A 72,089-nucleotide genomic window follows, 5' to 3' on the forward strand; every position below is an offset into this window, starting at 1 on the left:
AATGAGCCTCCTTATTAGAAGAATTTTTTTACGGTTTGTGTTGTTGTATAACTTAGTATTATTTTAATTAATGTATGTATTAGTATATTATCCTGTCAAAGACAAATAAGAAATTTTATTTTTTACATAATTTATACCACTATGACCAAAAAAAGCTTACTAATTTTAAATATTATGTTTATTAGTAGTGTACTAATAAAATAAATTAAAAAGTAAAATAAAATGTATACATGTATGTGACTTGGTTAATGTCAAGGACCTTAAAGGTTTGTAGAGTGTCAGTTAAGTATTGCAAAAATAGTAGGGAGGGCCATGGGGATCAAGAAAAATTTTGTTAGGAGTGGTTGTGGATTGTAAGGGGTTGTTGGGCATTGAAAGCTGTAGGGATAATTTCGGGGTTTGAACAAAAAGTGAGCTTAGCTGAAAGAAGAAAGTCAACGACGAAATTTTACCTTATGTCAAGGAGAGTCAGAAATGGTTGGCAGTGGTGGATCAGTAGGGGTCTGTAAAAGGCTATACATTTTTCCATTGAATGCAGATAAGTATGCAACATGATGAACATACATATTTATTGATTTAAAATTGCATTGAATGCAGATAAGTATGCAACATGATGAACATACATATTTATTGATTTAAAATTGCATTGAATGCAGATAAGTATGCAACATGATGAGCATACATACTTATTGATTTAAAATTCAGTTAACGATATGATAACAACCGGGAAAGTTTATGCTAATCAATCTTATGATAGGAGGCTATTGAAGCACGAGCGAGAGAACGAACGATAGAACGAACAAACGATAGAACGATTCAGGTCTGATTTCATCTTAATGCACATGCGTGCAGACAGCTTGCTTTTTGTCAGTGACATCGTCTGTGACCGTGTTGACTTCACTCATGGCAATGGTATATATATGTATGCATAAGTCGTACGCACTTAGTGTAAAAGGGGCTCTGTACATTTAACCTCAGAACTGTGTGGAATTTTTTATGAATAAAACATGCAGTGAATGAAATGATATTAAAATAGAAGTTAATTACGACGAACGATATATGTGCAAATAAAACTATGTTTATTGATATCATTTATTGAAATGTATAACATTCTATAAGAAATGATTTAAAATTATTTTTAATGTTAGAATTTTTAGTGTCAAACTCAAGCCATTTCCATGGCTTTTTCCAATTATGAGTAATACTCTTTGATATATTTCATCAACAACAGGTTCCTCACTGGCAGGATTTCCTATTCTTCTTTTAAATGCGTTCAGCCTCGCATTTTCTGTTCTGGCATCTTTTTTAAGACTTTTCCAAAACTGCAAGTAAAAATTGATAATTTATGTACAACCAACTTCTTATGTGATTAAACAAATTTTATATATATCATCTCACTCTCTGCCAAGCAGCAACATCCTTAGGATTTCCTTCACAGTTTCACAACATGGTCAGTTCATCCCACATTCTCTTTTTTGTTGCCTTAGGGTTAGGGTCTCCTTTGAATCATCCCAGAGCAAGGTAGGAATGACCTTCCATGCATCCAAGAAACATTTGCAACTGCCAAACTGTGACCTGGTACCTAAATCATTTACAATTGTTACGTTTAAATTCAAGTTTGATTAACAAGGAAGCCAAGTTTAATCATGCATACATTGATGAAAAATTGATGTTCTCAAGAATCATACAGTATAAACCCTGTCTATGAGCATCAGGTGAGACCTCAGATAACTATCTCATGCCACAAACTCACCTGATATCTCAGCTGAGATTTCTTAAAAAATATCCTTGCCAAAAATAAAAATGAAAAATCAGTTTCACAGTATTTAAAGCTGCCTCATTGATAAAATTATTTCGTTAGTACATCGGAAAACTCATATTTGAAAAAGTGTCTTACGTCAATTTTTAGAAAAAGAAGTAAATTTTGCAAATTCTCAGGTGCTTTCTCAATTGAGATATCAGATAGGATATCAACCTGACAGTTTGAATCATTTATTTCATATTTAAAAAATTGACATGAAACACTTTTAAAAATGTGTTTTTCGATGTACCATCTACATAGTTTTATTAATGAAGCACCTTCAAGTACTGTAAGACTTATTTTTAACTTTTTTTTTAAAGGTTACTTTTTAATAAATCTCAGGGAAGTTTTTGGCATAAAACTGTCACCTGAGATCTCACCTGGTCATAGACAGAGAAGTATATTGCATATCTTATAAAAAAACCAGTTATTTCATTGTTATTTAAAGAAATATTAACTTATACTTGTATTTTTTCAACTTACTCACTTTCACAATAACTGCTACCCTTCATCACGTGTAATTTGAAATTTTACTAGAAAACTGAGCACAAAATAGCGACTGACTCTTTTACTTGCAGCTTTGGTTATGTTAACGTTATGGGCTTACGTCGGATTATCCAAGTGTTGTGAACTGAAGCACACCTAAAAATGAAACTAACCTTTGTTCGTAGTTCTCGTTTTTGAAAGCTGCCTATTACTATTCGCCTTGTTAAGTACACCCAGCGACAAATAGTGGCCAAGCATAGTACTCACATAACCAAGTGATTGGAATGAAAGTACATTACGAACCACTTCAAAATCACAAAAAGACAAAATAAAAGGCTTTGACAGGAGAAAAAAAAGTGGTAGTAAGTGCTTGAGTTTAAAATAACAATGTAGAGTTACTTTTTTTGGTTGTCTCATAATCATATTAAAAGACAACAACGAATAAATCTATACTTGCTAGGTTATGCTTTATGCATCAGTATTTGCCCATATCCCATTCAATTATTTAAATTTTTTCACTTATGCAATAAAAGGGACTGAAATGTTCGCCACTCATACTTACGAAAAAAATTCTTCTCATTAATATACAATAGAAAATTGTACTATTTGTGACTCGACTGACAGTCAATGAAAGCAATGCGATTGCGCAGGGTTGTTTTTAATAGTAATCACACATTGTATTTTAAAGGCATTTGACCACTTAGATATTAAAAATAATATTATATTGTGTTTCCATGCTTCTTGTACATGCGTATTTTCAAAAAAAATTGTACTGAACTCGTTGAATACGTTTGTATCATTTACATACAATATATTTTTTATTCCACAAAAGGTACACATTTTATTTTTCATCTCAATAATACACTACCACACAAAGTGCCACATGCATCACAATTAAAATTATACATAAAAACATAGTAAAGTATATCACTTTTTATACTTTTTTTGTACGTATAAATCGCATTACAATATAATTTTAACTACAAAGATTGATCAGAAATTTTTTTAATGACATTTTTTAACTCATTCAGGCATTCATATAACTTTGCATCAAATACTTTGCTCGATTGTGCATTATTAGTAAATGCTTCTTTTATATCTTTCAGTTCATTGACACATAATTTTAAAGTTTCGTCAACTGATTCTACAGCATCTACAGCTTCGTAAGCTGCAGAAGCTATGATACCTGTAAATAAAACTACGTTACATAAGAAACTTTTAACACCACTTTCATGTGCAGGGTTACTTTTTTTTATTTGTTTAGCACTTTTCAGTTCAATCTGTTCATTGCTCTTACGTGGATAGTCTCCAGATTCTTCCATTGAATTTTCCAGCTCTGAATGAGACGGCCGGCACATATACTGGCAGTGCAAGATATTTCTGTACCAGATGTCTGGGTGGCATTGGAGGTGATTGCTCATTCTCTGAAAATAGACGAAAAAAAGGAGTGTAAAAAAATACACATCTACTCACATTCACATTAAAAGTCAACCGGCTTCGGATCTGAGAATCCAAAATTCCAGCAACTGGTTTTTACCGTTGAAATCGCAATTTTTTCTGTGCATCCAAGCCACTTGTGTAATTATTTTTTTTTAATAAAAATGAATTTTAAGCGATTGCTCAATCTTGTCATTTTTTACTAGAAGGCTCAAAATAAAAGTTACATAAGGTTTAAGTGTGCTCAAACATGTTAGTTCGACAGAACCATCTCTTGCAAAGTACAGCCTACAACAACTTTTACAACACTCTTATTATACATTCAATTTTAAATTATCATACACTGTTTGCAACGAATATTTTGACAAAACATCAATTAAATTCATGCAATGGTGTTAGTATACCTCACTTAACTATTGTATTGCAGAGCAAGAGAGACAATTATGTGCTACAAGAAAACAATTATTGATATACATATATAAAACAGGGAAATTTACATTCTTACTTCTTTTCAAAGAGGAACAAGTCACAATCTCTATTTTCAAAAGAGGAAACCTGAATTTACTTTTTAAAAACAAATACAAATGTAAATTTGCCTGTTATATACATATATATTTCATGCATTGTTTTGTTGCAGTACATCATCAGCTTCCTTGCTTTACAATGCAGTAGTTAATAAAGTGTAAAAAGAGCAATGAATGATTTTAATCTATGTAATGTAAAAATATTCATGACAATAACTGTATTTTGATATTGCATGTATAAAAATAGTATTGCTAAAATTAGTGCAGAATTTACTTTGCAAAAGTTGGTTTTGTTGAACAGACCCAAGTTTGAGCACACTCAAATTCCATGTAAATTGTATTCTAAGCCTTCCAGTCAAACATGACAAGAGTGAACAATTGTTCAAAATTTATTTTTACTTTAGAAAAATAATTATACAAGTTACTTAGATGCTGAGAAAAAAATTCGATGTGGACAGTAAGGACCGGTTGCTAAAATTTTGGATTTTTAGACCCTGACCTAGTCTAATACATATTATGATTCGTTCACCCTATTATGTTTGAAGATTAAACGGTCTGTGTGTTACACATGAAAAGTATGATTCACTTTGTGTTAAAAGTCAACCAGTTCAGGGTCTGAAGATTCAGAATTTCATGAACCATTACAGTGATACACTAACGTACATCATATAAAATATTATGAAGGATCGCACAACCTACTAATTGATTATCGGCTGTGTGATGTAACATATGTGATAATAAATTACCAGAAATCCTGATTGGTTGGCAGAAAGTTATTGTCTGAGATTGCTCTTGCTGTAGTTGGGTCAGCGCTATCGTGGAGGCCACAACTTGTTGTGAGTTTCTCTGCTCCACGACGGCCTGTGGCTGCTTTACAGGTTAGTCGGTCTGCGGCATATCCACATGCCCTACTGATGCGTCACGCAACTCGTACTCGGAGCGTGGCACCAGCTTCGTATCACTCTGTTAGTTACTATAGCATTAACAATTGTAAAAATATCATTGAAAACAAAATCAATCACAAGACTCACCGTGCCACTACGAGATACATGGGATTGGCTTTGCGACGTCTCGGGTGTCAAAGGCGAGCTGGAAAGGGACAGATTAGATAGCCTCTGCTGGCTTGTTCAGATGATCCGACGATTATTTGTAGACACAATCTCGTTCTCGATAATCATCGTATCTAATCCCCTGGCACTACCCCTTTCACTGGTCGCAAAGTTTTGTATTGTTGCTGGTGGATCTTCATCACGTTTACGCTGAGAATCTAGAACTGCATGAGGAATTCTAGATACAAGAGATTTTTTATCTGTTGATGTTAATGGAAGTCTTGAAATGCCAGAAGTAGAAAAAGCCACAGTATTATTTTTCTTAATCCTATCTTTCACAGACTACAAAACACATGTTTACTAATTTACACACTTATATATGAGACTGTATTTAATGTGACAGTTTTTTTATCATACACGTTGCCACTTCTCTACTTCTCTGTTAGGTAGTCCCATCGAATTCAACAAAGTTTTCAAAGTAGACCAATCGTCTCCAGGGATGCAGCTCATCATGTTTGGATTTTGTTCAATATAAGAATAAAGAAACTTTTTTTGTTTAGCGTTGGGATATTTTCGAATCCTAAAAGTACAATAATAATTGTTATCTACGACAACGTATTTACACACATTACAGATTTGTTTATAACCTATACTTCTTGTTCTAAGAAAACAATCTTTTGCATACACAACGATAAAAAATATAATTGTACCTTTTTTTGGTGCAGGTGATCAAACTCATCATGATGTGTAATGTAGAGGTGCACCGAAATATTAAAAAAAAATTGCAAATAATGACTTACGTAACTAATAAGACGTACGTATAAGGACAGTTATGAAAGAAAGGTGTATATAGATGCTGAGCATATAAGGTGCATTCTATATTTTTGCATTTGCTGCGCATCACTCGCATTCCGCCATGTTTGTACAATGTCATTTATAATATGAGAGGTGCATGAGAAGTTGTCAAAAATGGCGGGAGCTATGCGCGATAAAAACTTTACAATAAAGTTAATTGGTCCTTTTTGAACGGTTTTTGGAAAGATGCACGTTGGTTTGCATTTCAATCTCAAACAAAATTTATACAAAAGCCGGAAAAACGGCCGGCACAAACTACTTCATGTAGTTTTCATTACAGATTGATAAGTAGTGTTATAAGATTATAAAAAAATGTAAACATTTAAAAATTAGATACCTTACAAGTAATAAAAATTCTTTTGAGGAATTCATACTGACAAGTTTTATTATTTCTGTACCGATGTGATTTTCTACTTATAAAAAACATATATATTAAGTGGACAAATTAACTTACTAAAAATTACAACTACACATTTGATGTTATATTTATTCTACTTCTCAACAGTATTCTTTGCTATACAACTTACAAGTAAAATTATCCTTTGCAGACTTTCTACGTGCTTTTTGTATTGATTTAGCCTGTCCATCATAATTTTCTTCAATTGTAACAATAGTTTCTTAATGTCAACCCAAAAGCATTTTGCGAACTTATCCCCTACAATACATACTAACTTGATGATTGTGAATTGTAAAGTGTTACTTTTTAACGTGGTATTTAAGAGCAAAAAAAAAAAATATGTATATATATATATATATGTATATAAACCTCAATGAGTGCGTTGCATGCATTGACTTACTTTCCTGCAACATAGCACAAATCTCATCAATTATCATTATAGAGCTATGTAAGTTGCGTTGCCTTTTCTCTTTAGTATCAGTTAACATTTGTATAATGTTACCGACTTGTTTTACGAAATAAAACCGTGCAACATTTATTTTTCTTAAACTGATTCATTAATACGTGTTGTCTCTACGACGACTTGACAGAGACTACTTTTAGAAAAAAACTAACACGCTCGCTTGAAGTTATTATATAAACAAAAAATATAAAGAACTAGTTGTCAAGGAAACGATCGTCGTTTCACAGAATAAAAGTGCGTCGTGACGGAACGCCTGTGAGAGATTCGAAATCTCTCGCTACGTGGCTCTTCTCACTTTACCGATTTCTGAAGTAATCGTGTGAGAAAAGATAGGTGCTCCCATTTAGCCCTTATGCGACCGACCATAACACGATCTCAAAGCTGTATTGAATACCCGCTATGTTGATACGCCTTTACACTGTTAAATAATAATTAATAATAAAAACAAACGAACGTTAACAAAGAATAAAAAATTACCATGTTACAACATTCTCGCCCCGTACAAAATTTTAATTTTGTACTTCTGCAAACTTAATTAGTTTTCTACTTGGTCGCAAGAAATTTCCGAACGCCGTTCTTACTTCTGCTACTCGAACCTGATTATCAGTTCCCGGAAATACTTTAACTACTAATCCCTTCCTCCATTGATTTTGAGGTACATTGTTATCAAGAATTAGAACGATATCTCCCTCTTTTAATGGAGTCTCTTTTTCTCGCCATTTTTTCCTAGATATCAATGAAGGAAAATATTCGCACAACCATCTTTTCTAAAATAAGTCTACTGTTCTCTCGCTTATTTTCCATTGTTTACGCGTACATGGAGATGGAATTTCGTTTTCCATAAACTTTGTCGAACCTGAGGAACTTCCTAACAAAAAGTGATTCGGAGTAAGTGCTTCTCTGTCTCACGGATCTAATGATACACACGTTAACGGGCGAGAATTCACCGTATGTTCTACTTCTGCAAAGATTGTTAGTAATGTTTCGTCTTTCGGATGTTGCTCTCGTAAGGATAATGAAATCGCAGTTTTCATGGAACAAATTAATCGTTCCCATGCTCCCCCCATATGAGGGGCGGCTGGAGGATTAAAATATCAATAAAATTTCTTTTTTGTCGCAAATTCTTCTAATTTTTGAGAATGTGAATGTAATATTTCAATTGATTCTTTTAATTCCGAACACATACCTTTAAAATTTGTCCCATTATCCAAGTAAACAACCAGAACATCACCTCTACGCGCGATAAACCTTTTAAAAGCTAAAATTACAGAGTCGGTATTTAGTTTATACGCTATTTCCAAATGAACGGCTCTTGTAGTCATACACGTAAATAAAACCCCCCATCTCTTCTCACGTGTTCGTTTAACTTGTACAAACATTGGCCCGAAATAATAAACTCCTCAATGAGAGAATGGTTTCATTTTAAAGGCTATCCGTGCTTTTGGGAGTGCTGCCATCTTAGGCTCTGCAGGCTTAGCGTTAAACATTTTACATTGCAAGCATTTAAAAATAAACTTCTTAGTGAATGACGAAGTCCGATTATCCAATAATCTTGACGTAATTCGTTAAAAACGGTTTCGTGACTGCCATGTAAAAATTTTTCGTGATAATGTTTTATTAATAACTTTGTAAAATTCTCTTTGCTATTTAAAACGATCGGTTCATACTTCAATTTATCGCTGCTTTTCTCGACATTTGCTAGACGTCCGCTAATCCGCATTATTCCTTTTTCGTCTAAAAATGGATCTAGACCCAAAAGCTTGCTATCTTTTGAAATTTGTTCTTTCTTGTTTAATGCCGTTATTTCATTAAAGAAAGAAGTTTATTGCGACATTCTAACACATAGCTCTTCTGCTTTTATTCGCAGATCGGTCAAAAAGATTTTTTTCTTTTTCATTTTATTAACAACTGACAGTACTCGCAGAACGAAAAAAAACTAAACGAATGAATGATGAAAATCGCGTAAAATCTATTAAATTTTCTTTTACGATATTTAAATAAATCTCTTTTTGAAATTCTTCTTTGCATTCTAAATTTTGATTAAATCGCACGAAAGTTTGATTTGGCCAGTTCGATTTTGTTTCCCTTAAAAACAACGGTCCGAGAAACCATCGGCTTTGTTCTTTTAACGCTCCAGGAGTGAAACGCGTGGCGTCATCAGCCGGATTCTCCTTTGTCGGTACCCATCGCCATTCACACCCCTTGGAATTTTTTCGAATTTCATCAAGTCGATTTGCTACAAAAACTTTAAATAGCTTTGGATCTTTTTTTATCCAACATAAAACCGTAACTGAATCTGACTAATAAACACATTTATTTACTTTAAAGTTGTGTTCTTTAATTATCATAGATGCAAAGCGAGTAGCCAAAAGCACGGCTTGAAGCTCGAGTCGCGGAATTGTTGATCCTTTTGCGGGTGTTACTCTACTTTTTGCAGCTATAAATGAAGTATGGAATTTATCATAGCTTAAAAAGAAACGCCAGTAAGCTACGGCTGCGTATGCTTTCGAACTGGCGTCACAAAAAAAGTGTAATTCGGCTTCACGTAATTGAAATTCGCGTAACTGGTAACATCTATCGATCTTGCATGACTTTACAAGCTCTTAATCTTTAATCCATTCCTTCCATTTTAAAAATTCCTCTTCTTTTATTTCTTTTTCCCAAGCAACTTCCGATTTCCAAACTTCCTGCATTAAAATTCTTGAGTGAATAGTGTAAGGAGCTAAAAATCCAAGAGGATCGAAAATCGACATGATAATCGCTAAAAACTCAGTTTTTGTAGGTATCTTATTTCCGGTAATTAATTCATTATTTATTTTTTGAAATTCATATTAAATCCAAGTTTATCGAAATGATTGTCCCATTGTAATCCTAAAATTTCCTCTTCGTTAACCTCGATTGAATTTAATGACCGTATAAATGAATTATTTTTATCTTTGCCATACAAAATCGATAAATCGTTACTTGACCAGCTGTGCATCTTCCAATTAGCGTGTTTATTAATTTTTGACACTTGATAAACGCGATCTAAAGTTTCAAGGCGCGATTCACAGCTATCTAAGAAATCGTCCATATAACAATTGTTTTTTAAACTTTTTACGCTCTTCGGATACTTTGATGAAAATAAATCGGCGTTTTTGTCTTTGATAAATAATGCGGTACAAGGGGATGATTTTGCGCCAAACAACATCGAACTCATTAAAAATTCTTGAGGAGGAGTATCCCGATTTCCTCCCCGCCAAAGAAAACGTTGCACGTCACGATCCTCGTCCTGAATCTTTATTTTTAGAAAAATATCGCGCATATCAGATTTTATGGCATAGGTAAATTGACGGAAATGCATTATTACACCAGGAAGAGGACGTAAAAAGTCAGGTCCAGCTAACAGCAAATCATTAAAACTTTTCGAATCTACTTTTTCTGCGGCATCAAAAACCAATCTAACTCTTCCTGGCTTATTTACGTTTTGTACGCCGAAATGAGGTAAGTAGCGAATGATTTTTTCTTTTGGAGTTGCTTTTTCTACTTTAATCGCAAAACCGTTTTCAAATAAACGCGTCATTTCTTTTTTATGTAGCTGAGCATAAACAAGGTCGCGATCAAATTTCTTTTCCAGATACGTAAGTCTGCGAAGTGCAGTACCCCGACTGCTAGGAAAACATTTGTTGTCTGATTTCCAAAAAAGCCCGACTTCCTAAGAGCCATTTACATAACGACTTGTTTTTTCTAATATTTCGAGAGCTCTGTCGTTTTCGATACTACCAGATCTATCGTCCTTAATTCCGAGTGATTCTATATTGAAATAAAACCGAATTAATTTATCGAGTTCAATCAAACAATTTTTATCACTCGAATTTTTTTCAGATTTTTGTTCGATAATACTAACATGTGCTTCATCTTCAAATTGTTCATCAAAATAGCCATGTATTGTCCATCCTAATAAACAACGACTGACAAATAAAGAATCTTTTTTAATCTCCCTGAATTCATGTGTCATAATGAGGTCAATGTGATCTTGTCCTATTAACATCTTTGGAGGCGCATTCAAGGTGTTTACTCGGATTCCAGTAATTCTTTCGCACATGGACACGATATTTTTATCTATACTTTGCGACGACAAGAGAAGATCATCAACTACCAAAATGTTTTTTATATTGAAAACTGCGCTTTCACTCCTCACCGCTACATCTACCTTTTTACTGACGAACGTAATTCCAGCAAGGCTTTTCAAAGACATACTTAATTTTGTATATTTAGCTCCTATTTTTTTTACTATTTCGAAATTAATTAGCGTCGCGGCAGAACCGTCATCAACAAAGGCGTTGATTTCTTCCGAACCATTATGGCCAATAATTTTTAATCTAAATATTTTTAATATGATGCACGGATTAAAATTTGGTGTTTGAAAACACACTTTAAAATTTTCTTTACCTAGTCACAACGCCTTTCCTGATGACGATTCTCCGTGAGATTTTGACGTTTCTGTACGGTCTCGATGCAAAAGCTCATGATGTCTTCGATCACATCTTTTGCACAGATCTTTTTACAGTCTTTCTTAAGGTGATCTGATTGCAAGCAATTGAAACATAATTTTCGCAATTTAACGAATTTCCAACGATTGACAAGAGTTGATTTCAAAAATTCTTTACAGTTACTTATGCTGTGATTTTCGAGTTTACAAATTGTGCATTTTAAATCACTCTCGATAATATTTACATCAGAGCTTTTATCGATTTTAGTTAAAAATACGCTTCGTTCATTCCGAGCATTCCAATTCACACGTTCGGATGCGCTTTTTACTTCAGAATGGGAAGGTAACACGTTTACACAGGAAACTAAAATAATCTCGGCTTCTTCGAACAAAAAATCGGATAATTTCTCTAGATCAGGCTTTCCGTGTCCCTCGAAAGCAGCATATCGAATGTAGCGGTCAATCATTGAATCAGGCATTTTTTTTATCGTCTCGCTCGACAGGTCAGAACTGAACAAGTAGCCTTGTTTGTTTAAAGATTTTATAGCTGCTACAGAATTTTTTAATCGAGTCGCGACTTCAACTAAGTTACTTTTTTGCGCGTCAATTCGCGGTAAACTTTGCACGTCGTTCAAAATCTTTTGTAAAATCACATCATTGTTTCCGAATCTCATTTCCAGCGTCTTCATTATTTCATTCGTACTGTTTCTGGCTACAAAAAGAGCGTTGGTAGCATCGCGAGCATTACCCCTTAACGATTCGGAAAGTCTGAGTAGATTCTCCTGGCTTGTATAGCCATTTTTTTCAGTTGACAATTCATATGCTTGCTTAAATTTGCTCAAATCAAGTGGATCTCCGGTAAACGTCGGCAAAGGTTTAGATGTTATTCTGTTCAATAATGCAGAATTATTAGTCTGAAAACTAGCTTGTTAATTGGCCGTCAAAGAACTCTCAATAGCCTTTGCCAACCTACTAAAGACCTCGCCTAAATCTGTTTAATTTTTTGTACTATGTGTTTGAGTATTAAATTTTCTGCTCGAAAAATCGCGATTTAAGCTCTCTTCGCTACCTGACGTTTCGTCAAAATCGCTCTCACTGCCAAACAGGTCATCTTCTTCGTATACTGATTGATTTAGATCAACCTCGGGACGTGGTGATGGTGTACGTCGTTGCTGTTGTCGGTGGTGACGAGCTGCAAGAGCTTCATCAGGATCGACACGGTGAAACACAAAACGTGCGTGTCCTGCAGCTGGAGGAACGACCGGATCCACCGCAAGGTCAACGTCAGGATCAACGTATGGACGTGGTGCTCGTGCGTGAGTTACCGCGGCACCAAATTCAGCGTCGGGAACGATTCGGCGACGCGGTGCTCGTGCGCGAGCTACCGCAGCAGCTGGAGGCACGCCCGCAGCATTGGGGACAGCATCAGGAGCAATTCGGCGACGCGGTGCTCGAGCGCGAGCTACCACAGCAGCTGGAGGCACGCCCGCGGCATTGGGCCCAGCATCAGGGGCAATTCGGCGACGCGGTACTCGAGCGCAAGCTACCGCAGCAGCTGGAGGCACGCCCGCGACATTGGGACCAGCATCAGGAACAATGCGGCGATGCAGCGCTCGACCAAGAGCTGCTACTGGAGGTACGTCAGGTACCAACTCCGGGTCAGAAGCAGCTGCCAGCACGTTGATCTGATTGGCACGACGACGTGGCGCTCGAACACGAGCTGGAGCTGGAATTGGAGCTGGGGCGACGGGAACTGCCTCAGGGTCAGGTGCCGCTGGAACGCCGACCTCATCGACGTGACGATGCTGCGCTCGACCGCGGGCTAGGGCTGAAAAAGAGACTGGAGTGATAGGAATCGCCTCGAGGTTAGGTGCCGCTGGGGCGCCGACCTCATCAGCGTGACGATGCTGCACTCGACCGCGGGCTAAGGCTGGAGCCGGTGCAATCAGAGCTGGTGCTATTTCTGCCTCATCATCATCATGAGCGGGAGGGAGATTTGCCGCTGCTGCTCCTCGCACCGCTTGTCCGTCATTGCCATTCAGCTGCAAACCTCTGAAGTTGATGGGTGGTTCTCTGCCTCCCGGTGCTTCCCAAAACCAATTCAGCCTTGGAAACTCTTCTAAATCCATTTCCGAGGAAATGCTGTCATTGTCCTCCTCGAAAAGTCGTTGCCGTCGAGCTTGTGGTCCGCCTTCAGGTGGGCCTTGATTTCTCCGCATATTCCGAAGCGCGACGGAGACAGAACGAAAAGGATTTTTTTTTTTTTGGGAATATTCACTTAAAATTCGTTTCCCGGCCGATGCACTAAAAAATGTTACCGACTTGTTTTACGAAATAAAACCGTGCAACATTTATTTTTCTTAAACTGATTTATTGATACGTGTTGTCTCTACGACGACTTGACAGAGACTACTTTTAGAAAAAAACTAACACGCTCGCTTGAAGTTATTATATAAACAAAAAATATAAAGAACTAGTTGTCAAGGAAACGATCGTCGTTTCACAGAATAAAAGCGCGTCGTGACCGAACGCCTGTGAGAGATTCGAAATCTCTCGCTACGTGGCTCTTCTCACTTTACCGATTTCTGAAGTAATCGTGTGAGAAAAGATAGGTGCTCCCAATCAGCCCTTATGCGACCGACCATAACACGATCTCAAAGCTGTATTGAATACCCGCTATGTTGACACGCCTTTACACTGTTAAATAATAATTAATAACAAAAACAAACGAACGTTAACAAACAATAAAAAATTACCATGTTACATCATATGATATGCAAGGACTCCATACATAGGTTGCTAAGAGTAATTGCTATGGATTTAACTTTGACGTCGACCTAACGTCCAGGAATATTTTCAGCTGCAGCATAAAGCACACCACATGTATTTGTAAATTAATTATTTTTCTTACCAAAAACACAGAGAACAACTGCCACTTTGCGTCCTCACGCCACACTTTGCGTCCTTGTAATCTCTTTGGGCCCACGGACAGAAAAGTTTTTTGCGCCCTCTGGGCCCAAAATACTTTTTGGCCCATAATTGTACTTTGCGCCCTCAGTATTCTTACGTTTAATATTTTTCTAAAGATTATACGCGACTCGAGCACCAACATACAAGATTTGCGCCCTTCAGGTGCTTATGTTTACACTTAGTGCCCTAGTGATGTAATGTACCGCCATATCTCTATAATTACAGTAAAATGATTAAATAGATCCACTTATTACCAGAATTTATTACATTCGCGTTTTCATTGATGTCCGTCACCAAAAGTGAACATTGCTTCTCCTCAGGTTGGCTAATGCATTTAACATGGGCCATTTGAAACTTTCCTGTGTTAAAATTAATTATTAATTTGTTGTTTAAATATTTTGTGGTAAGTTCACAGAAAATGAAGTTTAGAGAAAAGATATCAACTGAATTGCACATGCAGTTGCAAATCTATCATCAGCATAAAAACTATAATGTTAGTAATAGTAAGAAATTTAATAATGAAATATCGATGCAAAACTTTTATTTTTTATTTATGCAGTACCTTTACTGGCACCAAATTTTCTATTCAGCTTGCTGTCACAGAATGTCTGAAAAATTTAATGAAATAATAAGTCATGTTTTTTACGATTTCCCAGTCTCAATAACAATCATAAAGTGATTTTCCCTAGCTCTAATCCAAGCCTGAGGCGTTCAGACGGGACCAAGGGTGTTCAAAATTTTGAACGAATCCACCCTTAAAGTGTAACCAATACTCGTTGACCAATTCACCATCAGAGGATTTTTCGCAATCAAATCACGTAGTTTTTCTTTTTGCTTCTCGTTTGGTGACACTACAATTTTTCTGAAAAGAATAGCACAAATATAGATTCTATTTGCGAAGCTGTTTCAATTAAAAATTTTGCTTTTTTATTTTTCATTATTATAGAAGCTGTATTCACTCTACGTTGCAGCGTAAATAAGTACATCGGATATAAAACTATACCACTGTTGGCATAAGTTTCGAAATTTAACGTGCTGCACCTTCGAGTGTTAGGTTATGTTTATCAAAAAGATTTATTAGTTTATTGCTCTGAAGGGCTGGGGAAACACGTCACGTTTTAAACTTGGGAGATATAAAAAAATAACGAATATATAAATGTATATACACATTAACACGTAATATGTGTACTTAACACAAGAAATTCGTGTAAAAATGACCTTACACAATTATACGTTGGTGCTAAGACTTTAAGCATTAAACAAAACTTGGGTATTCCAGTATTACGGGTATAATTTACACGTGTGTCCAAGCCATGCCCTGTCGCTGTATCGCACTGTGAACTGATAATCGATACTTACTACATGGTATCCTGTATCGATACATCGAATAGTATCGTATGTAGATTAAGTGCATATCTCAAGCATCCGCATTTTTTTGTTGCCTACCACCTTTCTCGTTTTCAAACAATGTGGACCAATATTATATTAAGTGTTATAAATATATTTATCAAGAAATGGGCAATGCAATGCAAAATGAGGCACAAGTAGCTGGGGATCGAGACGAAGTGAACATAGTACAAAGAGTCAAGGTGATAAGAAAGCGAAATCTACGAGATACTTCTAATCCGTTTACACTAAATGATAAAGATTTTTATTTACACTACCGGTAAGTCTTGTTACGGGGTTCGCCGATGTGGAGTAGCGAGGCGGTACTGGCAACCTCGAACGGGCCTGTGTTGCCCGGGTACCCCTGGCGACACCTCCAATAAACTTTATTCGCGGGTCTTGCTCTCCAAGACACCGCAGGGGCTAAATATCACGGCGACCTTGAACGTCGTCGCCTCTCGCGACGACTTTAACACGATACAAAGAGGGATCGGGCACACACAGAAAGGAAGCACTCACGAGTAAAATTAAAATATGGAATGTATTCAACTAAATAATATAAAATGTAACACAAAATATTACTCGCGGGTGTGAGTGTAATTCTTGCACGTCGAGCGCGCTTGCTCAACGTGCTCGCGGCGCGAAAACGCGAACCGGGCAGACCTACGCAGGCTAATCTAGGGCCGCTGCCCTTTACAACAGACTGCCTGTTGGCAGGTACTTACGTGGGGCGGGGAAATCGCTCCTTGTGGATGCCTTGGATAGGCCGAGCTAGGCGCAGTTGGCGTGAGCTCGCAGAGGCCAGTAGGCGTCCCTACTGGCTGCTTGTGGAGATCAAGGTCGTCAGACCTGGACTTGGTCTGACCTTGCCGTCGGGTTCCAGAGCCGGATCACGGCACCAACACTTTCCATGGCGTCGACTTAACACCACAATTTCACACACCAAAAGAAACGAAAAGAACAACAGGAGACGGCAACAAGGAAAAACTCGCTTCACGCGCATTCGCTGGCCCAAGCTAATCTGCCGCTCTCTCGGCCGTTTCTCCCGTTCCCCTACTTTCCCTTTCCGCTTTTCTACTTCAGCCCTTTAACGCTCTTTCCCCCTTTCCCTGCTTCCCTTCCTGCCCTAGCCTACTTATGTGGCCTAATGGTAGGGCACTGTTACAGTATGCAATCGTAGTTGTAACAATTTAGATATGATAAGGCATTTACTAACACGTGAAACCTTTTTTATTCGATGTGTGATGTGATTTTGTTAATGTCATGCCACATAACTAAGTTGTATGTGATGTATGTAATCTGCAGTACGCGCGTCTGTTGCACAGCGCACTTTTTTGTACACAATTCTTTTCTGAAATTATCTTTACTTTAAGTCTGATTACTTTTTTTCTTGACAATGACATTAAAAAGATAAAGATTTAATGTGAAATACCTATAAACTCGTTATATCTGACACTTGTATTTGTGGTTTTAATTCATCGGTCTTACTGTATTTACCATAATAATGCATGGTAAAAGAGTAAACTGTAAGTTCAAAAATCTCAGATCAGGTCAGAATCATGTACGTTAATCAACCAAGGTTGTGACTGACTCACGGTGACCCGATAACCCAATAATTCCATAAATTATATGTACTTTTTTTTAGAATGAATTTCTTACGAGTATTTAATTTAATCGAGATGCTGCGTCTGCAATTACCAGAGCATGTTGATGTTGTTCCGCCCTACCTCAAGGTACTTAGTAGCCTGCGATTCTTTGCTCAGGGCAGTTACTAGAAAGGATTTGATTGAGATTTGTACCATCCCACGTCTCAACCAACAGCCTGTAAATACCTCGATATAGTATGTACAGCAATAATTGAACTTCTAAGCTATTTAGTGATGTTTCCCAATACAATGGCAGATCGGCAAAGAATCTCTCAAAAGTAAATATAGCTTTTTCACCATTTATGTATAGTAGTGGAAAGTCTTTGAAACCTTGTTTACATAAACCGTAGATTCTTTTTCAACTTAGAATTTATTTAAAATTATGTATTTCATGAGATTTATAACTGTCACATGTACTAAAATAGTGTGTACGTTGCAAAATAATCTTAAACAATGTAAAATCTACTAAATTTACTGCATAATATTACAATTACAGTTTTGAACACGTTATTTACTTTCCTGATGTGATTGGGGCTGTTCACTGTACACTCATAAATATTTGCACACCAGAAGATCATGAAGAGGCTTACGTCAATTATAAAGGACATCATTCGTTAAATGTTCAGATGGTAAAAATTGTATTTTCATGAAACTGCATATTCCTTTTTTTGTATTTACATAAAGAAAATCGTACTTCGTTTAAAAAATTGTGATAAATTTTAATGTGGAATGAAAGTTGTAGTGAAATAAAAACTTGTAGGAGGCATGAGAAATACAGTATACATACACACAATTAGATACTGATAAAAAAGTGCATGAGCTTTTTCATGTTCGTTTAAGCTTGTAGTACTAACCTTTCTCACGTTGTATTTTTCCAACTAGAGTAGAAATATTATATTTTTAATGTGTTTTATTTGTCGTGTTCTTTACAATTAAATAGTGTTTAAATATAAAATGCAATTCATTTATTCCATTATTTTTCAAGGTATGTGACTACCGAGTTCTGAATCTTCGAATCTGCAACGGCTCAACTAATGACCGTTTTATTTGGCGAAGGAGCCAAATACGTGAGCATATGTATGACCTGCGCATAAATAATGAGGTTATAAAACAAAAAGGCTCCTATTTTATAATTAGTAAATTGAAGAGTTACCCCAAAACGTAACATCATTTATGTAAATGTAGGCTTGATTTATTCCGTGGAATTCAATAGTTTAGCGTCTACTCTTGTTTTACAAACTCTAAGAGAAAAGTAAGATTTACAGTTTTAGAAAAATGATGCCAACACTACTTTCCTTTTTTCACCGAGAGTTTTCAATCAATTAACTGAATTTGAGGCTTCATTATTATTCAAACTTTTTAAAATGGACGTCAGCTTTTCCCATTGCAAAGAAATAGCTCCTTTTTAAATAAATAATGTTATATATAATAATACCAGTTGAAGAAATGTAATTGGTAAAGTAGGATATTTTACTGATATCCGGACTGCCCCTATGTTTTGCAGTTAAAGTTAATTATTGTAAATTATACTATACGTAAGTAATGCGTACTTGGCGCATTTCAGGTAATGGTGGGTACACAACATCGCCAGTGTTAATAACACCATACCAAGGAACGGTACCAAACTTGCCAGAGAGGTGCTTCAATGATGCGTTTAAAGCTGCTTGGAGCTTCACCGAGCGAGCATTGGGCATACTTAAAAACAAATTTAGATGTGTAAAAGGTGATATAACTCTTCATTATAGTCCCCAAAAAGACGCAAGAATCATTACAGCAGTGGTTATTTTACATAACTATAGAAGAGCAAATGGGTACGTTTGACTATAAATAATAATTGTACGTAATTGTAATTTTATCTCAACAAAACATAAAAACATATTAATCCTACTTGCACTGCTAAAAAGCTGGTTCCAATATTTTAATGTCAAATGTTAGAAAAAAATGGTAAAAATTTAATTAATACTGTACTGTTTATAATTTAGTTACCGTAGCACTTTTTTAGTAAAAGAAATGTAAAACAACAAACCAGGGGGGATAAATGGGTCATGGGACCCACGGTAAGAACAAAGTTCTTTAAACATGACATGAGTATGAAAACACAATTTCTCAGGTAACAAGGGGGTCGCCAGACCCGTAGGAAGAACGAAGCTCTATAAACGTTAGTACTTCATTCATGTAGTTCACTAAACAAAAACTTGAAAAACGAAAAAAAAAAACAAAAAAAAACAATAGTTTAGTACTCACGATGGTTGAACTTCGTGAGTACTGTATTTATGCACGACGTTTTCACGAAGTTCAACCATCGTGAGTACTAACCTATTGTTTTTTTTTTTTTTTTTTTTTTTTCTTTTTTCAAGTTTTTGTTTAGTGAACTACATTAATGCAGTACAAACGATTGTAGAGCTTTGTTCTTCCTACGGGTCAGGCGACCCCTTGTTACCTGAGAAATTGTGTTTTCATACTCATGTGATGTTTAAAGAACTTCGTTCTTACCGAGGGGCCCATGACCCATTTATCCCCCCTGGTTTGTTGTTTTAATTCCCTTTATATTTAATTTATTTATTTAATTTTTTGTTTTCATTTATTGTTTAATTTTATTTCATTTAATTTCCTTTTTTTCATTTTTTTTTTCATATTTCACTTCTTTTTTTTCATATTTAATTTCATTACTTTTTTTTTCATTCTTTTGTATTTTCTTTATTTCATTTTTGTTTGTATTAGTCATTTCTCGTTTTTTTTTTCATATTTCATTACATTTCATTTTATTATTTTTTAATATTTCATTGTATTTGTTCATATTTTATTTTATTTTATTTTTTTTTTTTTCATATTTTATTTTTTCACATTTTTTATTTATTATTGATGTAATAAATTACTATATTTATATAATTATGTGACATTGTAACATAATTAGTTAGTCGAATTCAAAAACTTAAAATTGAGCTGCGCAGGCAGAAAGAAGTCCTTCTATTCCCGTTAATGATACTATTAAACCTTTTAAAGCTGACCCTAGATATAAAAGGAAATTCATTCTAAACTCATGCTCCATGACACGTTTACCTGGTTTCTTACAGAATTAAATTTTTGAAAACAGTATCAGCATCAGTATCTACTATTTAGGAGAACCAGATTTATTTTGGCTGACTTTGTGCCTATGGTGATTAATTGAATTTTTTTTAATTTTTATTAACACATTTAATAAAGAATTCTCAAGTGATATTCTTATTGTTAATTGTTCATTAACATTTTAATCCATGAAATATATTTTGAAATTTTTAAAAAAACAGATGGATAACTTTTATTTGTCCAATCTTGAAGACCCATTATTGAGATTCCGTAGACAATGTGGTTCACTAGCAAAGGACCACCTGAATCACCCTGTAATTTAAATTTTCTTGTAATCGAGGATCCATAACGTTTTTGCATCATATTTTTTTTAAATACCTTCCATATGCTGGCACCAGTTGAATGGTCGGCACACATGTGATCCTCGTTCAATAGACTACTTATGATTTTGTATTCTTTCCTACAAAACTCTAAGGGTCTCAAACTCAACTCTGCTTTCTGCAATATTTTTGAGGGACTGGAATTTACCTTTACAGAGAAAAAAAGTTGGTTCATTAGAGTGGAAAAAAATAACTGTATGTGTAATATTAATAGTACATAGAACAATGTAAGGTTGTTGTTCAAAACAGAGCTCTATCTTATTAACTAAAACTATTTATTTTAGTTTATCATTCCTATGCAAAAAAAATTGATAAGAGCTACTTTAGAAACAAATACTCAAAAATAATCTACTATATTTTAGAAACTCAAGCAATTGCTGTTATGAAATATTCGATGATTTTAACCTGAAAATAGTTGATAATAAGCCTACACAAAAAGAAATGGCGTTGCTTTGTGGATCAAAAAATTTACGGCACTTGCAAGTCTGGACACTCAAGAGAGTAAAATTTCGAATACTATACTGTGCGAGTCAAAATAAAAACAGTACGCAAGCGGCAAAATATTTACAGTGCTCACCTTAAAATTTGAAATACTACAGCTCGGCACTAGATGGATTGAAGAGCTTTGGTAGTAGGGACGCCACAGCTTTAAGTTTGGCACCCGAGAGGCGAAACTTTGGGCTAGCAAGTGAATGCAAGATTTCGAACTGTAACGTGTTGAACGTTTACTTGTGGAGGTGAAAAGTTCGAAGTAACGTATTTTCATAACGTATTTCATGGTAAAAAATGATAATTCATTATAAAACGTACTATTATATAAACGTTTGTATTTATGTAATAGTACGCTTCATAATTTGTTATTATTTATCATCATAACGTACATATAAGTCTATTGGAAGAAGTTTTGGTTACAGTTGTGTTTTCTTTAGGGTCTGGTTTTGTAAACAAAGTAGATAATGATGGTCTAAAGTTTGTTAAAATCAAAAAAATATGTGGCTTTAATAGTGAGATAAAATTTTTTGCTGGCAAAATTGATACAATTTATTATGACCATAAATATCAAGCTTCCAAGATTTTATTGAACAATTATGCTACTGCATTGTACTCTCTAAAAAACCTTTCCCAATTATATCCAGTTTTATTAGTTAAACAAAATAGCCAGCGTTATATTGTATCAAGATACAAAATGTAGTATCAAGTGGCACGGTAGCACCACATGCAAGTTTGAGTAGCAGACGGTGCATGGCTACCGCGACACTATATACGCTAAAATTCGCATTTTGAATTTTCGAAATGGTAAAAAAAATATTTAACATCATCATATATGTAGTAGTGTGATGTTATTCGGCTTTTCTAATGATAAACTATGATTTGAAAAAAAAATTCGACGAGAAAAGCTTCTTTAATTGTTTTATCATATATACGTTCTTGAAAAGTGCTGATTTCATTTCAAGAATTTTTATGTTCAGAGCAAAAAGTTCCGACTCTTAAGTTAGCCGCGGACGAGCTTTAGTAGTATATATCGAGCTAGTGTTCAGTTCGATGTGAAGTTAGTCGCGCTAAGAGTATTTACTTTATATATATATATATATGTGTGGGTGTGTATATTATAATAATAATAAATTCAAGGTACTGAAACAATCAATATATCAGATCTCATTTCATCTCATCTCAGAAAAATATACAATAATTTTAATGATAAGCATCACATCGATAAATTTTCTTAATATCCTGGTCATTGTTAAACACACACTGTAGCACTGTAGCAGCATTTCTTGATGCCCTAGTCACAGTAGCCTGTGGACGCGCAGTACGTTGCGAAATTCATGTAGTCGTTACGAACGAGTCATATCGACGCCGGTGTCAGAATCTAAAAGATCTTGCAAGATCTACTACGCCTGTACACGTGCTTTTCCAGTTCTTCTCTAATCGAATGCTGATTGCTTTTATAATAACGTAAGTAATAATTAACCGTTTGTTACTATAAAACAAATTTTTTTTTTTAATATACTTCAAGGGCATGTAGATCACTCACTTACGAAGCCATGTGGTCTTTTAGTGTGTGGCACGGACAGTGAGGTTATGTGTCAGGATAACGTTTTTTTTTTAAATAAGGCAATGTATTTCGGGTATATTAAACTATCAAATTCTACACAATTTGATGAGTTTAGAAGCTGTGGGATTTCCAGACATCGGCAGAGATTTAGCCTTGAAACAAAGTTATTTTTTTTTCACACTAAAAAAAAAAAAAAAAAAAAAAAAAGAATTTAACAATACCAGCTTCAACATTCATTCATTGATGTAGTTTTTTTGTGTGGTATGGAAGGATACTTAGACTTTCTCAGCAAGCATTACGAGCAACTGATCCTGGATTGGCAACATGACAGTGAATGTTATCGTGGATTCAGGTAAGTCACTACCATTGAAAATTGTTAATTAAAATAATTAAAATAATTTTTAATAACTAAAATTTTATAGTGATATGAAAATTCGTCAATAGAGAGCTGGAAGCTTCACTGATTTTAAATGCATCAGTCATACAACTGGACTTGCAGCCGCTGCTTTAGCCTTAATGATTCGTAAAGATGTGGAAACGATGACGGTTCCATAAATGATTCGAGTTATATTCAATTTAAAAAATTTGTGTCGAAAAATTCTAAGATTACTATTCAAGTATGTCTTTACTTATTGGAAGGTTTAAACTTTTTAACGTATCTTTTAGTAATTTAAAAAAATGCTCACATCATTAAAAGTCCTCATTCAAAGGTTCCTTTTTTCTTTTTAAAATTTATATAATTTACTAATAAGGTTTCTGATGATAGTTTTTAGAAAATTGAAGGATTTTCCAAAAAAAAGTTACAAATTTTTTCACTTTATTTTTATTAAAGATATTTTTAGTCTGCTTTTGTTAAACTTATACGTGCATAAATATGTATGTATTAATATTTATGTCATGTTTGTGTATCATGTATACCTGTACATATAATCATTAATGTCCTTTTAAAAAAAAAAATAATAAAAATATGGTTACAAAAAAAAATGTTTCATGTCACATTTTTTAATTACTTCTCTTGTTAACGAAGTTAAATTGATGGAAGACTTGCTTCTATGTTCCATCCAGTTTATTTTTATTTCGTTAAATTGATTATACTATACTATAAGAAAAATACCTTTAAAAATAAGTGTAAAGTTCTGCAAGTTTAAGGGTATTGTCTCTGAAGGTATTTTTAATCAAATATAATAATTAATTTTTATAAAAAAAGAACAATTTTATTTATTCAACAAATCCGTTAAGAAATTCCACGAAATGAATTTTTTATCAGAAAAATTATGAAATCTATAAAAAAACTACCTTTGAAAAAAAAGTATAAAGTAATGCAAATTTGAGGTTATTGTCTCTCAAGGTAGTCATATTCAATTATAATAAGTAATTTTTGGGAAAGAAAAATTTTGATCATACAACCAATCCCCTGAGAAATTCTAAGAAATAAATTTTTATCAGAAAAGTTATGAAATCTGTAAAAAAATTACCTTTAAAAAAAAGTATAAGGTTATGCAAGTTTGAGGTTATTGTCTATGAAGGTATTTATAATCAATTATGAAAAATTAATTGCAAATATAAAACATAATTAATTATAATTTTAATTAAAAAAAAATTATAACACCTGTAAGGCAAGAACGAATTCTGTTTTTTCAATTTAAATAAAGAAATTTTCAATATCATCTTAGGCATGAGAAAGCAGTGAAATCTGAAATTAATAGACAAATTTGAAGATAAATCAAATTAGAACATTTTACTATATAACAAAATAACTATTACATAATTCACTTTTTATTAAAAAAACTTTCTTCACGAAAAAAACTAAAAAGATTGAAGACAGCAAAAAAAATTTTTTAAGTGAATTGTATTTTTCGTTTTTAAACAAAATAATGAAATGCAAGAAATGTTTTTTGCACGTATATTCAATAACTTTCTAAGACCGGAAACCATATTATTTGTATACATTCTGTATACTAATACGGTTTTGGTCTTAAAAAGGAATGAAATCAACAAAAATATTCAAGTTTTTCTTTTGTTATTAGTATTAATTTAATTAAATATAATACAATCATAAAAAATTTATTTCTGGGATTAAAAATAATTGATTATTACATATATTGAAAAAATTATAAATCCCCAAATCGAGAATAAATTGAGTTTTTTCAATTGCAATACAGAAATTTTTAATAGCATCTTTGGCATTAGAAAGCAGTGAAATCCAAAATTAATAAACAAATTTGAAGATAAATCAAATTAAAATATTTCAGAATATAACAAAATAATTTAATTTTTAATAAAAAAAAATTCTTCACAAATAACTGAACAGATTAAAGAAAGCAAAACATTTTTCACGTACATTGTATTTTCGTTTTTAAATAAAATGATGCAATGCGAAATATTTTTTTTGCATATATACATTCCGTATACTTATAATACAGTTCTTGGTCTTAGGAAGTAATGAAATCAGCAAAAAATTTCAAGTTTTTCTTTTGTAACTAGTAGTAATTTAATTGAATATAATCAACCACTGGAATAACACGGTTATATCCAACATTACTCGTGAAGGATATTATATTGAATAATATAGTACGTATTACATAACTTGCCGGGACTGATTTTTAAATTTTTTGATGAACAATCAATACTAAGTGTTTAAGGATAACAGAATGTATTAAAAAATGTTTTCGTATTTTTCTAATTAGTTGATTATAAAGTCAATAGTTAATCACTAACCAAGAAAAAAGAGTCTTATTTAAATGTTATAATAAGTTATGTCAATATGCTCCTCAAGCTTGCATTTTGTTGAATGTACAGAAGAACAAATTTTTTGTAAAAAAACAAATAGAAAAATTAAAATTCAATTTATACCCTGGTAGACAATTGACCATTTTGTGAGCATTTATAAAACGTTTTTTCTAGCCTTTTTCCAGAATTTTATATTTTGACACAATAGCTGTAAAATGCTGGAAAAAGGTTAGAAAAAACTTAATATAAATTTTGAAAAAATGGTCGATTTCTACCATGGTACGGACTTTTTTTTTGTCCATTTATTTTACGAATCATTGATTGTCTTATTAGCACCATTGAAATGTTATTTAAAATTTTTTTAAAAATTATTATGATTTAGCAAAAAAATTATTAATAAACGAATTTATACTAAATGCTCACTTAAAGGTACTTTATGAAATTAATAAACTAATTAATGATTAATTGTTACACAAAGAATTATTTATTACTGTTAATATGTAACATCTAGAACTCGAAAATCAGTCTCGGCAAGTTATGTAATACGTACTTTATTATTCACTATAATATCCTTCACGAGTAATGTTAAATATAACAGTGTTATTCCAGTGGTTGATTATATTCAATTAAATTACTACTAGTTACAAAAGAAAAACTTATTTTTTTGTTGATTTCATTACTTCCCAAGACCAAAAATTGTATTATTAGTATACAGAATGTATATATGCAAAAAAAATTTTTCGCATTGCATCATTTCATTTAAAAACGGAAATACAATGTACGTAAAAAATGTTTTGCTTTCTTTAATCTGTTCAGTTATTTGTGAAGAAATTTTTTTTATTAAAAAGTTAATAATTTTGTTATATTCTGAAATATTTGAATTTGACTTATCTTAAAATTTGTCTAATAATTTTGGATTTCACTGCTTTCTAATGCCAAAGATGCTATTAAAAATATCTGTTTTGCAATTGAAAAAACTGAATTCACTCTCGATTTATGGGATTTATAATTTTTTTAATATATCTAATAATCAATTATTTCTTATCTCGGAAATAAATTTTTTATGATTGTATTATATTTAATTAAATTAATACTAATTACAAAAGAAGAACTTGAATTTTTTTGTTGATTTTATTACTTCCTAAGACCAAAAACCGTATTATTAGTATACAGAATATATACAAATAATATGGTTTTTGGTCTTAGAAAGTTATAAAATATACGTGCAAAAAATATTTCTCGCATTTCATTATTTTGTATAAAAACGAAAAATACAATTTATTAAAAAAATTTTTTTTGCTGTCTTCAATCTTTTTAGTTTTTTTCGTGAAGAAAGTTTTTTTATTAAAAAGTAAATTATGTGGTAGTTATTTTGTTGTATACTAAAATATTCTAATTTGATTTATCTTCAAATTTGTCTACCAATTTTAGATTTCACTGCTTTCTCATGCCTAAGATGATATTGAAAATTTCTTTACTTAAATTGAGAAAACAGAATTTGCTCTTGCCTTATAGGTGTTATAATTATTTTTAATTAAAATCATAAATAATTATGTTTTATATTTGCAATTAATTTTTTATAATTGATTATAAATACCTTCAGAGACAATAACCTCAAACTTGCATAACTTTATACTTTTTTTTAAAGGTAGTCTTTTTTATAGATATAATGTACAGTTTTTTGTAGAATTACGCTATGCGTGCTTTGTGTCAGTATTTCTTCAAATAGATTAATGAAAAAACAATACATGGCTTAGTTTAATTTTTTACATATTTATACTTTCCTATATTTACATTAGAATTGATTTCATAGTTTAATTTAACGAACTACTTAAAAATCAATTCATATTTTTCCCTTTTAATAAAGACTACTTCAATTTTATACTAAAATGTCTGTAGAATAAAAATAAATCAGTGAACCTATTACCTCATTGACTTATTAACTCACATGATTTAACGTTTTACCCGCTACAGTTCAAAATCTCGCAATTACTCGTTAACCCGAAGTTTCGCCTCTCAGGTGCCAAACTCTAAGCTGTGGTGTCCCCACTACTAACACTTTACAGTCCATCTAGCGTCAAGATGTAGTCTTTCAAATTTTCAGGTGAGTGCTGTGAATATTTGGCCACTTACTTACTGTTGTTAATCTTGCCTGTTGCAGTTAAGCATTCGAAGGAAGACAAGCCAAAGTTACTCATCCATGAGCTTGAAGGCTTCCAACCTCTAGTATTCACAATTTTTCTGAGCTTTACGGTGTTAAAAATTCTGTTTTTGGGCTCACTTAAATAAAAATGATTTCATAAATAATAAGCACTTTTGTAGTAAGGCAAGTATCTGCTTGGATACTTTATCACTTTATTCGTGTGTGTGTGTATATATGTACACATAGGTAAATACACGAAAACAGAGATATTAAGGGCTGGAATATACAAACACTTGAAATCAATGCTTCATTTATTTAATATTTGTACTGTGTGTGACCGAAATAAGCCATAATTTTTTTACCCCTGCTGGTTCTGTACAAAAAAAACTCTTATGTTAACTCTTTTATTTTATTTAAGAAAAAAAAGAGCGTTAGAGGCTTATATACAAAATCTCATTATACTAGGAATAATAGTGCTACCAATAAGAATTCACCTTTCATTTTATACAAATATTACGTACTCACAATTTATACTTTTAAAAGCCTTTATCCAACTTGATAACTTAATATTGAATGAAGATACAAAGCATTAAAGGCTCTCAGTGAAAAAAATTAGCATTACAAGCTTTTCTAAATTAGTTAGAAAATTTATGTTGCAAGGCACCAAAGAGAAATTAAACCAAACGCTAGTATACTATGTACAAATCAGATCTTTTTAATTTATTACCTCCAAGTTGATAGCCAAACGTTTCGTAAACGAATATTTAGTTCCTTGGTGCTTCAGGCTTATCAAAAAAGAAGCGTTATGGACTTTAAAAAGTGCTTAAAAAAATTGAGATTTGAACGCACCAAATAAATATTAAACTTCACCACTGTATTTATATCTTGTACAAAATAGGCTCATTCTAATTAACCATCGTCTGAAGTAATGATTCAACTGATTAAGAAGTTACATGACATGATTTAGTGTTACGTGCTCTTAGTTTTTATTTTTAAGCCTGAAAATTTACAAAATTTGCGAGCCTGTAGCACTGACAGATAGAGATTAAAAAATAAAAACAAATTTATGTAATACCCTCAACCTCGGTTAAATGTAAACATTCCAATAAGAATTACAACATTTATTTTTATGCATTTGTAAGAAAATCTTTTCTTGATACATTAAACTTTTTAGATTTTGGTCCTGCAAAGTCAACATTAATCAAATATTAAATACAGTTGTATTTTGGTTCTCTCAAGAGCATAAAAATTTTGTTTATGTAAATAACTTTGAGATCCCATACAGTAGAAAAAATAGGAAATCCTCATTTTACTTCCAGGTATCGTCAAAACTGTAAGTTCATGAGTAAAACACAAGCTGATAACGCTAATTTAGGCTCTTTTCTGCATTTAAAAAAAAGCTTAAGTATCTCCTAACACAACATTGTAATTAGCACAGAAATAGACCGTATCTGGAATAATGACCCATACGCTTGCGTGTACACGCACACCCTCTTACATTATATATTTAGTTAAATGTGTGGGGCATTCCACATAACCCCCCACTGCCTGCCAAAAGACCTCGCAACATCCCCAAACTGCCCCTACACTGCTCTCATCGCCCCTTTAATGTCCCTCCACACGATTTTTCTTGCCCCCCACACAATTTTTCTTCTGCTCCGATGCACTTTCATTGTCAGCGTAGAACAGATTAAAAGGATAGATAATAAACAAGTCAGTACTAGACATTAATTCTAAAAAAAGTTTAAGTAACAATACGGGAGCGCTCTCTATGAAAAATTAATTAGTAAAAATATTTTCTTACAATGTTAATTAGTAAGCAAAAATATCTGAAATTTTAGCTATTTATTTAATAACTTCAAATCAATAAGCGTTCTTACGTGTGCATTTTGCCCATATGTTCTCGGAACTACAGAAAAATTAAAAAATTATACAAAAAAAAATAAATACAAACTTTTGGAGTAAGGTGTATGCAATGAAGTTACAAGGAAATAACCATTATATTTGCGACGTAAGAGAACAGGTGTGCGTTAAAATATACGTTGGCTTATTTGTGTCCAAAAAATTAAAAAAAACAATACATTTGCGGCTTCATTTACATTTACACAATCCGGAGAATAATGAAATTTGTAAATATTGCGAAAAAAAATTTTCAAGAAAAGATGCATTAAAAAGGAATTATAATAGAGTTGATAAAATGGTAAATAAAAAATAACTGTCAACTATTACAGTAATGTTTAATACACAAGTTTCTTACCGTTTTTTAAACTATTTTAAAAGGAAGATTAAATGTGACTGTTTACCTATTAATACATTAAAATATTTATGTCAGTTACAAAGAAAATGAATTAAAAGTAAAACAGATGAATAATAATGTATATTATACAAACATTTTATCTCGTTGGCTAGATTTTTGTCTTTCAAATCAAATAACTATATTTCATTTACTTCTTTTATAAGCCGTTCTTTATAGTCTACCACAAGTCAACTGAAGATGAATTTTTAAAAACAACCATAAGTTACTTACGAAAAAGGTATTAATTACACATTTTTTACTATCACTTTCATAACTTATACAATTCGTGTTTTCCAAACTGCAAAAAAAAATTTTTTTCAAGACCTTTTGCATCCCACCTCAAAGCCTATGTAAAGAATTATAAGGCAATAATAGGAGGTTCACGCGTTAAGAGAGCAGAGCCCCACTAGTATACATATAAAATTTTCTATAATTTCACAGCCACTTCTGAGAACTGTGTGTAATAGGCTCTGTAATACTGTGTCATTATGTATGTATAAATGATCGTCATAAGCATGGTGAAAAATTTCCTTGGGTTCAACTTTGATACCGATCCATAATACAATAAAGGGGACCTTTTTTACTTTTAATTGTATGAGTATTTTTAATTATATAAATATACGAGGGATGTTTAATAGCTGTAATGCACCAGGATATTATCTTTTGCTTAACTGTAAGTGGCTTTTCATGAATTCAGATACTCATAAAGCTTTGAATGAAATTGTAATAGATATAGTCGGCTCCAAACTTTGCCGTATGAGGAATATCTAAATCAGCATTAAAAACTTTGAATAATTAAACGATAATATGTGGATAAAGTTTTTTAAGATTTCCCAAATCTTTAATGTTCAATTATTTCTGTATAGGTCATTATTGCTTTCTGAAAACGCACTTTCAATCAAACAATAATGGACCAAAAGACTATTTGATCATGTAACTTATAAAGGCAGAAATTTAGATAAAAACATAGAAGATATATTTTATTTTGATTTTTATATAATGTGACGTAAGCTAGAGTGCCAAAAGAGAGCATTAGTTGTAAGATCTAAAGATCTAGTGATGATTGTAACTTATAAGGTTGTTTATATTTTATGCAAAATAAATAAAAGTGTACATTTGTATCTCGTACATAAAGTTCTTTTTTTATCCTAAAATTGTTCCCACCAAATCCAGCTACCGTAGTATATGTATACATAAGCAGGTATAAGTTAATAATAGGTGACTTATAAAGACTCTACGTGCTTTTAAGATTCATAATAACAACATAGGGAAGTTATGCGGACAATGGGCAAAAGGAAAATTTTTTCCTCATACCTACTATTACTACTTTTCTATCTTTTAAAGTATCTGCATCAGTCTCCTTCGAAAAACATATATTTTAGGAACATTAGGATGTCCCTTATTTAACAGTATCTTTTTTTTTTGCCATGCCACCCCCTACAAACCTTCTATTTGTTAAAAAAATGCGAAAAAGATCTTTAATGTCGTCAAACAACCATTTTTTAACGATTTTTCATATAAAAAAGCCCTGGGAGCTTGTTTTCACTCTTATAACAGAACGAAAATAGTAATCTTCGGATAAAATTTATTATAGTTCTCAAATTTTCACTTTTTTTCAACCTTTACTCACATCAACTAGCGAGAAAAGGTCTTTGATTTTGATAAACAGCCGTTTTTCAATGATTTTTTGCATTAAAGCTCAATAAAACTTTTGTAACTAAATAAAAGAAATGAGTTTACAGTGAAATTGAACATAAAATCTGATTCTCTACTTATTCCCAACCTACATTTTAATTAAATAGTGTTAAAAGGTAATCAACGGCCATTACCGGCAAGTTTACAATGATTTTGCAGAGAAAAAGGATTTGCAAGAACTGGCAAGCTCAACAATGAATAAAGATTAATATATTGACGAGAAATTTTGATTTTATCTTATTTTGATCTAAATTTAATGTAAAATTTTTTCTATCCTCTCTTTATACACCGTGTATCGAAAATAAGTGAGGAAAACTATACTACGCGATAAAGCTCGTTAAGACTAATAGAAAAGCTCTTTAGAAAATTTTGATTTGATGTGCATTCTCCGAGGTATTGACAAAGTAACATTAATAATTTTGGCCAATCACAGAGCGCTTAGCGTCGGGGGGTAGGCTCTCAGTGCCGGTATTGTAATCGACTCTTGATGGAGGGTATGGTGGTGGGGAGGTGCCTAGGGGAAAAGAAGGTTAGTACGAAGAGTGTAGCTTTATCAACTGCAAAGAATCAATGAGTCGTTGAACCGGGGGGTAATGCAAACACTGCCGAAATAAATAAGGATGTAGCAACAATAAAAGGGATAATAAAAGAATTCTCTTGGTAGTAATAATCTGAGTAATCAATTCGGTTTTCTCTAAATTTTTAGCACATCTCTGAAAATAAACTCTACAGAAAAAGAAAGAAGTCATAAAAGGACGCTTGCGAAGCGGTATAAACACTCTACTCAAATTGCCAGTCTTTGAGTGTGGAGGCCCAAAATAATAATTTCTCACCTTTGAGCACACTCACTGGTGAGAGCTCAGTAAACTCCAGAAATTGAGACTAACTGATCAGTTGGCTTATTGCAAATCTGGAAACTAATCAATGTATGAATTGGAGCAAGCGCATGATTTTCAAGTGCCAGATGATGGTTTCACTAAGAGGAGCAGTTCATTTTATGACTTTCCACATCCTCGCAAACTCACTGGTGAAACATAAGTGAGATTACTTAACTGAGAACAACTGACCAGATAATCTACTACACAACTAAAAACAAAGATAATTAGAGGACACACTAGGGCAAATACAAAAATTTTGAGTGTTACTGTTACTTTTAGTACTAATCCACTGGAAGGCTGTTCAAACACTTAATGTTGACTACTCCGTATACTAGCACAACTGAAACCTTCTTGTCAGTAAGTTCAGTGCATAACTAAAAAAAGAAAATCTGATTAGAAGCTATGGCATGAACAAAAATGACAAGGGTTGCAGGATGCTTTTGATACCAGCAGATGTGTACTTGGCGCAGGTGCTCTGCATTGTCAAACTAGAATACCTCTTCATTTGCAGAACATCTTTCAAAATGAACGCTTCAGGTTCACCACGAATGCACAAAACTGTGGACCAGGTATTGTTCAGGTAAAGATACTGTTTTGCATGTGTAGCATTATCTGAAATGAAGAAAACCACAAAGAACCACGCATTTTAAAAAATCAATGTAAATGTATGGGGACATGTTGTATACGTATCTGACGTAGCAAGATTGAGATAAACGATGTCCGGTACCATAACACATAACTTTTGATGATAAGCCCACGTCGTTACCTGCAGGCGCAAGCTGCTGTGACGGCGTGGCCGGTATCCGGGTAGGAATCTGGCTTCTCCGGAGTTTCATCTTTGTTTACACGTCAAGTGCGTCTCTCATGACGATAAAGGAGCAGACAACAAAGAACTGACGATGTACCTCTACTTATTGAAGTTTTTTGAGATGCAAGGAAATATTAATTTAGAAAAAAAAAAGTTTCAGGCAGTTACAGTAGATACTTGTAGCTCCTTTTGTTCATACATACAGTTAATGCATAGTACTGAAGTGCAATAGAACCTTAACATTACGCTTTTAGCCCTGAAAAAGGCTGATGGTTTAAGTTTATGATTACAGAAGTGGCTCAATGTGTCCTCCATTGACTCTAAGAACAAGGTTGGCATGATAAATGATGTTGTTTATGGCTCGTTGCACTATATCCCGTTCTTGCTCAATGTTAAAGGCTTTGATGATTCTCTTACGACAGTCTCCTTCCCCGACAGTTTCAGTTTTGTACACAATCTTATTCATGCAGACCCACAAGAAGTAATCAAGTGGGGTCAGATCTGCCAATCGTGCTGGCCATTGAATTGGACCACCTCGACCAATCCATTGGTCGGGATAGCGCTCATCCAAGAGCCTCCTGACGTTAGCGAAAAAGTGCGCTGGAGCTCTGTCATGCTGGTAGATCATAGCTAAACGAATGTTTAGCGGAATATCTTCTAGCAAGGCCGGTAGTGTATCCCTCAAAAAACGTAAATAAGCTGCTGCGTTCAGTCTGGGTGGCAAGAATACTGGTTCAATCTGTGTTCAAATTGATTTATAGAGTGTGATTGCAAACAAGTCAAATAGATAACAGACGAAATTACAAAAAAAAACGAGTACAAAAAGAAAAGAGCTACTACTACTGTAATTTTCTGAAGTGAAATGTGTATTGGCAAATTTGTGGCTCTATTTTTTTTTTTTTGTAAATTAATGTTCCCTTAAATTAGTAGAGGTACATCGTCAGTTCTTTGTCGTCTGCTCCTTTACCATCATAAGAGACGCGCTTGACGCGTAAACAAAGATAATACTCCGGAAAAGCCTGATACCTACCTGGATACTGGCCGTGCCATCACAGCAGCTTGCGCCTGCAGGTAATGACGTGGGCTAATCATCAAAAGTTATGTGTTATGGTACTGGACATCGTTTATGTCAATCTTGCTACGTCAGATACGTATACAACATGTCCCCATACATTTACATTGATTTTTTAAAATGCGTGGTTCTTTGTGGTTTTCTTCATTTCAGATAATGCTACACATGCAAAACAGTATCTTTACCTAAACAATACCTGGTCCACAGTTTTGTGTATTTGTGGTGAACCTGAAGCGTTTATTTTAAGAGATGTTCTGCAAATGAAGAGGTATTCTAGTTTGACAATGCAGAGCACCTGTGCCAATTATACTTCTGCTGGTACCAAAAGCATCCTGCAACCCTTGTCATTTTTTTTCATGCCCTAGCTTCTAATCAGATTTTCTTTTTTTAGTTATGCACTGAACTTACTGACAAGAAGGTTTCAGTTGTGCTAGTATACGAAGTAGTCAACATTAAGTATTTGAACAGCCTTACAGTGTATTAGTACGAAAAGTAACAGTAACACTCAAAATTTTTGTATTTGACCTAGTGTATCCTCTTATTATCTTTGTTTTTAGTTGAATAGTGGATTAACTGGTTAGTTGTTCTCAGTTGAGTAATCTTACTTATGTTTCACCAGTGAGTTTGCGAGGATGTGGAAAGTCATAAAATGGACTGCTCCTCTTAGTGAAACCATCATCTGGCACTTGAAAATTATGCGCTAGCTTCAATCCATACAATTATTGGTTTTCAGATTTGCAATTAACCAACTGGTCAGTTAGTCCTAATTTTTGGAGTTTACTGAGCTGTCACCAGTGAGTGCGCTCAAAGGTGAGAAATTATTATTTTGGCTCTACACACTCAAGGACTGGCAACTTTAGTAAAGTGTTCATACCGTTTGTGTCAGTGTACTTTTTGACTCTCTGCATATAATTATGTTTTACGTTCTGTACAGATTACTTTTAGAAATGTCCTGTAAATTTAGAGAAAGAAGATTTGTTGACTAAGAGCACCAGTACCAAGAACATCCTGTGGACTTGGAATTTATGGATAGATTGACTGGCCAGTTGGTCTCAGTTGAGTAATCTTACTTATGTTTTACCAGTGAGTATGCGAGGAAGTGGAAAGTCATAAAATGGACTACTCTTTTTAGTAGAACTATTATCTGGCACTTGAAAATTATGCGCTTGCTTCAATCCATACATTGATTGGTTTTCAGATTTGCAAGAAGCCAATACAATTTTAAATATTGGAAAGTATCATGATAATTTATATTTTTCAAGGCTTGAATTATATACTGAATTAAAAAAATTAAATAATACAAAAATAAATCACATATTAACTACTTTAATTGTGTAAAGCTTGGAATTCCTATGTGAAAACTAATACAATAAGTTTTCATAATTTTTTAGAATCAGATAAATTAGCTCAGAGCTTTTAACAATCTTCGTTGGATTCATCAAGTGAACCAAATTCACAACAAAGCAGTGCTTTAAAAACGATCTTGAAAGGTCAGTATCACGAAAAAAAAGGTGTTCGAGGTAGTATTAACAAAATGATTTGATGTTAGGCAAAAGAAAGCAGAGAAGTTAAAAGACACACTCGATTCAAATTGAGAAGCAGCTGTTATTCACTGGGATAGAAAAATAATACCTGACGCTTGGACTAATAAAAAAGTTGACCCCTTACCTATTTTTGTTACAAATGGTGAATTAAAAAAGATTTTAAACATCCCAGCACTTTCTGATGAAAAAGATTCTACGTAAGCTAATGCTCTTATTGAAACTTTAAATGATTAGGGTCTATTAGACAAACTGAAGGCTTTATGCTGTGATACTACAAATGCAAATTTGGGTAATGTAAATGGCACTGCAATTTTTTTTGAGTATTTTCTTGACAGAAATTTATTGTATCTACCTTGTCGACACCATATTTACAAAGTTATCTTGGCATTCCTCTTTCAACTAAAATTAACTGAGACTAAAGGTCCAGATGTTTCATTATTTAAAAGATTTCATGATCAGTGGCCCGATTTAGATCCAACAAAATATGATATTTCTGATTAACACAAAGATTCATCATTAGTTTCACAAAAAAACGAAATAATTATTTTTCTTTAAAGTTGTTTAAAAGAGCATTAACCTAGAGATGATTTAAAGAAGCTGCTTGAACTATGTTTGATCTACTTAGAAGAACCTCAATTATTCAAAATTCTTAAACCAGGAGCATACTATCATGCTAGGTGGATGTCACAAGGGATTTACTCGATAAAAATATTTTTATTTTGTAAAACCTTCGAAGTCAATGCTTCAGAATTGAAAAAATTATATGATGTCTGTATATTTGTTGTTTTCATTCTTGTAAAAGCCTGGTGTTTAGCTCCAAATGCATTGCAAGCTCCGAAAAATAATTTAGATTTTATTAAAAAGCTCAATAATTATGCTGCAGTCGATCCTTTGGTATCCAGTACTGTCTTACAAAAAATCACGAAACACTTGTGGTATCTATCCACGGAAGCAAGTGCCATTTCATTTTTTAATAAGGTAATATTTTTTTAATTAAAAGTTCGACTGATTTTAGTATTAGAAAAAGATGTAGGGAATGATGATTTTATTTCGAAAAAATGTATAATCCATTCTGATATAGATTTAGAAAAGTTGAAAAATGTGGAATTAGATTACTTTATAAATCGGCAATCATAACGTTTGTTTGATAGATTTGATATAAATATAAACGTTTTAAAAACCAACTGTCAAACTTGTTCTAATAACGTCGATTATTTGAAAGGCTTAGAAATCGTTAAAAATTTACGAGTCGTTAATGATGCAGCTGAAATAGCAGTCAAACTGGCTCAAGGGTATATGAATAGCACATAGAATAAAGATTGAGAATTATTTGTGGTTCAAAATGTTAGCGAATTCCGTAGAGAATTCGATAATTCAAAAAAGGAAACAATGGTAAAGAAACAGAAAAAATCAGAAAAAAATTAAACTTGACAAATGTTAAAATACAAAATTAAATTTTTAATAAAAAAATTGTTCCTCCGTAATCATTATTTTTGTACATTTACTCAGTGCCCCATATTTGCCTTTTCCTTTCTATTATCTATTACGAAACAGTATTTTTTTATTTATTTGTTTTTTTTATTGAAAGGTAAAAAATATGATATCAGTGGAAATCGTTGGTACTAATGCGAAGATTACAGTTACAATTAATTTTTTATTTTTCAAGTATTAAATTTTTTTCTAACATAAACAAATATTTCACCTGTCAATTACAAGCAACGTATACTACTTTTTATTCGTTTTCGAGCTTGCCAGCTCTTACAAATCCCTCTTCTCTGCAAAATCATTGTAAACTGGCCAGTAATGGCCATTGAAGACCTTTTAACACTATGTTAATGAACTGAAGGTTGGAAATAAGTAGAAAATTAGATTCAAAGTTAAATTCTACTGTAAATTCGCTGCTTTTATTTAGTTACGAAAGTTTTATCGAGTTTTAATGCCAAAAATCTTCGAAAAACGTCCGTTTATTAAAATCAAAGACCTTTTCACGCTATTTGATGTGAATAAAGGTTGAAAGTAAGTGAAAATTTGAGAACTATCGTAAATTTCACTTGAAGAATACTATTTTTGTTTATTAACGAGAGTGAAAACGAGCTCACAGGGCTCTTTTGTATGAAAAATCGTTTAAAAAGGCCGTTTAACGACGTAAAAGACCTTTTTACGCTATCTGGGGCACTCTAAGGTTAAAAATAAGTGAAAATTCGGATTCTACGACAAATTTTAAGCAAAATCATTCAAGAAAGTATATTACATCAAGCATAATATGCATATGTAAACTAAAAACCGTTATTTCAAAATAGGCACAGTTAAATATTTTTTTAAAAATCTGAAAAAATTCAGGGGTCATTTTTTTACCAAATAGACGGTTTCATGGGGGCGGCACGGCAAAAAAAAAGATGTTGGTAAATAACGGACACGCTAATAAATATGTATTAAACTTTAATTATTTATCTCTTACATTGATACTTCCAAAGCCACATACGACAGCTTTTTCTCCGATCTGCACATTATCATTCTCCTCAGGAAGTATAGCTGGAGAAACAAACATATTAAAAATAAAAGGTTCTGTCACCTGAAAAAAGTATCATTATAAATTTTAAATACATACAGTTCACTAAACAATTTTTCTAGTACAGTTGAAACAGTTGAAATTTACTCATTCTCAACATAATTTAAACAATATGTAATCTGCTTACCTTGATTAATGCAATGTCATTTTTCACACTAATTCGAATGTCATAATCACTGCTAATATATATTTTGGAGATTAATGTTACAAAATTTGGTTCCTGTGCCAAGTCAATCGTTCCACTAATAATTTTAAAGTCTGCCTTATCAAAGCTGGAAAGAGATATAGGAAAAATTACAATTTTGTACAATTTCTACTTAAGGAGATTGAGTCTTATGAAGTTAACTGTGAATCTGTCACAAAAATTGATGTTCAAGTCCTTAAATAGTATAAAATGTGTGAAATGAAATTTATGCAAAACTTAAGAATCCATGGTCTTACTAAACCAAGTAATGTATAACACTTATTTCAACAAGTTTGCACGAGTTTTCATAAAAATCGACTTAACCGTCTTTTTAACTTGCGAATTTTAATAATATTAACTAATAATGTTTAATATCTATACAATATAGAAAAAAAATTCTTATTTTAAGAAAATATCCAAGTTTTAAGGTAATTTTTTTTATGAATTATTAAATTTACATAATTTTTCTTTCTTTCTTTTCTCACTTCATGCATGTAGCTTTAAAACAATTAAAAAGACATAAAAAAAGAGAATATTTTTATTTTAATGAAATATTGTGGATATTTTGCTTCAAAAAAAGGCCTTTTTAAGATATATTGACAGCCCCTTCTGTAACGGTGGCTCAAGCACTCCCTACAATTCGTAATCGTTATATAAACTTTAACTTATATATTTATTCAGTAAATGTTTTGGTTCTACTAACCAGACGAATCTTCAAGAGACTTTCTCAGACCACATATTATATCTCTCAAATATCTAATTTTCTCTTTTATTTCCGATGTTTTACATACTGATACAAAAGTCACTTAAGATAAAGCACGTGTAAATTTGCTTTCAGACGAATTTTTTTTGCAGTTTTATGTAATTTGCAGAGAAATATTCTGCTTTTATGAAAAGCTGATGAAACAAGAAATCCTCTGTCGTATTTATAAACTGAATGAAACGAATTAAAGTAAAATAATAAAAAATGTCTCATACATCGAGAGCACAAAGAGCAACACAACTCCAACAGAAAAAGGTTTTTGAAAAACATGTTTAAAAAATAATTTTATTACATATTAACATTATCCAATTATTAATTTTACGTATGTTTTACTTTTATCATCATCTGGCACAGGTATACACGCTGTCAACTTAATAAAAAGATAAGGAAATTTATCATTAGAGTTGTTCTTTATTTTTTTCCCCCTGCTTAGTGAAACATTAATTGCTGTGGTGCTTTTTCTTTTAATATATTCTTCTCTAATTACCAGTGACATAAGAACAGCTGCTTGTTTATTTAAGGGATTTACTTGATATCAAGTCAGAAGATTTTCAAGAGCAGGTGTGAATTCTTGCATAAATCAACTTGTCTCACTATGTGAAGTTACAAATTTTTTTGATAAACGTACTTCTTAAGACTTAAGTATGGACCCCTTGGGTGGTCATAGATCATATACTAGCCAAGACTCATTTTCTATACCTCATTAAAACTACGAAATACCTTCTTCTCTGTTCTTTTCAAATTCAAGCTTGTGCCAGATATATTAAGTCAACTAAACAACGATTATTTAAATGAAAAAATACTGTGAGTCTGACAACAACCCCTTTTGTTACGTAAACAATCATTTTTTTCGTATTGTTTTTAGCAAATATAGCTAAAAAATACATGAAAATGTTTTTGATCACTCTCTCAAAGTTTTTGTGCACCTCATATAGCATCATATCTCTACCACCATGCCCAATTGCTCACAGTACATACAATTTTTAATTTTGAGAATAATTGTTCAACGTGAAAGTTGTCTCAAATGCTATCCATTTCTTTTTGTTTTACTAATACACTTGTTTAATATGTTATTGCAATTTATTAAAATTAAAAGCCACCACTGCTACACATTTCACATCGCCCGTATAAGCTTTTATAGCTTCTTCAAGGTTGTTGCACACCTTGGAGATTTATTTACTGTTGTATTAATTTAGTTCAACGGCATACCTTGCCGATGAACTTCTTGGAATTGAAACGGCCTTGGCCTTGTTTACTATTATCCCGAGATGTGGATTGATACTTATGTGTGTGTATTGTATAGAAGGAACTTTACATGGATATGTACAAATTTAAATTTGACGTATTTATACTATCTCATTTAAATATGAGATGAAGTACATAAATATCAATTATCTTGGTATCAAACACGGAGCATGACTTATACTACAAATAATTAATGTATATCATAATTTCTATGAAATGATTAAGAAGTGATAAGAAGAGGAGTGAAACGTTCTTAGTGTCAGTAATGCTAGTACTTTCACGTGAGCAGTTTCGTTGGTATTTTGGTATTCCTATCAGCGGTACTTATCTTCTGTTTTTTGAATTGATTCCTCCTCCGGATGATTGGCCACTCCCAATGTTGTCCTTTCTCGTCAGTATAGTATACTAATTTTAATCACAATATAGTGATGTATAATTTCTGTAAAAAAGGACAACAAGGGGATACAAACATATGGGTAGGAGAAAAACATTCAGGGTACGAGCCTTAAAGTTATCTCTACTACATTCATATGTACGTATTTTTACCAAAAGCAAACGTACAATAAACAGACTTCCAAATTAGAGTTAATTATATAATTTATTAAAATTTAAGAATATAAATTTATTACAAGTAACCTTATCTTTTACGATAATAACTAACGCTCGCCTTATATGATATCAACATTTGCTTGTTTTTGGTAGAGTTACAGAGAAGGATAGTGAGCGATAGGGTACGAGCCTATCACTCACCATCAACTCCTTGCTGGAACTGCCGCTCTACACTAATCCTTGATCGTTCATCGCCTTGGTTCTCTCCCACCTGGTACAATGCTTCTCCTTCTTCTATAAAGTAGGGGAATTAGAGTTTTAGTTTTGTCTGAACGGAATTTTCCGTTATTCCAGAGATAAATCTATACAAAAAACAACAATCATTGTACAGATAAAGCTTGCCAATGTCAATCAGTTTAGTTTTGGATTTGACTAGTGAATAGTCATAATTAATATGTAAAATTGGCACTACGCAAATGCTCTGTGCGACAATAATCAGAGAAACCTGCGCTGCACTTTTCCTATGTCACAAACTAGCTGCTGCATGAAGGGTCGTCATACCCAATGTTCATAAACAAGAGATGGAATTTCAAGAAATTCGTACAAATATATATCAGTGTAATCAAATTCCTTACAAGTTTTCTTCAAAAATCCTAAGGCCAAGTAGACAAAGAAAATTCTTTTATACCCTGCTTTTAAAATTATATATTGAAATATTTATGTGAGTTACCAAGAAAATAAATTAAAAATAAAACAGATAAATGATAATGTATACTATAAAAATATTGAATCTCCATGACTAGATTTTTTCCTTCTAAATTAAATAATCATATTTCATTTACTTCTACTATAAACCGTTCTTTATACTTTACCACAATCAACTGAAGATGACTTTTCAATAACAACCATAAGTTATTTACGTAAAAGGTATCAATTACATATTTTTTACTATTACTATCATTACTTATACAATTCATAATTTCTAAACTGCAAAAAAAAAATTTTTTTTAAGACCTTTTGCCTCGTACCTTAAAGCCTATGTATAGAATTATAAATTTATAAGTGAATAGTCATTACTAATATGTGAAATTGGCACTACAAAAATACTCTATACGAAAATAATCAGAAAAACTTGCACTGCAACTTTTTAATATCACAAACTGACTGCTGCGTGTAGGGTCCTCATACCCAATGTCCATAAAGAAGAGATGGAATGACAAGAGATTCGTAAAAATATATGTCAGCGTTCGTAAATTCCTTATAACTTTTCTTCAAGAATCCTTAGGTCAAGCAAACAGAAAAAAAATGCTTTCATACCATGCTTACAAAATCTAACAGAACTTTTAAGAGATTCCTGAATTATTCATTTCAATAGTACAGTACTACGATAAGGTTCAATCACAAGAGCCAATAAATTAGATACATTGTATACATGTTTAGTAAAATCATTGGCAAACACAAGCAACATAGAGCCAGCAATAAAATTTTTTTAGTCTTAGCAAACCATTGGCAAGAATAAGTGAAGAACATATAAAGTAGAATCCTTAATAAACGTCGTAATGGCTCATCACGAAAACTACTTAACTGATTTCACTAAAGTTGTGAAAACTGATTCTTAATACTTTCTTCGTTGATTTTAAATATGTTTTATCTTGAAAAAATCAATAACCATAGCAATGAAAGAAGCTAAAAATTTTGCAAAAATACGCTAGCTTTTTACTTTAGCTTAATAAAATCTATTAAGTGGCATCAAAAATAATTCAATGCCACCTGCAATCAATGTCAGTGAGCCTGGTTGTACCACCCCTGAAAAAATTGACGATTCCCGTAGTTTTTCACTATCAGTACAGAATGAAGAGAGTTGCTACTTGTGCTGCTGTGTATCTCGGCTACCAACGATGCTCTTCTCTAATCGACAAGCGACTTACGTTGTATTCTACGTTCAACAGCCACGATGAGTGAGTGCAACAAAAAAAGCGGTATTTTAAAAGTCAGCGCCTGCAGAATAATGCTAACAAAGGTTTAGCCAAAGCCTAATCTCCTTCAATACTACAGAATTTCGTAGACAGTCTTCTAACCGACTTGATACTGTGACACCACTAATTTAAGATATGGTAAACAGCCTCTAATAGTTCTGGCAGCCATGTTGCCTGAAAATTTATAAGCCTTTTTCTTAGTGGTTAGTTCCAATGTTATACTCCTTGTAGAAGTATTCCTTATGCCCACTTTCCTGACTAACAGTAAGCAGTTGGGAATATTTAAAACAATTTAAAGACCCAGTACTTTTTGTCTAGTAATGCAATTCTCTTGAGCACACTGTTGTTATAGACAGACTCCGAAGCAAGAGTTGAGCTACCTGAGGTCTAGATACCCTAGCTCTGAAATTTCCGTTAACTGAGCCAAATAAATCAGTAAATTTTGATTATTCTTGGAACGCCAAATCTAGTTTGTCAAATTACTAATTTATAGCCGAATTTTCATGATTAAGTATATCAAAGAACAACTAAAGGTATCAGAACTTTCTTTCCTCAGGGCCATCACTAATGCTTACGTTTAGTTAACCACCACTAATCTTATCTTTTCCTTTTAGGGCTAACCAACGTTTAACTACCTTGCCAACAAAAGTATTGCTTAGAACTACTACTTCAGAAAATATTTAAAAGGGAATTTCAACAACGACTCGTCCACGACAAAATCTTTATAAAGCTGACCAATATTAAACCAAGTTAGTCATCCACTGGCAGACATTAAAAGCGAAGCTTTTTGTCAGGAGGTCGAGAGCTCCGGCCACTGATTATCCTACATTACCCTCTAAGCTCTTAGTCATTTAACAGCAATTACTGATCCCTTAAGGTCTGTGCTTAGCCTACTTAGTCGAGCTCACCAGTACTCAACCATTAACAGCCATCTAACATTGAACTACCTCACCAACATACATATCAAATTTTAATAAATTTGGCGAATAACATATTTTTTTTAGAGCTTACAAAAGTTTTGAAAAATCCTAGAACTGTAATAGTGCAGATAGTCAGGAAAACTTTAAATGGTTTAAATTTTCACAATTAAAAAAGCCAAAAAGCTGATACAGAACTGTTCAATTCAACTCCTTTTTTCACTTCGAATAAGCACAAAAAACCTAAGAGAGAGGCACACGGATTATATAGGAGATATATATATATATATATGTAGATGGCAGGTGTCGTTGCGTTGAGAGCCTTGTCCTCTGCTTGGCCTCTTTCTCCTAGGTCGAGAAAAACGGTTGTCGAAGCTCGAGCATGGATTCGGCGGCGCCGCTGGTGTCTGTCTAATAAATGGAGAGAGGGTGTGAGAAACGAATTCCACACAACCCGCCCACCTCGTTTCGTAAACGACTTTAGATCCCACTCGCTGTGCCTGGGCCAAATTCATCTGCTGGGTTCTGCAACACATCCTCGCTGGTGGTGTCGGTTTGGATGGGTAGCAGAGACAGCTTGCTGATAGGGTGGACGTTCTCGTCGGTGGCAGTACAGATGGTGGCGGCTCGTACGAGCCCGTTGGGGCCGGGATGGACGGAAATTATGCGGCCAATCGGCCAAGCACCACTGGATTGAAGGAGTATGTCGTCTATTAAAGCAACGACATCTTCAACCTTGAAGTTTCAACGCGGGACCCTCCACTTGGGCCGTTGTTGAAGCGTCTTTAAATACTCGTGACTCCAGCGGCCCCAGAATTGACTTCGGATGCCGCGGACAAGTTTCCAGTGGGTTAAGCGATCGAGCGTGTTAGACGTGAAGCTGGCATCGATGACAGAGTTCAAAGGGCCGCCGAGAAGAAAATGTCTGGGAGTGAGCACGTCAAGGTCGTCGGGGCTGCCGGTTAACGGGGTGAGAGGGCGGCTATTGAGGACCACCTCGATGCTGGTGAGCACCGTGGAAAATTCTTCATAGGTGAGGTTTTGCGGCCCGACGGCACGGCGAAGATGATGCTTCATGGATTTGACACCGGCCTCCCACAGTCCACCAAAGTGTGGTGCTCGAGGAGGAATAAAGTACCACGTGATTCCTTTGTCCGCCAGCGAGCCAGCGCTGCGCTCCCACTGCAACTCTGTCTCCTGGAGAGCTTTTCGCAGTTCTCGGTCGGCGGCGCATAAGCAGGTGGCGTTGTCGCTTCAGACTTCGAATGACCGGCCACATCTGGCGCAAAATCTGGCCAGTGCGCTGATGAAAGACTCGGTAGAGAGGTCACCAACGAGCTCGAGATGAGCTGCTTTTGTAGTCAAGCATATGAACACAGCGACGTAGCCCTTGCTCGTGCAGATGCCTCGGCCCTTAGCGCTGAGGATATTGAACGGGCCGGCATAGTCGACGTCGGTGCGGGAGAAAGCACGAGTGGGAGTGATTCAAGCTGTTGGCAAAGGCACCATGTATTGGGTGGCAAGCCGAGCATGTAACCGAGCGCAGACGACACACTTGTTCAACAGGCTCTTGAGTCGTCGCCGCCCGCCAATGATCCAGGCTTTGCGAGAGACGTACGCGCTGGTGAGTTGGACTTCTCCATGAAGCGCTCGGGCGTGAGCCCAATGGATGACCAACTGAGTGAGCGAGCATTGTCCGTCGAGAATCGGGGGGTGTCGCTCGTCAAAGCTGAGAGCGGAGTACTGGAGGTGACCGCCAACTCGAATGACATCGTTGACTACCATGGGATCCAGGGGCAGCAGCGGGTTCTTTGCGGCCACGCGGCCTTCCTTCTGCAAGCTCTCGAACTCGAGAGTGAAAGTCTGCCGCTGGCTGAGATGGGCGCAGGCGAGATAGGCGTCGCGCAGCTCGATGGCAGTCAAGGGCGCAAGGACCGGAAGAGCAGGATCACGACATGTCTTGTGGCGGATACATCTACGCAGCCAAGCAACAAAATGCTGAAGTTGATCCAGATCCGAAAATAGGTCAACAAAACTTGCAGCGACAAGTTGAGTGGCGCAACAGGTGTAGGCGATCTCCTCAAAGGTGGGTTTGGCAGGGCTCGAGAGGCTCGTAACTTCAACTGGCCAAGCATCTGTGGACTCTGCGTGCCAATGAGGGCCTTCCCACCACAGGTGCATTTGTTGGAGTGTTGCCAAGTCAGTGCCTCGAGATGCCACGTCTGCTGGATTCGAGTCCATGGGAACATGCCTCCAGACTTGCAAGGGCAGAATTTCTTGAGTGTGGGCCACGTAGTTGTCGACTAACGAGTTTTTGGTAGGTTCCGACGACAAAAGCCAGTGGAACACGATTTGGGAATCGCTCCAGGCGTGGCAGCACTCGAAACTCACGGCGTACTCTTCGCCACCATGCGGAGTAATTTTGCTGCGAGCAGGGCAGCTCGCAGCTCTAATCGAGGGATGGTCATGCACGCTGGACGAGAAGCATTGGGCTGCAGGCTCTTGATGGTGTTTAATTTGGTGTGGGATATCAAGACGCGCACTCGGACGCCCTTGACCAGATCATCAACGTGCGAGTAGACAACGGCTGCCATCGCTCGACGATTGGGGTCTGCGAATGCGTGGAGCTGCAGAGTAGCCGAAGGGTGATAACCGATATATCGAGAAATGATAAGTACGGAGACGTTCTGCAGCTGGCTCAAAAATACGTGCCATCGCTGAGTCATGGATGTTGGCACAGCCTTATCTCAGTCCAGTCGCGCACGCCAGAGATCTTAGATGATCAGCTTGGCGACGAGGATGACGGGCGCGATCTACCCGCAGGGATCTAAGAGTATGGAAAGGGCTGCTAGCATGTTACGCTTCGTCTGCTGTGGCTGTATGGCAGTTGGAGTGAGGTGAAAACAGTCACCGATGGGGTCCTAGCTGACGCCAAGCTCGCTAACGAGGCCATCCACTCTGAGCTGTCGCTATGATGGCCTGAGGCAGGAATCCACGGGGAGATCACGCAGAAGCTCTGGCTTATTGGCGACCCATTTTTTGAGAGGGAATCCACCAGCTCTCAGCAGGCCGATCAGCTGATCGCGACGGAGTCGCCCAGTTTGCACGTCGTCAGCACCTGAGAGGACGTCGTCAACATAGCGATCGCTCTTGACAATCGGCACGGCTTCGGGCCACGCGTGACATTCGTCTTCGCAAAGCTGCAGAGTCGTGCGCAGAGAGAGATAAGGAGCACTGGCCTCGCCGTAAGTCACGGTAAGCAGCTGAAAATGCTTTGGTGGGCTTGAATCGTCCATGCTCCATAGAATCCGTTCGAGATCCACGTCACGTTCATCGACAAGTATTTGCCAAAACATCATCTGGATGTCCGCGCAAAAAGCAACTCGGTGCCTTCTCCAACGCAGCAAAATGCTTGGCAGGCAGGTTTGAAGCTTCGGTCCAGCATGCAGTGCGTCATTGAGGCTGTAGCCCGTTGAAGTCGGTCGTGATGCGTTGAAGACGACGCGCAGTCTTCTTTGTCGGTGACCGGCTTGCCAGATGCCGTGATGCGGGATGTAGTGCACTGGCCCAGGGGACGCGCGCAGCTTGGTGTCGGTCAGCGGCCACATTTGCCCACAGCGAAGATACTCGTCCATGAAGAGGACGTACTCAGCAGCCCTCTCGGGGTCGCGTTGCAGTCTGCGCTGTAAAGATCGGAGGGACGCCCTCGCACTGGGCAAACTCTCTCCGAGCAGCTTGGTCCCACTGCGCTTCAGTGGAAGGCGGACGATGTAGCGTCCGTCAGCAGCTCGGCGATGATGAGCGAAAAATGTCTCGCACTCGGCGTCATCGGGTGACTGATGGACTTATCAGGGTACGTCTTCAAGGTTCCAAAACCGCTGCATCAACGCTACCAACTGATCATGCCAGGGCGGGGTGCCGGCATCTTGCGTCGTAAGGCAAGTGGCGATCGGAGGGGGGGGGGTGACACGACACCCAACTGGTCAAAGTCCAGCCCACGACAGTGAGCTGCCCGATGAGATTTCCCCGGAGCAGGAGCCCTGGCCACAACAGGTGAGAGTACACGTCGGCGCCAAGAAGTATGTCCACATCACCCGGTGTCCCAAAGTTTGGGTCCGAGAGGTCTGGTAGGTCACGCCACAAGTCTATGACCGCTGGGGGCAGCGGTGCCGAAGGAGTGAAAAGTCCTAATCGAGGTAGGAAGTGTGCAGACAGCTGCAACGCCCATGCCGATTCCCGGGTTTGCACCTGTAGCTGTGCGATCATCAGCGAGCGTGTGACGCCGACTCCACCGACGCCCAAGATGTTGGTGGCAGTTGGCCCCAGTCGAGCACCGAGCTTTCGAGCGAGTCCGGTGGATGTGATCGAGATTTCCGAGCAGGCATTGACGAGCGCCCTGACGGTGATTGTCCGCTCTCAGATCCCCTTTAGCTGGACCGTGATCGTTGGAAGAACGGCTAGTCACAGCTGCGAGTCGACCGCCGGGTCGATGCTCTCCTTGGAATCTCTGGTGAGTCGTGCTTGCTGGGCCTGAGCGCTTGTTGACTCGGGGTCGGCCTTGCGTTTACGGCTGCCGTCGTGAATCGAGCTATGATGTCTCGCGCTGCAGTGCTGACATACGCCTTGGGATGGGCAGGAGTGAGCGATGTAGCCTGACCTCAAGCAGTTGAAGCACAGCTTCAATTGAGCAACGAGAGCCCGGCGTGCTGTCTCATCCAGCTGAAGAAAACGACTGCAATGGCCGATGTAGTGAGGAGCATGGCAAGTAGAGCAGTCAGCTTCGGCCGCCAGTGTGGCGAGAGTCCTGTGGTTGCGGCCGATCGGTGCTGGCCCAGCATGGCGGCCACTCGTTGAACGTGAGCTGAATGAATTGCTCGCTGAGCGTAGGCTGTGCGAGGCCTCCACTGAGGTTAGAGAGCGGCCACGCCTCCGCAGAAAGCTGGACAGGTTGGAGAATGTAGATACTTCTCCAGGCTCCAAGGCAGCTGCATTCAGTTTCTCAAGCTCGTCCTCCCAGGCCCTCCGAGTCGATGGGTTCATGGCGGTGGAGGAAAATGAGATCATCCACACGTCCCACAGTTCCACGGGCTGCTTCAGCGCTTTAAGCTGGTCACGGTGCTTCTTCATGGTATCGAGCAGGCCCTGAAAACCAGCAGCAGACTCTTCTCTTAGAGTTTTGAGCGTCCTTAGTGCCGTGATGTGATCCTGCACGAGGAGGCGGTGGTGCTTGAACCGCGAAGTGAGGAGGCTCCAGGTGGTCGAATTAAGTCGCGATAATTAGCTTGGGAGTCGTTCCAGTAACTATTGAGCAAATCTGCCCTAGCGTTGACGAGCCCCATGCTCCAGGATTTGATACCCCTGGCTGATTGAGTAAACTGATCCAAAACATCGAGGAGAGCATGCTGCGTCGCAAGCAGATCAGACCAGCCTTGATGTGCCCTGCGAATTTAAAGCACAATGAGCTCAACTCTTGCCGCTTTAAGCGGAGCCTTGTCACCCGCGATGCATTCAGCATTCGTGCGCGCCGTGGAGAGTTTGAGACCTGACAGAGGAAGAAGGGCTGGCGTAGGCCCAGCAATCAGCTAAAGTTCGGACGTGAGGCAGCGTGTGATCTGCAACACGTTCGCTTCATGACAACTTCTCGAGCTGCGTGATCGCAATCACGCTCGAGGCCCACGACGCAGACCACGCGGCAGTTGCGGCGGACATCTAGTCATCTCTCAACTTTGCGACAGCTTTTCGAGCTGTATCATGGCGATAACGTGCGAGGATCACGACGCAAACTGCACGGCAGTTGCGGCGGATTTTTGGGCGTCTCTTACCTTCCTATCGCGTGGAAGTTCACCTCACCCCGATCTCTCATGGCGCGACTCTGTCTAAATGCATCGCGTGCACCAGAGGTCCAACTTCTCGATGCGTTTGAAACGCAGAGAGTCTTAGAAATCATGGTTTTACTTACATTTCTCGAAATAGCCAGCTATCCTAGCTGTTCTTAATACAGCTCGAAGGACCAATGTTTAATTCGACTCCTTTTTCTTCGAACAAGCACAAAAAACCTAAGAGAGAGGCACTTGGATTATATAGGATATATATATATATATATATATATATGTAGATGGCAGGTGTCGTTGCGTTGAGAGCCTTGTCCTCTGCCTGGCCTCTTTCTCCTAGGTCGAGAAAGACGGTTGTCGGAGCTCGAGCATGGATTCGTCAGCGCCGCTGGTGTCCATCTCATGAATGGAGAGAGTACGCAAGAAACGAATTCCGCACAAGAACATTTTTTGAGATTGCAACAGCAGCATCAAAATCGACGAGCAAATAATAATTTAAGTGGCAAATTAGCTTTTTATTTTTACTTTACCATTGATTACAAGAATTTTTCAGCTTTTCAAGTAGGTAGAACAATGTGTATTTGTACTTATTATAATGCTAAAAAGGAGAGAGACGGTTTTAGAACTTAGTTGTTTTAATGGTTAAATCTTGTAATGGTAAAAAAATTTTTAATTACATATTTTTCATCAGTTATTACTTTTTCCAGCCTTAACAAATAAGCCTTTATATATATATATTACAACGTAAAAGTGTGTAAGTAGACGTTTCTTTTTCAGGGCCAATAACCATTTTATGGCGTGAGGAACGCACGGTACTTTTGAGCATCATTATATTTTTTTTTAGTGAATCTTGGATAAAGCTGGGACCCGGGCTTGCTAGTCTATGATAAATCAAACTAAAAGTTTAACTTAATAAACTATGCCTTGGGATACAACAGTGATCTTGAAAATTAAATATGCCAGTATTAAACTTATTTTCCATAAAATTAGCAAACATTCTTGTGAGATTAAATTTTTAAGATAAAATAAAATTTGAACTGATAACTAAGTAACTAAAAGAAGGCTTAAAATTTTTATTATCTATTCTAGCTCCTGATTCTGAAAACCATATAGTAGTCTTAAAATATTTAGATGGTGTGAATATTTTTTTTATCAAATAATGGTAGTTGTCAAATTTGCTCACGTAATTTAAGAACAGCTTTGAGGAGAACATAAATTTTGCTGTAGCTATAATCTTATCATGCATAGTAAGGATCACTGAATTTAAATCTCTTATTAATTTTATAAAATTTCATCATGGATGATCCAAGAATGCTGCTTGAAAATATTTTTAAAAAAACTTAGAAACGATTTGTAAGGATTAAAGTAATTTTTTTATTTTATAGCACGTGTTGATTAGGAATGTTACTGTTTTTAATATTATAAAATTCTTATGAGGGCAAATTAAAGATATTATTTGATTATTTGATGAAATTAAAGTTAATATTTAAGATTGTAGGAATAATTTTTGTCTTAGAATCTATAATTTTTATTAACTACTGCTAAAATATCTTAAAGAGGTATCTATGAGTTTTCGTAATATGCACCATGAAGTTGTAGCATAATCAATCTTGCACTTCAAGTGGCCCTGGAGCATTAATACTGTTTCAGTTCTTATCTTTAATTACTTAACGTTGTTCTCGTACCATGATAATTTTACTGCATTTTATTTCTTTCAATACCTTTTTGAACAAATGTTTTTTTAATCGCCAATAATAAAACTTTTACACTTAGAGTTATAAGGTTATTTTTTTTTTTGCTAAAAATGTCTTTTACGTCAATTAAAACTTGTTTAAACGTCAGTATAAAATAATTTGGCTTCGTAGTAGGACTTGCTCTGCAAGTTTCATTCTTGAAAGTTGCCCCAAGACTATTGCACATGCTCTTTTTCTGTACAAACGCCACAGGAAGAAATGAAGATTAAAGAGGACAGAAAAAACATCTGGGGAGCACACGAGCAAAAGAAAGTCCAAGCAGAAAGCACCGGGGCAAGTGTTTCACAATATGTCAGGCGGATAAGATAGGTTACCCGTTAAAATGTATTGAACTGCTATGGTGCAAGCTTACAAACAGTCAAGACGTATCGAACAAGTCTGTATTTAAATTTTTTCGTAAAAAAACGGAAACGAAAATCTCAACAAAGCAGGTTCAAAAATTTATTAGGATTAATTTAAGATAACATTATTTAAAGAAACGTTTTACTAAAGTATTAGCATACTTTTACACTATTGAATTTTAAAAACGTAATTTATTACATGCACACTTATTAATAATAATACATCTAGATGAGAAAATCATAACACCTGAACAAATTGAAAAATTTATTTTAGCTGAAATTCCTCATAATATAACACTAACAAAATATAATAACACTTACTTAACATTACACTCACAAAATAAGTGATTAAACCCATGTTTCATGGCTCTCATACAGATCAGAGTACATGTATTAATAATTATCACATAAAACAAACAACAAAAATTTTTCAAAAACTTTTGAAAACAAAAATACATTTTTTTAAAATGGTTCCATAGAATATATGAGAAAAAATAATATGTCTGAAAAACATATTTACAAAAGTCTTAATAAAGACTCATGTTGATAATTCAACGCTAGTTCCATATAATGAATTTTTGTTAGTAAAGTATAAATGTCATTAAATCGTTGAATACTGTGCATGAATAGAAAGCATCAAATATGTTCATAACTTTATCAATAATATATGTAGAGACATAGCATACATAAGAATAGGAAAATCAAACGAACAAAATGATGAAATATTAGATGACATTAGTAGTTACGTTGATGCTAGATGTGTAAGTTCAATGAAAGCAGCTTGGATAATTCAAGTACATCTAATTTGTGATAGTTATACAGTTGTTTATGTAGCTTTTCATTTTGCAAATAAACAAAAACTCATATTTAAAGAAAATAGTATCAAAAGCGTAAGAAAAAATTATTAAACACCCCTTACAGCTTGGTTTGAATAAAATAAAATGGATGATCTTACAAAATCACTAAAATATGTTGACATTTCAGAACATTACATTTTTGACCATAAACTTAAAATTTAGAAAAAAACGAAAATTATTATGAAAAATTTTGCTGTAGATAGATTGAACATAGTGTATTCAAAAGATCATGAGCGTTTTTTTAAAACTTATTTTAAATAAATTACATGGGGCTACATCATTCGAAGACTTTAAAAAACATAATGGAATAACACATAAAAATTTTTAGGGACACTGTAATCGCAATGGGCTAAATTTAACATAAATTTGGAATCAATAACATTTTTAGAAAAGCAATAAAAATAACGTTTCCACACCAGTTAAGACAATTTTTTGCTTAGTTTTTGATTTCAGAAAATATTTAAAGAGACAAAATATGGAATAAATATAAAAAATATTTTACAGAAGACTTTAATAATAATAATGATTATTGTGCTCTTCTACATATTGATGAAATTTTAGTATTGGAAGTTGAATCATGTGAGTCTTTCAGTTTATCAGCACTATCCATTGGCAACTACATAAAAGATTGCAATATTGAGAAAATATCGTTTAGTAAAAAAATGTTTGATAAACGGTACATAAATTTAAATCAAGATCAAAAAACAGGTTGATAGTGGATGCTTGGGTACCACAGCAAGAAGTTATACTTCTAGAAAATAATGTGGCAAATAATATAATTGTAAATATAAGTATACTTCGTATGAAACAATATTATATACAAAGGTGGTGCCATTATCGTTGGAATGAGTATACCTACGTTAGTTGGGTGTGGTTTTAATAAATATTTTAATACCTAATAATAGAACAATTATAAACATATTGATAAATATTTTATGGAACAATACAATATAAACAATATTAGTGAAGTAAATAAGCCAGAAAATGTATAAAACCTAGGAATCAGCACCGATTTTAAAAATTTTTGTTTCTACCTGTTCCTTAGACCTTTAGGAACATTTATCGGCACTGACCCTGGTTCCACGTGCAAAATCAAGGGAGGGGTGGATGTCAGAACCCCCCCAAACCACCCCAAATGTAAAAAAATTTATAAAAGCAATATTTTTTCTTAGAAATGCCTTCTAGTAGGTATTTTTGGTCGCTGATCACGAATCTAAGGTCGAAATTTAAAAATAAAGCACCTTACAGCGGGATTTTTAGAATAGAGTGCCACTAGACAAACATTGTTCAAGCATCAAAGTAGTACATCATTAACTTTGTTTCAAACTTACTGTATTTAGTGATGTTTTAAAATACTTTAATAGGTGGGGAAAGGAAGCAAATTATAACAATAAATAATTGCAATGCTGCACGTATTCAGACAGTGATATAAGAATGAGACAATCTTCATAAAAAAAAATTAAAAATTAATTACATATAAAATACAAAAGGGCAATTCACTCATAATCCAAATTATTTTTCAAAACTTGCACTGTACTGTCTGTTGCTTCTTCTCCAGCGTCACTGGTCTTCTCCTCATTTGGTATACGATCGGAACAAATTATTTCATCATGATTTGTGTCAGATATCTCGCGGTTATCGCAGCTTTGTCTACCACAAACTTTACACGTTTGCGACCATAATACGACATTCTTGCGACAACCGCAAGCTGCTCCGCATCCACTGCGGCAGCCACACAAAATAGCATCCAAAATTTTTCTTGGCACTGGCGGTTCCGTCATCCTTACGGGTTACAAGACGCCGTCAATCAACTTCCAACCCCAATCTGTGGGATTTAAGGTTGGAATTGTATTTTCATGATTAGGCATTAAGAAACCGATCCACGATTGTACCTGATAGTACACCCACTTCAGATGTTCCCTGAAACTATTCAGGGCTGGAGGTAACATGCCAATATTGACTGTATTTTTCTTCGTTGAATTAAGATTTTGAGCATTTTTTTTCAAAAACAATGTGTATCTGGCTTTGCACAGTTGTTTTTCCGCCAAAAGAGTAGTATCAGACGCATTTTCTTTGCAATTGTATAACTCTAACAAGCATGCTACTCCACCACTTAATACTTGATTAATATCATTTACATATTCCTTAAATGAACCTGCTATATCACGAAAATTAGTAGATGCTTGTGTATCTCTATTAAGAATGTCAAAAAAATTTTTTTGCCACGATTGAAAAAAGCAGACGTAGTGTCAGTTCCAGTAAACGCATGGGAAAACAGAATATGTTCCTTTTCATTTTTGTAACTCTTATCCAAACTCTTCGTTGAGAATAGTTTGATATCTACTGTCCCGCTACTACTTTTAGGTTTTAGGAAAAATATCTCTTGATCATCTGTCAGTGCAGTCAAAATTACTAAGACATCTATATCTTCAGATACAACAACTTTTTTATCAGGGTAGCAGTTGGATACAATGGCTTCAGCAGCTATAGTTCTGTCAGCATCCCCTGTACACAAAATTGAGTTTTAATTTTCCTGAAGCAGGGACTCGTGCAACATTTTTATAAAATTTTTTTTGTTATTTTCGTTAGACAGAAATTTACTTTTCTCGACTGCTAGTTTGGTCTTTTTATTGAATCTATATTCCATAGAGATGTATTTTTTGGTCCTTCTAGTCCTCTCTGCCGCTTTTATTGTAACGTCATCGTACCCGTCAAAAACAATAGTAATTTATTTACCATAATTTATTTTTATGTGTGATATATAAGAAGATGTTATGTTTTTGAAGGTATTACCAGTTTTTCAGGGAATCTTATGCAACATCATACCACCATCGAAAAAATGGCTTTTTAGCCCAAAAATGGCCCAAATCCTGCTGTAAAGGGCTCTATTTGTAAATTTGGACCTAAGATTCGTGATCGGCGACCAAAAATACCCACCAGAAGGCATTTTCGCAAAAAAACATCGATTTGACATATTTTAGCGAAAAAATGTTTTTTTAGGCCAAAAATGGCCCAAATGCCGCTGTAAAGTGCTCTATTTTGAAGTTATGACCTCAGATTTATGATCAGTGACCAAAAATACCTACTAGAAGGCATTTCTGAGGAAAAATATTGCTTTTATAAATTTTTTTATATTTGGGGTGGTTTGGGGGGGGGGGTCTGACATCCACCTCTCCCTTGATTTCGCACGTGGGACCGGAGTCAGTGCCGATGAATGTTTCTGAAGGTCTAAGGAACACGTAGAAACAAAAATTTTTAAAATTGGTGCTGTTTCCTAGGTTTTCCACATTTTACAGTATTTTCCAGCTTATTTACTGGGCTATATAGCAGTTGGCCAGTACAAGACTGTGCTTTTTCATCGAATCTTCTGATAATTTAAAAAAATCTTCCCAAGAAAATAAGAAATACCCTTATCAAATAGCAGATCGTTTTATTGTACCCATTTTCACATGTTTAATTTAAAGAATTTTCAATTTAACATGTAACCTTATGGAAAAATCACTTTTAATTGGATTTATAAGATTTGTATACAGCTTTCATTTTTTGTTTGTATGAAAGATTACTATCAGATAAACCTATTTTATTTCAAAATAGATCTATAACTTTTTTTTTTTTTTTTTTTTCTTTTTCTCCATAACACAAAACAAAGGGGCTATGATGCGTGAAAACGTGTATTCTTCATGCCATTCGTGAACTTCTAATTTTCTTATGTTTCTTGGCATGAAACGTAATAGTTAGGTTTCTTAGAATTGTATTATGCGTTACTTTGATTTGTTATCTAAAATTATTACTTATCAATTTCGTTACTTTCACCTTATATTCATACATACTTTACTATTGGAACTTATATCGTCTTATCTTATCTCTCTTTTATACTGTGACTCTTAACATTCAATCGAGTATAAATGTTATGCAATGTAATGTAAATAATTTTGATACTGATAAGGACTACTTGTGTGTATTTGTATTAAGTTTAATTTAGTTATTCTCTCCACTATTTTCTGTAGTGAGCTCAGACACGCTTCAACTAGCAAAGAGCCGACATTAATTGCGCTCTGAGCTTCACTAACCGCTAAGTTCATCCTTGTAAGAAAAAAATTTCCAGCGTTGCAGTATATATTTGCCCTCCTTCTACCTCTCTGAATTTTGTTTTCAGTTACAAAGGATCAATTTTGAAAGATGAAAATGCAATGAAAATCAATTGTTATATATATACAGAATGGAAATATTTTTTTCCTATTATAAAAGGTCTGAAAAAATGTAAGAAAATAATTTTATTAACAATAATTTATTTATTTTGAAAGTAGCAAATCAATGATAGATAAATGAATGTTCCAAATTAAAAAATAAAGTTCGAAAAAAATATTTTTAATTACTAACTCGATTATTTAATGTAAAGTGAAACCAAATAAATAAATCTACAGTAAATAAAAATTTACATTGAAAATATGTTACGAACTGTAAGACAAAATAAAGTTATCGGTTTTCCTATGTCAGGCTGGCTAATAACAGAGTGGGTTTAGGGCTTACTAAGTGTGTGAGAGGACAAGGGTTCGAGTCTCTGTGAAAACTTTTTTGTTTTTTTAAGTTTTTTTGGTTAAAAGAAAAAGTAAGTAAAATTTAAAATGTGAGGTGAGGTGTGGTGGGATGATGTTTTATAGTGTGGTGATACGACTGCATACGGTGTAGTACTGGAGACCAGAAGAACGTCAAGAGGGGTGGATCAAAGGGGGAGAATCAAAGCAAAATCCACTTCCGTTACACTTTTTCTCAAGGTCACTAACCTGAAATCGTTGATTTACCTGTAGGGCAGAACGCGCCTATAAAAGTATAACTTAAAAAAAAAAACCAATTTCCAAAGAAACTTCAACCCTCGTCTTCCTGTATGCTAGCTGAGACTCTTACCTACTCTGCTATGAGCGATTCCTACGTACGTAATTCGATTACTGCATGTTATTTTGCAGTTTATAACTTATTATTTATATAAACCTTCCTTACTGTAAATTACTTTACTTTATCTAATTTGTTTGGTTTTAATATAAGTTACTGTTCACGCCAATCGTGAACTTTTAATTCTCTCTTCATTTTCTAACTTTCTTTAGCACAATACGTTAAATGCAATCGATATATTTCCTGAAATTGTAATAGCTTTATCTTTGCTTTATCATCTAAAAGTAACACTCATCAATTTTGTAACTTTTACTTTACATTTATACATACTTTAATTTCAGAACTTATATTTTCTTATCTTATATCTCTTTTTCTACTCTGACTCGTATAACGACTACAGTGTATATTCATATAGTTAACTTTAGTTATTCTCTCTAATATTATTGTAATAAATCAAATACATCTCAACAAGCAAAGAGCAAATATCAATTGCGCTCTGAGCTCCGCTAACCGCTACTATAAATACATACGCTATTAAATAAATGCTATTTAAACTACCACCACTCAACAGTTTATTGATCCTCAGTAATTCCCGAATAATTAATATAAAGATCCCCGCATTCGTCAAGCATTTGTTGCTTGAACGTAACAGTTACATTGATAAATAATTAATTTATTCAACAAATTTTTACAGTTAAGTAATTTTTTGAAACCTCAGAAATTAGTTCATTTTAGCAGAGCAGCTTTTCTATGTATTAATAAATATTTATTTACTCATAGTTAATTTGTTACTTAAACAATAAATGAATAAACACAATTATTTGTACTGTATAAAAGTAAACAAGGGAATTATTGTGACTGCTAAAGTTTTTGCGGTACTCTCGAATAATGCGTATATTTTCATTGAACTGCTGAGTTACGGGGAGTAAGCACTCAAGATCATTAAATTAAATTATAAAGTATCTAATTTATCGAACTTTAGTTTCAAAATAGCGTTAAAATTTCTTAATTAGCATAACAAATTATCACATTCGCAATAACTGGTGCACACTTAACCTTTTTCACTGTGATAGTAACATTGCGGATACTTCGTTGATTTAGCATTAAAATTTTCCACAATAATACGTAAATAATAATGCATACAGGCGTGCAATAATACAAGCATTCGCAACTGAACTTTTAGACGTCTTTTTAAATCAATATTTATGAGCTTCTATACTTATAAAAGTGGATTTCAGTAATTTTTCAGTCTAACGTTAATACAAAAGAAAAGCTATAACGGTTTGATTAACTTAATATCTTAGATAAACGTTTAAGGCTTATCTCTAAAAATACCGTAAAAATACCCTTGCTTATTCCTAAATACAGTAATTGATTTTTATTGTGTTTTATTTTTGACAATCCTTCCATTAGTGACTAACGTGATTTTTTTGATTTAAGGACGTTTATTACATAGTAAGTGGGGGAAGAGTTTAGATCTTAGAGAATATATACATGGAGGAAGCATTGTATAATCCGACCGCGAGACGAGATGAGAGAGACAAAAGACAAATAGCAGTACAACCTTTCTCTCTCTTACACGCTTCTGATTGGTTGGCCCCCTTCCGTATATATAGGTATAGTCGTATCCACGAGTGGCGGTCGTGGGGGAACAGAGCAGATATATGTAACCTAAGCTTTGATGAAAAAGAACTTATACATCACCAGAGAATATAGAATATATCCTCTTTAAGTATAGAAGGCCAAAGCGGAATTCCGAGCAATACACACTAAAACAATAATCTTCCATTACAACATAATTAAAACAACAAAATTTAAATAAAAATTTCCAATTTTAATTAAAGCCCTCATACCTGGTTAAACAGTTCATGTATGGCTAATGACTCAATTGGAATGTTTGTCTTCGATAGCTGAGCGGTCAAGAATGCTCGATTAGCTTTTGCGCCCTGGGCTTCGAATCTGACCTATGGTTTTTTTTTTTTTTTCAGGTATACATTTTCATAATACTTGTTTTATTACGCTTCGTTTGTTTATAATTTTTATGTACTTTTATAAATAAATTTATTTTATAAGATTCCACACTTTAATAATAAGATTTAAAAAACTACTCTTGGCTAATGCCAACAAAATACTAATGCGAGCATAAATTCAATATTATACTATTACAATACGTCGTATAATTTATTTTTTATTGGCATTACTCAATGGAAACCGACGGGAAGGTGGCAGTATTTTTCATTAGGATAGGATACATGCAGGATAAAGGGCATATGAGATATTAGAACCCCAATAAATCCGTATCGATCAATGCAGTAAATAATTGAACAAATAATATTTACACTTGTATAAATAATAATTTACAAAAAGTATTTACACATTTTTGCATTAGTATTTTACTGGCATTAGCCAAGAGTAGTTTTTTAAATCTTATTATTAAAGTGTGAAATCTTATAAAATAAACCATAGGTCAGATTCGAAGCCCAGGGCGCAAAAGCTAATCGAGCATTCTTGACCGCTCAGCTATCGAAGACAAACATTCCAATTGAGTCATTAGCCATACATGAACTGTTTAACCAGGTATGAGGGCTTTAATTAAAATTGAAAATTTTTATTTAAATTTTGTTGTTTTAATTATGTTGTAATGGAAGATTATTGTTTTAGTGTGTATTGCTCGGAATTCCGCTTTGGCCTTCTATACTTAAAGAGGATATATTCTATATTCTCTGGTAATGTATAAGTTCTTTTTCATCAAAGCTTAGGTTACATATATCTGCTCTGTTCCCCCACGACCGCCACTCGTGGATACGACTATACCTATATATACGGAAGGCGGCCAACCAATCAGAGGCGTGAAAGAGAGAGAAAGGTTGTACTGCTATTTGTCTTTTGTCTCTCTCATCTCGTCTCGCGGCTGGAGCACACAATGCTTCCTCCATGTATATATTCTCTAAGGTTTAGATCGATGAAAGGAGTGCAAATATGTGCAGCTACACTGGCAATTATTTTTCTCGTGTGGATGTACCTACATACGTGGTTTTACGCATACTTGATCCTTTTTTTCTAAGTTCATTTAGAAACTAAATGATATAAAAGCAATCTTTCATACAAATAGAAATTGGTAGATTTCTACAGATTATGAAAATGCTATTTCACTTGATTTTTCAATAAGGTTATATGTTAAATTGCAATTTTTTTAATTAAACAATAATAAAAGGGCACAGTTAAAGAGCCTGAAATTGTTTGTGGGTATTAATAATGCTATTTTAAATATTTGTTTGACGTTTTAACAATATCTGTCAAAAAACGTAGGTGTGATAAACGAACTTCCTAAAGGAATGTTTACTGAACATGTAAAGAGGACGTTGCAGTTCACTAACTCATAGCCTTAAATTGTCGGGCATAACCTGCAGTAGAGCTACAATAATACAACTGTCATCTGCTGCATGCTGTGTCTTATGCTATCTGCTGAGCTATCAACTCAGTTGGCTGCAATATTTGGCTGCTCTGCTTGGCTTGTATTGCCGGATGGCATATAAACTATGTCAGCTGTCATCAATATTGATGCCCTTCAAGCGATTATTAGGACCACCGTGAAACCCTTCTTATACGGTTGGCTAATGAAAGGGATACTGAACACAAAACAGGTCTTCGTTCTGCGATCAATGGTTTTGGTGATGCGTTCACTAAAATTGCGTGCACAAGCAGCCATTGCCTCGACTCGGAGTCAATGCCTTAATGACGTCAAGCAGGCATACCAGCAACTGAATGCATGTGCTTTGTCTTCTGATAAATCTAAAGCAAAAACTTCTGCAGATGTTGTAGGCCGAGGAGCTGGTGGCTGTGTATTACTTAACCGAGGCAAACCTATTCCCATTAAAAATCTTTTCGTGTTACTGTGGGCCCTATTGTTGATCGATCTTACGATTATGCCCCTTCACGGAAGACTAAACAGGCTTTAAAGTCGATTTCCACTGCTAATCTTGGACTGCGGGTTGGGCAAGTGACATTGGCTGCTGATAAGTCAGTAATTATTAAAGATGATGGTCTCCAGAGTCTTGCTGACTGCCCTGAGCTGAAGAAAATGGGTCTTGAGGTGAAACTTTTAAAAAAAATCAGCCTCACATTTTTATCAATGCTATTCCTGTGGAGTACACCAAGGAGGAAATACACAAGTACCTCACTACGCAACATTTGAGCGATTACAATCCTGATGATGTAAAAATAATATATCTGTACCCGGTACGTAAAAAGAAGCATAGGTCTTGTATTGCCGAATTATCTGCTCAGTGCCGTAAAAAATTGTTTAGTAGAGATACCATAAGCCTTAGCTGGATGCAATACAGTTTTAATGATCACATTTCTGTGCTTCAGTGCTACAACTGCAAGGTGGGACACATAGCATCTAACTTCAAGGATACAGTGATATGTGGATACTGTACCAGTCATCATGCATTTAAGGACTGTACAACCAAGTAAAATGTGTGTTGTATTATCTGTAGGGACTCCAAAGCAATTAATTCACGACACTGGGCTTTTGATAAGGTTAAGCGTCCAGTGCTCCAAGCTATTATAGAGCGCAAATCGAAATTCGTCGACTATAGCGAATTAAGTCACAGTCAAGAAATCCCAAAGCCTTAATATTGCCCATGTAAATATACAGTTGCTCTATGCTCATTTCTACGACATCCGTTCAATTATATTCAAACGTAATATAACTAAAATTGGCAGCAGTGAAACATTCCTTAAGCCTAGTGTACCGAGTCAGCTGGTGTCCATATCTGGGTACACCTTGTTAAGGCATGACCGTATTAGCATGGGCTGTGATGGCGTGGCCTTGTATCTGCATGATTCACTAAAGTACAGGATTATGGACATCTCCGATACCCCGCAAGTATACAATTAACGTCCTGACTTCTTACTTGCAGAGATTAAAACCAGTGCTTGTGTTCCCTTGTGTGATGTAATCTATAGTCCTCCCAAGGCTGGTTTTCGGGCTGATGTTGAGTCTGCTATTGTTAATTGCATCTGTGCGTATCATCAATTATTGCTTATGAGTGATTTTAATATTGAATGGGATTTCTCTGCTGTCAGCTATAACATACTTAGACAATCTCTGATGTCTTTGGGAGTTGGAGAGAGTTCCGTTGGGCCTGACTCACCACTGTGCTAGCTGTGACTCGAAAATTGATTACAACTGCCTAAGCGAAACCCATCTAGTGACTTACTACGACCAGTTTATACAACCGCGGGCCACCTATGGACATGATGTTATCCTGCTTAGCTTAAACATACCACCTTCTTCAATACTGGCTGAAACTAAACAATGTCGTGTACATCGTCACCTACATGCTGAAGATGTAACTAGAGATCTAAATGGTATCGACTGGAGGCATTTGAGGGATGCTTACATGGTTGATGAAAAGGTAAATATCTTGACATGTGCACTTGGTGATGTGCTCAATAGTCACGCACCTGTCTACACAATTAAAATTAGAGTTAATAAATCTGCTCCCTGACTCACAGTAGACATCAGGTGACTTGTCAGAAAGCGCAACTTGGCTTGGCGTAACTGTAGGCATCGCAAAAGTGAGGAGTTACACATTAGGTATAAGAGACTTGGCAAAAACGTGAAAGCTGTTACTAAAAATGCAGTGGAGGAATATCATTACCGCAAATTTCTCGAATGCAGGTCTACTGTGGAGACCTAAAATACCGTTCGATCTTCGGGCATTGTTGAACATAAATAGTTTTCTATACAGCTTTTAGTCTCACCCACTGAACTCAATATTTTCTTTGTCAAGCCTAAGAACCCTGTGCCAACCCTTTTGCCACTACTACCTAGGATTTCTCCCGACGATCGCTTCCACTTTAGGCATGTTGAGCCTAGCGAAGTGGCTAAGGTCTTTAATCCTCCACACTCAAATGCAATTGGTTCTGATGGCATAAACTTGGAGTTTCTTAAGGTATGCCTGCCAGCTATCTTGCTGATACTTACTCACATCTTCGATGCGTCATTGCAGTAAGGAGTCTTCCCCAGCATCTGGAAGCATGCCATCATTGTGCCGATTCCCAAAAAGAAGAATGCTATCACTGCACGCAATCTCTGATCTATTAGCATATTATGTGCTGCTGCCAAGAGTTTTGAATTCGTTGCTCTAAATCAGATATTGCAGTACATTAAAAGTCACTCTTCTGGTGTCCATTGATCTAACCCGTGCCTTTGACCTGGTAAATGTGGATTTTCTCGTGGAAAAGCTTGTAGCTACTGGTTTTTCCGATATAGCTGCCACATAGGTGAGATCATACCATACAAATAGGACACAAACTGTACATGCACCTGATGGTGAGCTATTGCAGACCTTGTACAGAAGCTTTAGTGTCACTCAAGGCAGCCTCCTGGGTCCTATGCTATTCTTCTTGTTTGTAAATGATCTTCCAGCAATCTTGAGGGATTGCAACTACTATGTATATGCTGATGATGTCTATTTCTACATCCATGGCTGCCCCAGCGAAGCAAGGAATGTCCTTGCACGGGAGAATGATATCCTTAAAAGCATTTTTGATTGGTGTGAGTTTAACGGCCTTATAGTAAATGAACGCAAGACTCAGATAATTAGGTTTGGTACTAGAGGAATAATGATTAAGCTGCAAATGTATGGCACTCTGCCCAACATTTTATTCAGTGGCATTAGTATCTGACGCAGTGAGAATGTTAAACTGCTTGGTGTTACACTTGACAGCTCTCTCACATGGGGAGTACGTAGTACCTTAATTGCCAGAAATTGCTACTTTGCACTAGCTTAGCTTAGAAGTTTTGGTAACAGCCTATCTAGTGATACCAGACTGTTATTGGTTCGCTCACTAGTGTTTCTATGTATGGACTACTATGTATTTATACTGTACGGGATTTCTGCTTAGATAGAAGTTAAAATCTGCAGGTGCATAAACGCAGTCCTGCATTTTGTAGACTGACTGCGCAAATCCAGCCACATCACTCCAGTGTACAAAAAATATGACCTGATCTCTTTCCCTAGTAGAAAGCTTTACGTTATGCTGTGTCAGATTAAGGGTATGCTAAAGACTGGCCCTCCATCATATCTTTCTGAGCTTTTTGAGTTTAAGTCGACGCCTTTTAATGATGTTGGCCTGCGAAGCTCTGATGCTCTAGAACTGCAAGTAGTACGAGCTGACCTTGACGTCTTCAGGCACTTTTTTACCGTTGGGGTGGTTATGGAATAAAACCGTTTATCCTTTCAGCTATAATACAACCAATCATTTGAATGAAGGATTGGCTGCTCAAAGTCATCAAGGCACGAGATAAACGTCTAAACTCTTAGTTTCAACTTCCTTGGCCTTAGCTAGCTTTAGACTTGGCTCTCATTGTACTTATTTTTTATTTTTATCACTATTATCTTTATTTACTATTTTTTTTTTGTATTTCAAGTTGCATATGTCTCGTACTCAATATATTACAGGACAAATTAATCCTTATAAACGCTGTAGGCTACTCAGTGGCTATATACACTAATCCAAGGCAAGTACGGACCTATGGTCCCTAGCCTGATAACAAATTACTTTTACTCTTACTCTTACTCTCTCTCTCTCTCTCTAAACTTAACATTTCCAAGAAATGCTATTTTGTACCTGAGTATAAATAAAGACATTATCTATCTATCTATCTATCTCTATCACCCCCAGCATGGTAGGTGAGATAGTAAAATACTGCGTTAGGGGTGGAGCCTGGAGCTGTAAGATGGGACCCATACGTTAAACATATATATATATATATATATATATATATATATATATATTGCTCCACAGAGTGCTCTCTCTTTCTACTTCCTGCTATTAGATAAGAGTTCAAGCACTCTATGTATGTGTATGTATGTATGTATATATGCTCGATCTCTCATGCACACGCTTGCGTATATACCTTGACACTTATACGGAATAACGTGCATGCTTGTATGTTACTCTTGTACAGACACACGCAGACATGTGCGAGCGTTTGCATACATGAGGTTAGCATTTGTACATGCCATTGTTGAGAAACGTAGATCTCATTCGTGCTTTGTTATATACTGAGAGAAAAATGTAGTACAGTCCAGTGCTCTCGATCGCATCTCGTTTACCGTCACTATACCGGCGCCAAATTCAAATACAGCGAAAGCAAATGTTTAAAAGTATAGCTGTTTTAATCGTTATTATAAAAATAAATTAACAGTAACAAATAGCCAAACCTTCTACTAGTATCATAAGCATCTGAAAAAGATTATTTAGATATTGTCTAAATAATTAATTACGAGTAAGCATCCGAAAAACAACATTGAGTAGTAAAAATTAACTTTATAATTTTTTTTATGTTTTGTGCGAATACTAATTTCAATGTCACTACGAAAATCAGCCAATTGATTAATTTTCAATGTTTATTAACAATCCATTGCTTAAAAAATTATTAGAATATAATTTTGTCATAAAATTTTTTTTTCTATAATGAATTTTTTTGATTTTGCTGCATTGCAAATGATTTACGTTAGCTATTTAATTATTGATCAATGTTTAGTAACAATTGATTGTCCATATAAAATTTTAAATAATAATTAAATAATAATTTTGTAATATTTTTTTGCCAGTTTTTTTTTAATTTCGCTGCATTGCAAATGATTTACGTTAGCTATTTAATTATTGATCAACGTTTAGTAACTATCAATTGTCCATATAAAATTTTAAATAATAATTAAATAATAATTTTGTAATATTTTTTTGCCAGTTTTTTTTTTATTTTACCGCATTGCAAATCGTTTTCGTTAGCTATTCAATTGTTGATCAATGTTTAAAAACAATCGATCTCCCATATAAAATTTTAAATAATAATTAAATAATAATTTCGTAATATTTTTTTGCCAAAATTTTTTATTTTACTGCATTGCAAATCATTTCTGAGATTAATAATCTTTCATTAATTATAACGATTAATTGAAAATTTGTTTGTAATTTTTACAAAGGCAGTTAAATCGGAAATTGTCTTACGAATCGATAGATATAAAAAACTCATTTCCGACCGAAATGTCACTTAACTACTTTTTTTTTCCGTGGGACGGCAGTAATGTTTTTGAATTAAGGAACCTACAATTTATAAATACATATATACTCCGGAGGGAAGCTATCTTTCTATTCAACCCACTAATAATTAATTGGCTTATTTTAAATGCAAAAGTCCAGTTGAAAGTGACTCCTAACAGTAATGACGTTTTCATGATTTTTACAGGCCTTGATTCGGATTTTGCCATGAAATTAAATACAATAATTTTTTTTCCATCTGAATTTTTAATACATTGCAAAAACAAAGTTTTTAAGTGTTTTTACATTGCATCACTGGTATCCTTGGGTTATGCTTCTAATCATCAGGCAACGAATTGTCAAGGACAAACACTTGATGAACAAGTTATTGAAAACGTCAATCACGCTAAGGTATTTTGAACACATAACTACGTAATTTCATTTAATAGATAATACATCACGTACTTTGATACTTTATTCCCCTACGAATTAAAATGATCAGATACATCAGCTACAAAAATGCTAGTTGATATTATTTCTGTTAAATATTTATTTGTTGTTTACTTATTACAATTACTTCTTCGTAGATTTAATTAATTAGGACTAACATTACCATCGTTTTATTATACACACAGTTTACTATTAAACGATACAGTTACAAAAAGAAAACATTAGTAATTTGTAAACATGGGTTTGGCAATGAAATGGAAAAAAAATAAATTAACACATTTGAAATATTGAAAAAACGTTTTTTCAAATTCAGGTAGCTTATTCGAATTATTAATAAAATGCATAAATAATCTTAAAAAACAATAACTATACTACTTAGTCGAAGACAATGTTTGTATCAAACTTAAAATATTTTTTCTTTTTTCAAGTATATCTTTTTCGTCGAACCATGAAATAAGTGATTGAACTCTTTTGTAGTTATGAATGGGCTTCTGTAATTTATCACAGCTATTTACTACTGCTAATCATACGTGATAAAACGAATGAACCTTACTTATTTATCGAATAGTTTGTGCAATTACATCTTTATACCTTTAATAAATTATGTCATTACCGACCTATTATTATATTGATTTAGGCATGACTTCGATATATATATATATATATATATATATATATATATATATATATATATATATATATATATATATATATGTACTTAATCTACAAAATAAATTTTTTTTATTTGTAATGCAAATGTACATATGTACGTTATGAAGATCTTAACAAGTGAATAATTGTAAGAGCATCAGTTACTTGAACAATTTTGAATAGATACATGCATAAATCATTTTTCAATAATTTTACTATGTGTGTTGCTTACTTCTGTATATGTATGTCTCAATGGAATTTTAATCGTCTTCATACTACTTCTGACGATGTTTATAACGCGTATGAAAATACAAATTTTCGTGAGGTTTTTACCAACTTTCTCTACGATTCTTTTTTACTGTTCTGCTGAGTAGTGTATACAATCAATGCGTGAAAACCCCTTCGAAGTTTTCCTTTATTCTTCTAGATTTATATTGATGCATAAACATTATTTATAACAAGAAGTATAGTTACATATTACCACCTTTAAATGCGTAACAATTATAATAACAATTCTTCAATAATAGAATTTTTTTTTGACTGCTTTTTGGGATTATATAGTCGTTTCAAGTAATAATCCAGTAAAGCCTCTGATGGTTCAAAGTCACAGTTACCACATGCTCTAACGTACTCTTTAGCTCTCAATGTTCCGTCCATACTCCTGGCATTCAAGCAATTTCTTTTTTGATTTTTTAAATCTTTGTAATAGCTGACGTGTCTTTCGGGGCCAGCATTGGCGTGCGATACTGCAAGCACAACAAGCGCAACCGAACTAATTTCTGCGAAACAAGCTACACCACGATCGTCAACCCAGTTATTTATAAACTTCCAAAATTCTGTAACCTCAATTTTTGTTACGTCAATATAGTCCCAATGTTTTATTGTTTCAAGAGTATTCTACTGTTGAGTTATTTTTTTAATTTTATCTTCATTGATTACTTTGCGGAAGGTTTGCAAAAATACGTGTATGCTGTTATTTTTCTTGAATTCTGTAGATACTGCGTTGACTGGATCTAAGAACGACGCAGCTTCGTACAGCAGATTATCGAAATCATTAAATCTGAAATGAATTATTAGGTAAATAATAAATTAATGGAGCTACTTTACCATGAAAACTATGTTACGTAAACGTTCACATAAAACCGTAAGTAATTGTCTTACAAACTAAAGTTTGCATCTTTCTGGAGAAAACTTAAGTAGTAAAAAAAGACTGGATCGATTTTTAAAAAACGAAAAAGAGATTTTGGAAATTTTGGGCGAAAATCGAATAACTCTGAGTTTAAAAATATATTTATAAATGTATATGAGTTGTCCGGTTTTTGCCCAAAATTTTCAAAGTCTCTTTTTAATTGTACTGAAGATTCATCCGGTTTCTTAGCGCTTTTTTGAATTGTCCTGTTTGTTAAGCGTTTTTTTTAAATTACCGGTTGTTCCCCCCCAGGCGACTAACTATATTATAATGAAATACTACACAATTATGATTAAAATCGCATAGATTTCGAAATCTACAAGAAATCGGCACTTTGACCACACCGAGATTCTTGTGCTATTAACATCGCTCAGGATGAAAAAGATAGATGATATGCAAGTGCTCATTCTCTTCGTGTAGATCCTCACTACACGTTTTGCCCCCTGGAATCCCACTTTTTTTGACCCTCGAAAAAGTTACAGCAAGAATACTGAAGGCAAAAAATGTGCAAAATTAAAAAAAAATTAGAGTCTCACTCTTTCAGCTGTAACTTAGCTCTGTATTCATTTACAATATTTGCTTGAAAATCAATCGATAGTGCTTAAAATAAGCTTTAATTTGAGCTACCGATAAGTCAAAAATGTTTATCAGGACGAATGTTACGAGCGATTTAGGCTTAGGTTTCAAAATGATGGAAAATCTTCGTGCGTTTTTTGGTCAATAAAATAAGCGCAGTCTGGATTCGCGATTAAATCGCTCCGTGGCATTCGACCAGTTTATCTTTTTTAACTCTGTCAGGGCTCAAAATAAGGCTTATTTTAAGCGCTATTGGCTGATTTTCAAGCGGATATTGTAAGTATATTCACAGCTAAGTTACAGACTAAAAGAGTGAAACTCTAATTTTTGAAAATTTTCGCATATTTTTTGTCTTCGATATTCTTGCTGTAACTTTTTCTAGGATCACAAAAAATGGGGTCTCAGGGGGCAAAACGTGCAGTGGGGATCTAGATGAAGAGAATGAGCACTCGCAGAGTATTTATTTTCCATCATAAGCGATGTTAATAGCACAAAAATCTCTGTTTAGTCTAAGGGCCGATTTCCCGCAGATTTCGACATATACATTTTTTTTGGAGTTTCATGAAGGACAAAGCTTTCAGAATCTTTTAGCAAATTTATTTGTACCGGTTTTTCTATCATAACTATACGTTACTTTATGTAACTACATTACTCATGTTTTGTAATTACAAAATAATACGCATAAGTCCAATCGATTGGAACAAGATTATACATGAGTTTAGAATTATTATTCTGAAAACCAACTGCTTCGTTAATGCAAAGTATACACGAAAATTATTACTGGGAGCCTTTACTACAAAAATAAATATTTAAATAAAGAATGCGGTACTGACCTTTGCTTGATTTCCATAGCCATAGACAGAATAAATCGGAACGCATTTTTGCAAAAATTTTGCAACTCAGCGCCATTATATATGAGATACTCTCTTATATTATCTCCAAGATCGAAGTCCACAAAAGGAAGATAAAAGTTTTTATGGAAAAGATCGATGTCTTTTGCAGGTGTCCTGACATAATCACGCTCCATGAAACAAGATCCTATATCTTTGTATGTTTTTTCCACTTTACTTTTAGCTTGATGAATCACTACGTCTTCGCGTTGGAAAAACAAGTTTAAGCGATTGAGCTTATCTAAGACATTTTGTAACAGCCAAAAGCAGCATATAGTATCATTCTTCTCCATTTCTATCAGAACGTCCATTCCCACAGGATCTTCTTTTTCTGCAAGCTTCTGAGCCATGTCCAGAAGAGCCGGCCACTGTTCAATGGTATGGTTTACGCAAGCTTGTAGTTGCAACCATCGAACAGTTATCCACCTTAATATTTTATGGTGTGGAATGTTATGTTCTTCTTGAAGATTTTCAAAGTCGTGTGCTTTGTTACTACTTTTAAGCATTGTGTACAAATTGTTTATGAGGGTGGATATCTCTGACGGCAACTGTTTCATTGCGTGTTGACAGGCTAAATGTGTGGAATGTGCAGGGCATGTTATGCAGATAACATCTAAAATTTCTTCTTGAGCACGCGCTTTCAAACCTGTCTTAGTTCCAGACATGGTAGAGCATCCATCGAAAGTTATAGATAAAATGTTAGCTATAGGAACATCGAATTCATTAAATGATGCTTTTAATACTTCCCACAATCGCTCTGATCCAGCCTTAGCCTCTTCACCCTTCATAAATATTTTTGCCATGTTCCACATTACTGTTTTAATACAGCCTTTTTCTGGATCGGTGTAGCGCACTTGAATAACTAAAACTTTCTGTTTGGAGATGTCTGTCGATTCGTCTATTCCGATGCAAAAAAAAATTCTTCTCAAAGTCAACGATAATTGCATTTTAGGAAATTTTCCAAGTACTTCCACACTAACATTGTGAGCTTTTGTCGCTCCCATGCGTGTATCTTTCCAAATTCCCATAGGATCGATGGTCTTTCAAAAATTAACGATTACTGCAGCATCAACAAATGATATGCTTACACTACAAAGCATTCCAACCAGCTGTAACTCCGCTTTAGCTATTTGCCTTTTTCCATGATTTAAATGATTAGGGAATTGAAAGGCTGATTCCGTCATAGCTTCTGTTAATCCGGTGTTTTTCATGTGTTTGATGGTGCCAGCATGGCGTTCTATATC

At 34.8% G+C, this 72,089-nt stretch overlaps 2 protein-coding genes across 2 annotated transcripts; both read right to left on the reverse strand.

Annotated features, from left to right (window-relative positions):
- Window positions 1-20,713: 20,713 nt before the first annotated feature.
- Window positions 20,714-46,950, reverse strand: LOC149375823 (uncharacterized). Its single transcript, XM_089596806.1, has 8 exons — window positions 46,829-46,950; window positions 45,912-46,781; window positions 45,672-45,776; window positions 45,150-45,608; window positions 44,852-45,044; window positions 38,612-38,725; window positions 20,930-21,079; window positions 20,714-20,863 (listed from the first exon to the last, which is right to left on the reverse strand). The coding sequence occupies exons 1-8, from the start codon at window positions 46,948-46,950 to the stop codon at window positions 20,714-20,716; spliced, it is 2,163 nt and encodes a 720-aa protein (XP_089452932.1).
- A 375-nt stretch (window positions 46,951-47,325) lies between these two features.
- LOC149375824 (uncharacterized) lies at window positions 47,326-49,483 on the reverse strand. The gene is made up of 3 exons (XM_089596811.1): window positions 48,822-49,483; window positions 48,332-48,752; window positions 47,326-48,192 (listed from the first exon to the last, which is right to left on the reverse strand). Exons 1-3 carry the CDS (start codon window positions 49,481-49,483, stop codon window positions 47,326-47,328), a joined length of 1,950 nt encoding a protein of 649 aa, XP_089452937.1.
- Between the last annotated feature and the right edge of the window lie 22,606 nt (window positions 49,484-72,089).

This window comes from Copidosoma floridanum, unplaced genomic scaffold, assembly GCF_036245765.1.
Source record: "Copidosoma floridanum isolate Cflo_tuat_1 unplaced genomic scaffold, Cflo_Japanese_pri ptg000004l, whole genome shotgun sequence".
Taxonomy (NCBI): Eukaryota; Metazoa; Arthropoda; class Insecta; order Hymenoptera; family Encyrtidae; genus Copidosoma; species Copidosoma floridanum.

Bases quoted from the DNA above. Each gene is read 5' to 3' on its own strand.
- LOC149375823 (XM_089596806.1), bottom strand. From the start codon at position 46,950: ATGGCAGCCGTTGTCTACTCGCACGTTGATGATCTGGTCAAGGGCGTC. The intron at 46,782-46,828 runs GTGCATGACCAT...CCCTGCTCGCAG, and splicing joins CCCAATGCTTCTCGTCCAGC to CAAAATTACTCCGCATGGTG. The intron at 21,080-38,611 runs GTAAGAGATAAA...TTCTCTGTAAAG, and splicing joins GTGGCTTTGGAAGTATCAAT to GTAAATTCCAGTCCCTCAAA.
- LOC149375824 (XM_089596811.1), bottom strand. From the start codon at position 49,483: ATGAAGAAGCACCGTGACCAGCTTAAAGCGCTGAAGCAGCCCGTGGAA. The intron at 48,753-48,821 runs GTGACTAGCCGT...AATCACCGTCAG, and splicing joins CCGGCGGTCGACTCGCAGCT to GGCGCTCGTCAATGCCTGCT. The intron at 48,193-48,331 runs GTGTCGTGTCAC...TAAGTCCATCAG, and splicing joins GCTGGACTTTGACCAGTTGG to TCACCCGATGACGCCGAGTG.